This window comes from Triticum dicoccoides, chromosome 2B (assembly GCF_002162155.2).
Source record: "Triticum dicoccoides isolate Atlit2015 ecotype Zavitan chromosome 2B, WEW_v2.0, whole genome shotgun sequence".
Classification (NCBI taxonomy): Eukaryota; Viridiplantae; Streptophyta; class Magnoliopsida; order Poales; family Poaceae; genus Triticum; species Triticum dicoccoides.
In genome coordinates this window covers 30,976,677-31,031,463 of record NC_041383.1, presented here as the reverse complement: position 1 = coordinate 31,031,463, position 54,787 = coordinate 30,976,677, and the positions used below count along the sequence as shown (strand labels likewise).

The 54,787-nt window shown below is 44.1% G+C and overlaps 3 long non-coding RNA genes and 1 pseudogene across 6 annotated transcripts; 2 read left to right on the top strand and 2 right to left on the bottom strand.

The window, feature by feature from the left end:
• Positions 1 to 22,521: 22,521 nt before the first annotated feature.
• Positions 22,522 to 24,235, bottom strand: LOC119361951. The gene is made up of 2 exons (XR_005173039.1): positions 24,171 to 24,235; positions 22,522 to 23,042 (listed from the first exon to the last, which is right to left on the bottom strand). It is a non-coding gene; the product is annotated as an uncharacterized LOC119361951 (long non-coding RNA).
• LOC119361950 lies at positions 23,344 to 24,376 on the top strand. The gene is made up of 3 exons (XR_005173038.1): positions 23,344 to 23,760; positions 23,839 to 23,929; positions 24,210 to 24,376. It is a non-coding gene; the product is annotated as an uncharacterized LOC119361950 (long non-coding RNA).
• On the bottom strand, positions 24,366 to 28,263 carry LOC119361949. 4 transcript variants are annotated; one of them, XR_005173037.1, is made up of 6 exons: positions 27,369 to 28,263; positions 27,163 to 27,211; positions 26,423 to 26,520; positions 26,187 to 26,342; positions 25,297 to 25,476; positions 24,366 to 24,641 (listed from the first exon to the last, which is right to left on the bottom strand). It is a non-coding gene; the product is annotated as an uncharacterized LOC119361949 (long non-coding RNA). The 4 variants fall into 4 exon arrangements; XR_005173034.1 differs by having other exon boundaries at positions 27,163 to 27,216; positions 27,369 to 28,262; XR_005173036.1 differs by having other exon boundaries at positions 25,297 to 25,395; positions 27,163 to 27,216; positions 27,369 to 28,262.
• Positions 28,264 to 52,156: 23,893 nt separating this feature from the next.
• Positions 52,157 to 54,787, top strand: part of LOC119360323 — a 130,930-nt pseudogene continuing 128,299 nt past the window's right edge.

The window sequence follows — 54,787 nt, the reverse complement described above, 5'->3', positions numbered from 1 at the left end:
GGGTCGTGGGCGAGGGTCAGGTCGGGGGCGAGCACCGGGGTCGGGGGCTAGCGCCGACGCCGGAGTCGGGGGCTAGTGCCGGGGCCGGGTCGGGCGAGGCGGTGCGACAGGGGAGAGTGGGGATTTGGGGGGGAAAAGGCGGGATGAAGCAGGGCAGGTGAGAATTTTCGGTTAAGTGGACGTAGCAGTAGCGCATTTGGACAAAACGCGCTGCTACTACCTTCAGTAGCTGTAGCGCTTTATACGAAATTTGCTTCTACTAACTTCAGTATCTGTAGCGGTTTAGGCAAAACGCACTGCTACTACCTTCGCTACTGGCAGTTTTCCTTTTTCTTTTCCTTTATTTTATCCCACTTTTATTTCCCAAGGGCAGTGAACGAAGGGAGGGCGATATATATTGCATCATTTGACGGTTAAATATGTATGCAAAATAGGAACATATATATTACACATCATTGGACCCATGCATAATAATGGCTAAGTGTGTATACAAAATAGGAACATATATATATATATATTACATCATTTGACCGATAACATAAGTTTCCTCATTGCTGACGTTTTCGTTTTTGAGTCAGCTTCTTTCCCTTCTTGTTCGTCGAAGAATAATTGAGCCCCTCATTGTGACTTTGCCTTTTCCATAGAGTACGATTTTTCTTAGGTAATGTAGTATTGATTCTTCTTTTGATGTATACTTCATCATCATCGTCATCTTCCCTCATTGGGTTGCCGTACTGATCATAGTCTTCCTCGTTGGCGACTCCATCCATTCTGATGATGTTCTTTTTGCCTCTCCTCAGGACAACACGGCTGGGATTGCGCGGGTCAGTTATGAAGAAGCATTGTGTCACGTGCTTAGCGTGTACCCATTGCTCATTTTTTGCGATAGCGTTCATGGTAGCGCTCTTGGCGTCGGGTATAGTCATGGTAGTGAAAATCCGGCTTTCTCTTTCGACATTCTTAGCCCATCTGACACGGAACATCGTCGTGTTGTGCAGTCCAGAGTAGTCAAGCTCCCAGATCTCCTCGACCCTTCCATAAAATCGTTCAGTTGCGCCGTTGTCGCTGCCGGTGATGCATTCCATCGTCACCCCTGAGTTCTGATCATCACTGTCCATATCTTTGGCCTCCGTGTAGAACGTGTATCCGTTGATATCATATGCCTGATAGGTTACGAGGTTGGGCGAGGGGCCATGTGCTAAGGCGTATATGAGCAATCCGTCCTTAGAGCCCTCCTCCGGAGGATTAGCAATAATATGATCTTTGAACCAATGCAGGAAAGTGGAGTTGTGCTCTCTAGTAACTTCGGCGTCCGTCCTGCATACCCCCCGGTCACGATATCTCTTTGCGATAATTTCTTTGTGCAGTGCCACGAAAGGATCTACCTCGTCTAGGTGTTGTAGCACTACCAAGTTTGCTCTGTCAAAGTCGCTGCGTCGATTTGAGTATGCCACGTGTAGTTCCCTGCGACCGTTGCAGTGACCATCTCCTTCGAGCCTCCCATCGTGCTTGTTAACGGGCAAACCAACACTAACACCAGTCGGCTGGTCTGCGCCATATAGAAAATTCTCACAGAGAGAGATGCACTCTTGTGCCAAATAGCCCTGGACGATGCTTCCATCCGGATGGGACATGTTACAAACAAATCCTTTGATGATCCCATTCATCCTCTCAAATGGCATCATGTTGTGCAGGAATGATGGCCCCAGGTCTATTATGTCATCCACAATATGGACGCACAGATGCACCATCACGTCAAAGAACGCGGGCGGGAAGTACATCTCAAGCTCATTCAGTATCACAACGATCTCTTCCTGTAGCCTTTGGAGCCGCTTCACACTGATCGACTTTCAAGAGATGACGTCGAAAAAGTTGCAGATTCCAATAAGCGTGTCACGGACGTGCTTGTCCATTATCCCTCTAAGGGCAACAGGTAGTATCTGCGTCATCGTCACATGACAGTCCTGAGACTTCATCCCGCTGAACCTTTTCTTGTCCGTGTCTAGATATCTGCTTATCTTGCCACAGTAACCGGAACTAACTTTGACTCCGGTAAGGCACTTAAAGAAGGCATTGATCTCAGCCTGACTTAAGGTGAAGCAAGAAGGGGGGCAATAATCCTCTTTCTTTATTTTCTTTCCCTTCTTCTCCCGTGCCTCTATCTCCGTCTCTGTCTCATCTGACATTTTACGGGGCGGCATGTGCAGATCTTCCCTAATTTTCAAATCTTGTAAGTCTTTTCTTGCCTTCGGCCCATCCTTGGTCTTATCCGGCATGTTCATCAGTGTTGCGAGCAAGCTCTCAAGGACATTCTTACAGATATGCATTTGATCAAGGCAATGAGGTGTATCGAGTTTGTGCCAGTACTCCAAGTCCCAGAACACAGACCTCGTATTCCATACCTTCAGCAGCGGCTCCGGCGCCTTTCTCATCGTCTTTCCCGGCGCGGGGCACTCCTTCCAGTTTTTCAACAGCTCATCGATTTCGGCACCGCTCCGCTTACGTGGAGGTCCTGATGCTCAGTGTGACCATTGAATAGATCTCCATGGTTTCTCCACGGGTCGTCCTGTTCAATCCATCTTCGATGCCCCATGTACACGATTTTCCCAGACCTGCCATCTTTCCTTGACGTTAGCTGCTGAGACGTCGTATCATCCATACACCGCGTGCATCTGCAATATCCATGGCACACCTGACCTGCCACATATCCGTAACCGAGATAGTCCTGCACTGTCGTGATCAGCGCGGCTCTCATGTTGAAATACTCACCTTTGCTGGCGTCCCATTTCTTGGCTGGTGTTTTCCATAACGTGTCTAACTCCTCTTGAAGTAGCCCTAGATACAAATTAATATTATTTCCTGGTTGTTTCGGCCCTTGAATAAGCATGCTCATGTGAATGTACTTCGATTTCATGCACAACCAGGGGGGAGGTTGTACATCCATACAAACACAGGCCATGTGCTATGGTTGGTGTGCTGGTTGCCAAACGGATTCATGCCATTGGTACACGCGCCGAGCACGATGTTCCTTGCATCACATTCAAAATACCGATAGAAGCTGTTCAACACTCTCCACTGGCTTCCATCCTTCACGTGTCTCAGCTTCGGATCATCTCCATCGTCGGGCTTCTTCCTCTCTGCGTGCCAGCGCATTAGCTTTGCTTCCTTGGGATCTACAAAATACCTCTGGAGACGGGGAGTGATCGGTAAATACCATACAACTTTCTAGGGACATTTCTTCCCGGCCTTCTTGTACCGAGAAGCATTGCACACCGGACAGCTTGTTTTTTCCGCGTGCTCCTTCTGATAAATTATGCAATCGTTGATGCATGCATGGTATCTAACGTGTGGCAGATCAAGAGGGCACACGATCTTCTTGGCCTCATCAACACTAGTAGGACATAGATTACTCATCGAGGCTAGTGTCGGTCCATTTGTTTTTAGCCTTCGTCTTCAGGAGTTGGAGCGTGAAACTCAAGCGGGTCACCTCAGGATTGCAACCATCATACAATGGAGTGTTCGAGTCTACCACCAGTTGCTCCAGCTTAGCCTCCTCTCTAGAAGAAGCTCTCTCAGTACTCGTCTCCTTGCAAAGCAATGCTTGAACATGAGGGTCCCGCACGATTGAACTTAGTACCGACGAACTCTGATGCGTGGAGTCCATGTCGTTCTCTCCGCCGCCATGTCCGGCCCCTTCTCCTCCGCCATGTCCGGCCTCTTCCCCGCCGCCATTATCGATCATCTGTTCGTCTTGCCCCGTGTCATCATTGCCTGCCCCATCGGCATCCTCAACATCGTCATCCTCATCTTCAATTATCCACCGCGTATAGCCATCCATGAAACCAGCCATGAGCAGGTGCGCTTCGACATGACCATCATCATGGGGGTCGAGCCAAACTATTCTTTGCATTTTCGACACGGACATAAAACCTCTGTCCGGTTATTTTCTTTCATGTCCTGCACCGCCGACCGCAACCACCTGTCCACCATCGTTCCACTGACCATCGTCAACTCTACACGGTTATAGTAAACAAATTCATTATAAAAATGCATGCATGCATCAAAGTCATACAAAAATTTGGCATGACCTTCCCTAAAAATAGGACATATATGGATCTAGAGTTTGCCCGGAATTCGCCGAAACAGAAATAAATCGACATTTCGGCAAAACATAGGCAACTCAAAAGCACAATTTGGCATGCCACAAACACAATTTCCACAAACATATCACACACACATAAACATATTTCCATTTTGCAAAAGCATGAAATTTTCATCACCTCTATCTCGATCGAGATCGAGCACACGGTGGAGATGATGTTGTAGGGAGATCAAAAGTGCACAAAGCTCTTCTTGGCAAAGATAGATCTAGTTAGGGAGCAAATAGGTTACTTAACTAAATCCTACATCTACCTATCTACCTAATTTGGGAGGAGACAACTTCAACTAGTGGAGGGGAAAGGAGAAAGAGAAAGGAGATGCATTAATATAGGTGGTGTAGTTAGGTAGGAGTAATGAAGAGAGAGAAAGGTGGATAGAAGAGAAAGAGTAATGGGGGGAGAAGTATTGAGGAAGAATAAGAGTGAGAGTGGGAGCATGTGGGGGAGGTAGGGGGAAGGGAAGAGAGGAGGGGGAGGGGAGGCACGGGTGGGGAAAGGTGGTGGGTTGGTGCGGGTTAGCAGTAGCGCGGGAGAAGAAACACGCTGCTGATAAAGAATTAGCAGCAGCGTGCTTTGGGCCACGGTGCTACTGCTAACAATGACAATTTTTTTTGCCAATTTGAAATGTAGCAGCAGCGATCTCAGTAAAAGCACGCTACTACTACATCCGTAGCAGTAGCGCGGTTCGGGCCACGGCGCTACTGCTAAATGGAGCTCGGTGAACACCGCCGGTCGATATTTGTAGCAGCGCGGTTTACACAGAGCGCGCTACTGCTAAAAACTTATCAGCAGCGAGTTTCCCGCACACTCACTACTACTAATTAGCAGCAGTGCTCCTTTTTGAGCCGCGTTGCTGCTAAGATTCTGTGTATAGGCTTTTCCCTAGTAGTGCTACTTAGGGAGATATATAGGTCACTTCATTAAATGGGTAGATCTACAAAGCTAGTTAGGGAAGGATATGACTTTATCTAGTGGATGGGAAGAAAAAGAGAAAGGATATGCATTAATGGAGCTGGTGTAAGTTAGCTAGGAGTAATAAAGAGAGAGAAAGGTAGGTAGAAGAAGGAGAGTAATGGGGGGAGAAGTTGTGATGAAGAAGCAAAGTGAGGGAGAGAGGGGTGGGAGGTAGGGGAAAGTGCGGAATAGAGGATGGGGGAGGGGGAGGGGGGGAAAGATGGTATATGCTATTGCTTAGCAGTAGCACTGGTCATAAACCGTGCTACTGCTATTAACGTAGCAACAGCACGCTTACGCCTCACGCGCTACTACTAAGTGGGTCCCGCCATGTGTACAGTTTCAAAAATAGCGACAATTAGCAGTAGCGCGTCCCAAAAAAAGCGCGCTATTACTAAGACTTTATCAGTAGCGCAGTTATAAAGACCACACTACTACTAAACCTAGGTTGGCGGGAACTATGGGTCGATTTTAGTAGTAGCGTGGTTCCGCCCAGCTGCACTATTGCTAAGTTAGTAGCTGCTACCTCTTGAGCATGTGTTGCTTTTTCCCTTGAAGAGGAAAGGGTGATGCAGCAAATCCCTCAGTTTTGAGAACCAAGGTATCAATCCAGCAGGAGGCTACAAGCAAATCCCTTGTACCTACACAAACAAACAAGAACCTCGCAACCAACGCGATAAAGGGGTTGTCAATCCCTTCACGACCACTTGCGAAAGTGAGATCTAATAGAGATAATAATAAGTTAAATATTTTTGGTATTTTTATGATATAGATTGGAAAGTAAAGATTGCAAAATAAAGTAGATAGGAAACTTATATAATGGAAAATAGACCCGGGGGCCATAGGTTTCACTAGTGGCTTCTCTCAAGATAGCATAAATTGCTGTCGAGCAATTGATAGAAAAGTGCATAGTTATGAGAATATCTAGGCATGATCATGTATATAGGAATCACGTTCGCGACAAGTAGATCTAAACGATTCTGCATCTACTACTATTACTCCACACATCGACTGCTATCCAACTTGCATCTAGAGTATTAAGTTCATAAGAACATAGTAACGCATTAGGCAAGATGACATGATGTAGAGGAATAAACTCACTCAGTATGATATAAACCCCATCTTTTTATCCTCGATGGCAACAATACAATACATGCCTTGCTGCCCCTGCTGTCACTGGGAAAGGACACCGCAAGATTGAACCCAAAGCAAAGCACTTCTCCCATTGCAAGAAAGATCAATCTAGTAGGCCAAACCAAACTGATAATTCGAAGAGACTTGCAAAGATAACCAATCATGCATAAAAGAATTCAGAGGAGATTCAAATATTTCTCATAGATAAACTTGATCATAAACCCACAATTCATCGGATCTCGACAAACATACCGCAAAAAGAGTTACATCGAATAGATCTCCAAAAATATCAAGGAGAACTTTGTATTGAGAATCAAAGAGAGAGAAGAAGCCATCCAACTAATAACTATGGACTCGAAGGTATGTGGTAAACTACTCACACTTCATCGGAGAGGCTATGGTGTTGATGTAGAAGCCCTCCATGATCGATTCCCCCTCCGGCGGAGCGCCGGAAAAGGCCACAATATGGGATCTCACGGGTACAGAAGGTTGCGGCAGTGGAAATAGGGTTTCGTGGTGCTCATGAATGTTTTCAGGGTATGTGAATATATATAGGCGAAGGAAGTCGGTCAGGGGAGCCACAAAGGGCCCACGAGGGTGCGGGGTGCGCCCACCCCCCTAGGGCATGCCTCCCTGCCTCATGGCTTCCTCATTTGCTTCTTGACGTCTACTCCAAGTCTCCTGGATTGGGTTTGTTCCAAAAATAACTCTCCTGAAGGTTTCATTCCGTTTGATATTCCTTTTCTGCGAAACAGTGAAATAGGCAAAAAAAACAGCAATTTGGGCTGGGCCTCCGGTTAATAGGTTAGTCCCAAAAATAATATAAAAGTGCTTAGTAAAGCCCATAAACATCCAAAACGGGTATTATAATAGCATGGAACAATCAAAAATTATAGATACGTTGGAGACGTATCAAGCATCCCCAGGCTCAATTCCTGCTCGTCCTCGAGTACGTAAATGATAAAAACAGAATTTTTGATGTGGAATGCTACCTAGCATATTTCTCAATGTAATTTTCTTTATTGTGGCATGAATGTTCATATCCAAATGATTCAAGATAAAAGTTTAGTATTGACATAAAAATAGTAATACTTCAAGCATACTAACAAGCAATCATGTCTTATCAAAATAACATAGACAAAGAAAGCTTATCCTTACAAAATCATATAGTTAGGCTATGCTTAATTTTCATCAGAAAAAATACTCCCATCATGCACAACCCCGCTTTCAGCCAAGCAATCGGTTCATACTTTTTAACGCGCTTCAGATTTTTTTAACCCTCACACAAAAAGGAGAAAGTCTCACATTGACTAGGCGTATCAACGGGCTATGGAGATGCCCATTAATAGATATCAATGTGAGTGAGTAGGGATTTCCATGCAACGGATGCACTAGAGCTATAAATTTATGAAAGCTCAACAAAATAAACTAAGTGGGTGTGCATCCAACTCGCTTGCGCACGAAGACCTAGGGCATTTTTAGGAAGCCCATCATTGGAATATACAAGCCACGTTCTATAATGAAAAATTCCCACTAGTATATGAAAGTGATAACATAGTAGACTCCCTATCATGAAGATCATGGTGCTACTTTAAAGCACAAGTGTGGAAAAAAGGATAGTAACATTGTCCCTTCTCTCTTTTTCTCTCAATTTTTTCTTCTATTTTTCTTTTTATTTTGGTGGGCTTCTTTGGCCTCTTTTTTATTTGGGCATCTTTGGCCTCTTTTATTTTTTGTAAAGTCCGGAGTCTCATCCTGACTTGTGGGGAATCATAATCTCCATCATCCTTTCCTCACATGGGACAATTTTCTAATAATGAAGACCATCACACTTTTATTTATTTACAACTCAAGAATTACAACACAATACTTAGAACAAAATATGACTATGTGAATGCCTCCGGAGGTGTACCGGGATATGCAATGAATCAAGAGCGACATGTATGAAAGAATTATAAAGGTGGCTGTGCCACAAATACGATGTCAACTACATGATCATGCACAAGCAATATGACAATAATGGAGCGTGTCATAATTAACGAAACGATGGAAAGTTGCATGGCAGTATATCTTGGAATGGCTATGGAAATGCCATAATAGGTAGGTATGGTGGCTGTTTTGAGGAAGTTATATGGTGGGCATATGATACCGGCGAAAGTTGTGTGGCACAAGAGAGGCTAGCAATGGTGGAAGGGCGAGAGTGCGTATAACCTATGGACTCACATTAGTCATAAAGAACTCATATAATTATTGCAAAAGTTTATTAGCCCTCGAAGCAAAGTACTACTACGCATGCTCCTAGGGGAAGCGTTGGTAGGAGTTAACAATCGCGCGATCCCGACCTCCACACATAAGGAAGGCAATCAAAATAACACCCCATGCAACAAATTTGTCACACAACGTTTACCATACGTGCATGCTACGGGACTTGCTAGCTTTAACACAAGTATTTCTCAATTTCATAATTACCCAACTAGCATGACTCTAACATTACCACCTTTATATCTCAAAACAATTATCAAATATCAAATTGATCATAGTATTCAATGCATTCTATATGATAGTTTTTATTATACCCAACTTGGATGCCCATCATATTAGGACTAATTTTATAACCAAGGCAAATACCATGTTGTTATAAAAGACTCTCAATATAATATAAGTGAAGCATGAGAGATCACTAATTTCTACAAAACAAGACCACCGCCGTGCTCTAAAAAGATATAAGTGAAGCACTAGAGAAAAATTGTCTAGCTCAAAAGATATAAGTGAAGCACATAGAGTATTCTAATAAATTCCGATTCATGTGTGTCTCTCCCAAAAGGTGTGTACAGCAAGGATGATTGTGCTAAACTAAAAAGCAAATAATCATATCATACAAGACGCTCCAAGCAAAACACATATCATGTGGTGAATAAAAATATAACCTCAAGTAAAGTTACCGATAGACGAAGACGGAAGAGGGGATGCCTTCTGGGGCATCCCCAAGCTTAGGCTTTTGGTTGTCCTTGAATCTTACCTTGGGGTTCCTTGGGCATCCCCAAGCTTAGGCTCTTGCTACTCCTTATTCCATAATCCATTGAATCTTTACCCAAAACTTGAAAACTTCACAACACAAAACTCAACAGAAAACTCGTAAGCCCCGTTAGTGCAAGATAGCAAACCACCACTTTAAGGTACTGTAATGAACTTATTATTTATTTATATTGGTGTTAAACCAACTTTATTCCAACTTCTATATGGTTCATACCCCCCGATACTAGCCATAGATTCCTCAAAATAAGGAAACAACACACGAAAAACAGAATCTGTCAAAAACAGAAGAGTCTGTAGCAATCGGTAACTACCGAATACTTCTGGAACTCTAAAAATCCTACCAAAATAGGAAGTCATAGGAAATTTGTCTATTAATCTTCTGCAAAAAGAATCAACTAAACATCATGTTTCGGTGATTTATTAAAATTATTCTCATGCGCGCAAAAGTTTCTGTTTTTCAGCAAGATCTCATTAACTAACACCCAAGATGATCATATAGGTTCTACTTGACACAAACACTAACTAAAACATAAATCGACATCTAACTAGAGGCTAGATGAATTATTTAATACTAAACAAGAGCAAAAAGTAAAGAACAAAAATAAAATTGGGTTGCCTCCCAACAAGCGCTATCGTTTAACGCCCCTAGCTAGGCATAAAAGCGAGAATAGATCTAAGTATCGCCATCTTTGGTATTCAATTAATAAGTGGCTCTCATTATAGATTCATAAGGTAATTTGATTTTCTTCCTAGGAAAGTGTTCCGTGCCTTTCCTTAATGGAAATTGGAATATAATATTTCCTTCTTTCATATCAATAATTAAACCGATCGTTCTAAGGAAAGGTCTACCAAGAATAATAGGGCATGAAAGATTGCAATATATATCAAGAACAATAAAATCTACGGGCACATAATTCCTGTTTTTAACAATAAGAACATCATTAATCCTTCCCATAGGTTTCTTAATGGTGGAATCCGCAAGGTGCAAGTTTAAAGAGCAATCATCAAATTCACGAAAACCTAGCACATCACATAAAGTTTTTGGAATCGTGGAAACACTAGCACCCAAATCACACAAAGCATAGCATTCATGATCTTTAATTTTAATTTTAATAGTAGGTTCCCACTCATCATAAAGTTTTCTAGCGATATAAACTTCAAATTCAAGTTTTTTCTCATAAGATTGCATTAAAGCATCAACGATATGTTTATTAAAAGCTTTATTTTGACTATAAGCATGAGGAGAATTTAAAACGGATTGCAACAAGGAAATACAATCTATTAAAGAAAAATTATCATAATTAAATTCCTTGAAATCCAAAATAGTGGGTTCATTGCTATGTAAATTTTTGACCTCTTCAATCCCACTTTTACCAATTTTTGCATCAAGATCTAAAAACTCTGGATCATTGATACGCCTTATAACTAAAGTTGACTCATCTCCAGTCCCCTCATTATCAAGATTCATATTGAAAAACAAAGATTTAATAGGAGACACATCAATTACTTTTAGATCGTCATCATTATTTCCTTCTAACCCTTCTGGTTTGGCAGCCATCTAATTAACTAAGGTGGCCTACTTATCCGCAATTTGGGCTATTGATTTTTCAAGACGAGCAAACTGAGAATTCAAACCATAAAATTCCTTAGACATATCATAAAGCTCTTTATTCATGTATTCCATAAAGATTTCTATTCTTTAAGCTTGTTTAAAGAAATTATTATGCTCAAATTGTAAAGTCATAAAGCTTCTATCGTTGTTTTCGGTTTCTTCCAGCCTTCTAAGGTGAGGATCAACGTTTTTAGGCAAGGCCATCAGGGCAAACAGGCACACAAGAAGCAAGCGAAAAATAGGCGAACAGGAAAGAGAGGGCGAATAAAACAGCAAGGGTGAAGTGGGGGAGAGGAAAACAAGAGGCAAATGGCAAATAATGTAATGCGAGGGAGTAGAGGTTGTGATGGGTACTTGGTATGTCTTGACCTGTGCGTAGACCTCCCCGGCAACGGAGCCATAAATCCTTCTTGCTACCTCATGAGCATGCGTTGGTTTTTCCATTGAAGAGGAAAGGGTGATGCAGCAAAGTAGCGTTAGTATTTCCCTCAGTTTTGAGAAGGAAGGTATCTATCCAGTAGGAGGCTACACGCAAATCCCTCGTACCTACACAAATAAACAAGAACCTCGCAACCAGCGTGATAAACGGGTTGTCAATCCCTTCACGGCCACTTGCGAAAGTGATATCTAATAGAGATAATAATAAGATAAATATTTTTGGCATTTTTATCATATAGATTGGAAAGTGAAGATTGCAAAATAAAGTAGATCGGAAACTTATATGATGGAAAATACACTCGGGGGCCATAGGTTTCACTAGTGACTTCTCTCAAGATAGCATAAGTATTACGGTGGGTGAACAAATTACTGTCGAGTAATTGATAGAAAAGTGCATAGTTATGAGAACTAGTCATCAAACCTGTGCGTCCACACGGGCTAGCATGTTTTTTCTATTTAAACGTGTGGCATACTTTATTTATGATCAAGAATGCTCTACATGGAGACGCGTTTTATGCGCAAATACAACATGGAGACGGCTCAACATTCTTGTTAGCTTAAATAGATCCCCATTTGTATTTGCAATGCATACACTTTCCAAATCTTCATCTATGTGTGACATTCCTCTCGTTGTGTAATGCCCAAGAGCCACAGATTTATATGAAAGATGTAACATCATGATACGTCTCCAACGTATCTACTTTTTCAAACACGTTTTCCCTTGTTTTGGACTCTAACTTGCATGATTTGAATGAAACTAACCCGAACTGACGCTGTTTTCAGCAGAACTACCATGATGTTGTTTTATGTGTAGAAAAGAAAAGTTCTCAGAATGTCCTGGAAATCCACGGAGGCACTTTTCAGCATTAATAAGAATTTTTGGCGAAATAATCAAGGCCAGGGGCCCACGGGCTGTCCACGAGACAGGGGGCGCCCCCCCTAGGGGTGCGCCCTCCTATCTCGTGGGCCCCCCGGACCTCCTCTGACCTCAACTCCAACTCCATATATACCGTCTCAGGGAGAAAAAATCAAGGAGAAAGTTTCATCGCGTTTCACGACACGGAGCCGCCGCCAAGCCCTAATCTCTCTCGGGAGGGCTGATCTGGAGTCCGTTCGGGGCTCCGGAGAGGGGGGTTCGTCGCCGTCATCATCATCAACCATCCTCCATCACCAATTTCATGATGCTCACCGCCGTGCCTGAGTAATTCCATCGTAGGCTTGCTGGACGGTGATGGGTTGGATGAGATTCACTATGTAATCAAGTTAGTTTTGTTAGGGTTTGATCCCTAGTATCCACTATGTTCTGAGATTGATGTTGCTATGACTTTGCTATGCTTAATGCTTGTCACTAGGGCCCGAGTGTCATGATTTCAGATCTGAACCTATTATGTTTTCATGAATATATGTGTGTTCTTGATCCTATCTTGCAAGTCTATAGTCACCTATTATGTGTTATGATCCGACAACCACGAAGTGACAATAATCGGGATACTTCTCGGTGATGACCGTAGTTTGAGGAGTTCATGTATTAACTATGTGTTAATGCTTTGGTCCGGTTCTCTATTAAAAGGAGGCCTTAATATCCCTTAGTTTCCACTAGGACCCCGCTGCCACGGGAGGGTAGGACAAAAGATGTCATGCAAGTTCTTTTCCATAAGCACGTATGACTATTTACGGAATACATGCCTACATTACATTGATGAATTGGAGCTAGTTCTATATCACCCTATGTCATAACTATTGCTTGAGGAATCGCATCCGGCATAATTATCCATCACTGATCCATTGCCTACGAGCTTTTCACATATTGTTCTTCGCTTATTTACTTTTCCGTTGCTACTGTTACAACTACTACAAAAACCCAAAAAAAATTACTTTTTCTGTTGCTACTATTACCATTACTATCATACCACTCTTGCTACTAAATACTTTGATCCAGATACTAAGTTATCCAGGTGTGGTTGAATTGACAACTCAACTGCTAATACTCAAGAATATTCTTTGGCTCCCCTTGTGCCGAATCAATAAATTTGGGTTGTACTTCACCCTCGAAAGATGTTGCGGTCCCCTACACTTGTGGGTTATCACATCGTAACATTTTTCAGAAGACTACATGTGTATTCGTGGGCTATACAATTAGAAATGAAAAATTACATGAGTGTATGATGCATTAAAAAAATCACGGAAATATGAAGAATTGGTCTTGCTTTTGCTATTGAAGATATGTCGCCCACAACATTTTCAACTATTTTTTGATCATTTCATTTTTTACGATTGAATTATTCACTACTATTTGCATAAAATGTTAGTGCAAAAGTTGGTTTATCATGACATGCAGACATTGGATTCTAGTTGGTGATTATGAGCAGATCCATGCCCATGTTCTATCAGGAAATATATGTTACATTGAACATATATGTTATATCAAAAGATATTTATGTACTTCTTTCTTAAATTTGTATGTTAATTCATCAGAGAGATATACTATTTTTTAAAATTTTACCAATGATCATATTTTTAGAAATTTCTATTCAGCTAAAGTAGGGATTACAGCTATTTTTTCCGCAAAAACAAATATGCATATTGGTTTATTGAATTGAAAGTACTGTTTTTGTGTGTATTTATATCACATTTTTCTAGAGTCGATAGCAATAATAAGCCTAATTTATTACCTGCGTGAGCATATTGGTATGCAAATTTCAGCATCTAAACATAATTAATATTATTGTTGCAAAAAAATATAGACATATGTACAGTCATAACACCCTGCGTCAAAGTAACAATGAATACCAGGCCTCAAACCAATCATATGAAGTACCCAAATATAAAACATACACAGAGTAATATCTACCTTTGCTAGCATCTGGAGGCATTGATGTAGCCGTCATGTACAGATAGACCAATATGCAGCTGACAATGGAGCTGCTAGCCTCCTGCCAGCCGGTAGTCGAAAATTTCTCTTGGCAGTGGCATCAGCCTCCTTAGGCACTTCACCTCGTCGGGCACAACGTGCTCACGAACGCCTCAGATCACGGACCATCCTGCGGTCATCTTTTGCAACTGATTTGTATGTTTCCTTGTCCTTGAAGTAGATGCTTATTTAGTAAAAAAAATCTTCATGCATATCACTTGTTAGAAGATGTAAACAATCGGACTTGTTTTTTCCTCTTAGAATCCTAAAAATATCCACATATTTCTTTCTAGAATAAGAAATTATGGAGAATTTTTAACTTAGTCTACAAATTCAGATGAGAAAGGTTAAAATCACAATTACTGATTGCTAACAACACAAAAAGTCAGTAAAACCACAAATCTTGGGGCATACCTATTTATGTCAAACCGAAAATCTTGAGCCATACGTCTATTGTAGGCTCAAACAGAAATTAGCTTGAGCACGTCATGCCTATTGCAAATAGAAAATGATGCTTACCGCATTCACTATCCCGCCGGTATTGTGCCCATCTTAAGAATATGTGGCTGCTGGGTGTCTAGTACGAACCACCACCTCTTTCACATCTTTTGTGGGTTATTGCTACGGATTAGATCCGAGTGCATGGGAGTGACAGAAGATCGTCTTATGAAGCCTCGCATGGAAGCGCATAAATACATGAGGCAATTTCTCCTCCAACTTGCAACCGGCCAATTCAATTGAATGCATGGTTTTAAATAGCACGCTATAGCATTTACACTACAAGAAATATGTCAACTAGTGACCTTCTGTCAGTGACCCTGGAAGAATTGGTCATAGATCTATGACCATTTGAGACCAATTGGTCAAAAGCTGTTCGGGGAGCTCCAAACCCTAAACCATTGCGACCATTTTGGTCAGAAAGGTCGTAATTTCCTTACACCAAATGGTCACAAAGCAAACAGGGCTGGTCCGCTGCCTTATTTCTAGTTGTTAACGACCAAAATAGATGGTCATAGCCTTGTAGATTTTGGTTGGTTGTGATGACTAGGCGCCACCTCATCAGTTTTGCCTATGTGTCATGTCCATGTGGTAGTTTTTGCCCTAGGTTGTGAAGCAACCTATATTTCTGTCATTCCAAAAATTCCCAAAAAAATCTCATAAATTGTTTGGATCATATCTTCATCAAATATGTCAAAACCTTCCTTGCCTAGTTCAAAAATGACACAACAATATTCATTTTCCTATTCTGTTCAGAGCAGCACTTTGTGAAGGAAGTGTTATTTATATATTCTTGATTTCCCTAAAAATTTGTGAAGAAGGTCTTCTTAGTAACTGATCATCCTCAGCCAAAACTCATGCCCATTAGCCATGTGCATTTCCCGTACCGCAAATCAAACACTTGGCTGCTTATTCATGTTTGAGCATCGATCAGTCTCCTCGTGAGAATCTTATGTTATAATTTTCTTCCTAGCATATACCTGGGGAGTGAACAACCCACTAGACATGCCTAGGCCTCCCAGAACGCATGGCAACACCACGGTCACGCGGTGACCACGCGGCGGGCATGCGAGCTTATGCGCTCTAGAGTTGGGGCCCTCAGACACCTCCAAACCTCGATGTCTCGCCATCAAACCATGTATTTCTGATTAAATAGATACTTATTTACCTAGAAATGATTTTTGGAAAAAATAAATAGCAAACTATGAGGCACCTGCAGTTCAAATTTGACCCGCTTCCAACTGAATCAGCGGGAATTTGTCTTTTTCACCAGAGGTGGATCAAAACTTCTGACACCCAACCATTTTGTCAATTGTGCATTATACATGGCCTAGTATTATATAAAATTGATTAGGTCCAATTTTGCAACAATTATTTGGTAGTTCCTTCATAAAAAAACCTCTTTCTGGGCACTCGGAAAATGAAAAATGAATTTTCCGTGCAAAGAAAATGAAAACTTCCTTAGGCAACATTGTTTGGAATTCCAAGATGCACCCTCTTGCACAATATGAGATCATTTTAACAAACTATGCCATGAATGTGGCCATAAGGTTGATCATTTGGCTTGAAAGCCATGAATCTTCATGCATGATAGCTCATTTCTGAGAACACTTTTTAAAAATAATTACCGTATTACAAGTTTATTATTTTTCCTGGAAACTTGGTCACATATAATGACATAATGCGAAGGTTTTCGAATTTTTTGATTTTTTTTTTGAATTTTTTATGCCCGTTTCAAAATGCGGTCAAAACGGCGGGCTTGACCGTTCCTAGCTACTGGTTGAATCTTGGAATTTTTTTGGTGTTTCTATGATTAAATAGATACTTATGTACCTATAAATGATTTTTGGAAAAAATAAAGAGCAAACTATGAGGCAGCTACAGTTCAAATTTGACCCGTTTCCAACTAAGTCGACGACAATTTGTCTTTTTCACCAGAGGTAGATCAAAACTTTTTTCACCCAACCATTTTGTCAATTGTGCATTATATATGGCCTAGTATTTTATAAAAATGATTTGGTCCAATTTTGCAACAATTATGTGGTAGTTCCTTCACAAAAAAACCTCCTTTGGGGCACTCGGAAAATGAAAAATGAATTTTCCGTGCAAAGAAAATGAAAACTTCCTTAGGCAACATTGTTTGGAATTCCAATATGCACCATTGTGCACAATATGAGATCATTTGAACAAACTATGCCATGAATGTGGCCATAAGATTGATCATTTGGCTTGAAAGCCATGAATCTTCACGCATGATAGCTCATTTCTGAGAACACTTTTTTAAAATAATTACCATATTGCAAGTTTATTATTTTTCCTAGAAACTTGGTCACATATAATGACACAATGCAAAGGTTTTCCAATTTTTTATTTTTTTTGAATTTTTATGCCCGTTTCAAAATGCGGTCAAAACGGCGGGCTTGACCGTTCCTAGCTAGTGGTTGAATCTTGGATTTTTTTTGGTATTTCTATGATTAAATAGATACTTATTTACCTAGATATGATTTTTGGAAAAAATAAAGAGCAAACTATGAGGTAGCTACAGTTCAAATTTGACCCGCTTCCAGCTGAATCGGCGGGAATTTGTCTTTTTCACCAGAGGTGGATCAAAACTTTTGACACCGAACCATTTGGTCAGTTGTGCATTAAATATGGCCTAGTATTTTAGAAAAATGATTTGGTCCAATTTTGCAACAATTATTTGGGAGGTCCTTCACAAAAAAACCTCCTTTTGGGCACTCGAAAAATGGAAAATAGTTCTTTCGTCCAAAGAAAAAGAAAACTTCCTTAGGCAACATTGTTTGCCATTCCAATATGCACCCTTGTGCACAATATGAGATCATTCGAACAAACTATGCCATGAATGTGGCCATAAGATTGATCATTTGGCTTGAAAGCCATTGATCTCCACACGTGATAGCTCGTTTCTGAGAACATTTTTTAAAAATAATTGCTGTATTGCAAGTTTATTATTTTTCCTGGGAACTTGGCCACATATAATGACACAATGCGAAGGTTTCCCAATTTTTTGATTTTTTTTGAATTTTTTATGCCCGTTTCAAAATGCGGTCAAAACGGCGGGAATGACCGTTCCTAGATAGTGGTTGAATCTTGGAATTTTTTTGTGTTTCTTATATTAAATAGATACTTATGTACCTAGAAATGATTTTTAGAAAGAATAAAGAGCAAACTACCAGACAGCTACAGTTCAAATTTGACCCACTTCCAGCTGAATCGGCGGGAATTTGTCTTTTTCACCAGAGGTGGATAAAAACTTTTTACACCCAACCATTTGGTCAATTGTGCATTAAATATGGCCTAGTATTTTAGAAAAATGATTTGGTCCAATTTTACAACAATTATTTGGCAGGTCCTTCACAAAAAAACCTCCTTTTGGACACTCGAAAAATGGAAAATGGTTCTTTCGTCCAAAGAAATAGAAAATTTCCTTAGGCAACATTGTTTGAAATTTCAATATGCATCCTTGTGCATAATGAAAATGTTTCTTTTTGAATTTCTCACATCATAAAACTGTTTATATGATTTAACACCTTTTTGAAAAAAAAATGGTTCAACACCTTATTTTTAGTCGATTACGACCAATTTAAAAGGTGATAACGTGTACTGGGTTCTGATTGGTCCATGGGCATGTCACGCGGATCGAGCTCAAACACCGTCGGATGCTCTCGGATCCGACGGCAGCCCTTTCTCCCTCGCACCCCCCTATTTGTCTAAAAAAAAGAAAAAAAGAAAAAAGAAAACTCCCTCACCCTCTCACCCCAAGAAACCTAGCGCTCCAGATCCGCCACCCACCCCTCGTCTCCCACATCACCGCCGCCACCCCGATCCCTCCCCCCATCTCCCACATCGCCGATCCACCGACGCTCTCGCGACCCCAGCCCCGCCTAGCTCCTACTTTGGTTGCGTTTGGCTTATAGCTGAGGCGGAGCCGCGGGGGAGGCGGTGCTTCTTTGCTTTGCTTCGCTTCATGACAGGGAGGGAAAGTCGGCCAACCTTCCCGCTGCCGGCGTCGGCGTCGGCATCGGTCGCGTCTCCGCCGCCCGCAGGTGAGCCGCCTGCCTCCTCTTGCCCCTCCCCTCCCCCACCTAGGGTTTTTGTGCTTCACCAACCAGATCTGACGAGCATTTCTTCTCCACGTTCTGTTGTTCGTCGCAGCCGCAGTCACCGCCGCCCCATCGCCCCTCCTCTTCGACGAGCTCGGTGACTCCCTCGCCGCGGAATCCGCCGCTCCTCCCGTTTCCGCACGCCTGCAGGTGCAGGTGAGAAGCATGCACCCCCACATCCCCCCTCTCCGACTCCCGTAGCATCGCCATCCCCTGCTCGTAATCAGGAGTTAATCGGCGGGACAGAGGGCCTGCGCTTCCGCCCGGGCGTCGTACGCTCAGCGGCGAACGTTCGTATTTGGGTTCAGGGTTTTGGCCGGGAAGGTTGTGCGGTGAACTGCTCTTGGTCGACATATCATTTCTGTGAATTTTGGCCGTGATTTGGGATCGGGATTTTGGCCGGGATTCGCGTCCCAGGCTCCCGGCTGTTCTGTTCTTAGTTTTTAGGTATCATATTACTTGAGCTCTTAAGTTATTGATGTGATTCGTGGATCATGGCAATGATGCTTCCTAGTGTATTCCGAGTAGATATTGGATGGATCAGCAGGGGAGCAAATATTCAGAGTAGATATTGCAACTGATTGCTTAGTTATCGAGTGGCATGCAATTTTACTTGACTTGTTCTTAGTGCGTTGCTTAGCCCAATTTGTGTGCACATTGCTGTAAGATGAGCTATGTTGTATGATGTTCCTTTATGATGACAGGTTCTGTCTGCCTTGCAGTTGGATGCATTTGTATCTCAATCTTCTGCTGAAGTTGAGATTCATTTGCTAATCGCTAGTTTACTCATGTTCTTACTTACTAGTGTGATTCATGAATGCTTGTTAGCGTATTATGAACGAAAAATCTTTCTGATTTTCTTAGTTTCTGAGCCAAATTGGTTGCTGAACCCATTATATATCTGTCAACCCTTGCTGAGTGTTAAGAACCTGCTGGTTGTTATTATTGCTCTTTTTTATGAAGGAAGTTAGTGTTTAACATCTATCGCTTTAACGCCTAGCGACTAAACAATGTTTTGTTTCTGGTTACTTAGGATGATTCGCCCGCTTGTATCCATTTTCCTGAACTAATTCCGTGTATTACTTCGTTTTAGGTTAATTTTTCTGATGCGTTTGTGTGCGTGTGTGTTTAACAGTGACCTCGGATCTGGTGAAGGGCGCCAAGGAGAAGCAGCTCAAGGTCAAGGCCCTCGATTTGGGCTGATTTACTAATTTGGTTTCCTCTGCTGGTGATGCTTGTTCCTGAAGGCGCTGGCCAAGGAGCTGGTGCAGTCCAGGAAGGCGGTCAACCACCTCTATGAGAACAAGGCCCAGCTCAACTCCATCTCCATGCACCTCGGCAAGATCGTCGGTAATGGACACCCCCTGCATCGTATCTATCTTTCTAGATAGCATTCAGTATGGTAAAATTTAGTAATTTACAACTGCTGTTCATGATGCTATTACAAACTCTGAAATCTGGTACTTTAGTCAAATGTGCTTCCTTTTTGAACAACTGTGCACCTTGGCGAGCTCGTCGGTAGCAAACAGTTTCTACTGGCCTCGTATCATTCTTTACTAGTATGGATAGATAGCATCCAAGTTTGTTGTCTACTGACCTCTACTGGTGTCTTGAAATGCTTGGGAATGGCCCGTCTGTCTGGACATGCAGTTAGTCTGAATCTGTTTTGGCAGCTAACATGCCTCATCATTCTGACTACCTGCTTTCTCACTTCATGGCACTTGAGAACATTCATGTCTGTTTTATCCATTCTCACATTCTGGCATATATTACTTCAACGATCTCACAATGGCGGTTTAAGACATGCTTATCCTTGCCAAAAAAAACCGAGCTCAGGCAATACTAATGTTTATATCTATCATTCAGTACTACTGTTTATATCTAATCAATCCACAAGTTAGTTGAAGTCACATGTAAGTCTATTAATAACTTAGCACTGGTCAAGTTAGTCGAAGTCACAAGTGCTAAGTCTATCGACTTAGTTTTCTGCTGGAAGTCAAATCTCCTAAACACTAGAAGGCCTGAAATGTCAGGGTAGCAAGTACTAGCCCTGTGCTTCATTCTATGTACCGTTCTGGTGTCTGTGCATGTATGGGCTAGCTTTTTGTGTAGAATAGTGAGTTGATGCTTCTTTCTACAGAAATACAACATGTTAGCTCGATGGATGTTTATGTACCTGCAACTTCTGCCAGCTCTAACTTGGTTATATAACAGTTCAATTCAGTCAATCTTTCGGGTGTTGATACACTACTGTGCAAGTTCTATGGTATGTGAGTTCCTTCTATTGCTGCAAGCATTGACACAATATGTCATGTGCAGGGAGCTCCGCATCCGAGTCTCGTCCATCGTCGGCAGCAAGGAGCTGGGCCAAGGGGGCAAGCAGCGCTGCTGGTTCCTTGGGGCACCATGGCGTGTGGCGGCCTATTCTGCTTCCAAGAGCAGTACTGTTTATTTGAAATTGAATGATGTACTCGGCTACTGCCTAGTAAAAAATTGAATGATTGTCATGTACTGTCTATGATGTAGTGAGCTGTAGGAGTGAAATGAAATTTTATGTGCTCTTGTATGTGTTATTTTCCTATAATGTTGTGTACATTTTACTTGAACATTAAGTTCTCCATAAAATGTTCTTACTGGACCTGATAGTGGCCATGGCCCAAATATACTTGTACTATTAAGATGCCATGGCCCAAAATAACCTGGGCTGAAAAGCTATTCAGAAGTACTATAAGAAGGCCTCGACTCAAATAGACAATAGAAACAAAAAGGAAACAAACTCTGTGGAAAGGTAAAGGCCCATGATAGAAAAGGCCCAAAAACATCTAGGAAAAAAAATCATAAATGGGCCGAATTGTTGGGCTAGGCCCATGTAGGAAATCGAATTGGACCGGGCTGAATCTTGTGCCACATCAGCTTGCCACACTGGATGCCTACATGGCCTGGGGAGGTTGCTAGTGATCAAAAATTTGGTCAAAGAACCAACGACCTTTTACATATCACACAGAAGGTCGCTATAGTCAGTTAACGACCCTCAGCTTTTGACCTTCTGTTTTTGGTCACAAAAAGGTCGCAAATGAAAAACTATGACCTTTCAGTGACCAATAGTGGAGGTCACAAGATAGCATATTTCTTGTAGTGTTACAAAAGATCTTGTGCTAAGAGACATTGGTCCAAGCAAATGAACAAACAATTTAAATAGCACGCTATAGTGTTTAGAAAAGGTCCGCCGCTAAGAAGTTTAGCGCGCTATTTAAAACTATCATTGAAGGCAAGTGTTGACTGGAAGCAGATAGCAACGTGGAATATGACGAAAGGAGAAGGGAAGTAATTGGATGTGTTTTTGTTCTTCTTTTATTTCTACTAGATGACTCGTTGCGCCGATGGCGCAAAGACCGAGTGTAAGCCAATCGGTGTAAGAGTGTGTGTTAACATATTGTTGTTCGAAAAGAATAGCTCATATATTATATATAGTAAGTACATTAGGTTGGAAATGATGCACTAAGTCATGTAGGATTGCCAATGTCTCGCAGAAAGTTAAATAACCTTTTTAGTAATCTCACAAATATAAAATAACGATGCTCTTTGAATAAATGAATACTGGTTTCCGTAAGAGAAATTGAAGTAAATGTAATAGCAAATGGAAAAACAGAACCGTGCCTTGCAAATGTTTGTTTTTTTTCACGTAAAGGAAAAGAAACACCTTTTCTTGTGAGTAACAAAAGGGAAAAAAAGAAAGAAACACCTTTCTGTTCTGCGTATATGGAGATAAGTAGTTCAAAGGTCCATATGTTATTTAGCCCGGCCCACGAATAGCGGCAGTCGCGGCCCATGAAGAGCTGAATATGAAGCGGCAGCGAGTGGATCCAACGAGCTTGTGTATCCCCGCTGCAACTCCACTCGTAGGAACGGGTGGGACCCACCAGCCCTTGGTCCGACTCGATATCCACGTCCCAGGGTTCAACATGCAGGCCTGCTGGACGCCGTCGTGAATCGCCTCATTTTTTTAGTGAGTTCTTGATCCTAGCTAGTTTCACCAACTATGTTCAGCTCTGACCATCGTTCTGATGCGATTCCTAGACACCGAGCATGCATCAAACTTTTGGACTGAGGCCGCCTTCCTCTGCTCCGTTAGCCGCCATTGCAACGCTGCCACGGTCGTCCTCCTCCACGAGCAACTTCAGGAACCATGATGGGCAAAGAGTGAGAGTAAACCAAGCATTCAAACCATACACGTAAGAATATTTAGACACCGATTAGAGCACAAGGAAATAGATATTTGGAAGTGTGACTGAAAACTAACGTTAGTTGGCCATACATGCAATGAATAAGGGAAACTATAAGTGCTAAAATGTAAAATGGCCAAAGAGATAAGGTTATCCCGACACGTCACGCTCTCTGCCTCTCTCCTATACACAGAAACGTCGCCAGCTCGCCATCCAAAGCTACACAGGTGGCAGGAGGAGAAATCGCAGCTCGGCACGTCGTGGAGGATTGCTGGTGTGTGTCCCTGCACTGCGCCCCACTCTGGCATGCGGCAGCCACACCGCAGGTCTCCGCTCACAGCTACTATGCACCCACACGAGCCGCCGTCGCGGCGCGAGCTCCGCCTGGCGGCGCACTGCCGCAACCAGCTTTGCGACACTCACTGCCCACGGTCGACCTGTGAGCCACCTGCACCGCCGTGACGCGCTGCTCGATCCCCTCCATGGCCTCGTGCTCGCCGCTGTAGTCTCACGCGAGCCCCGCGCTGGCCATTGCCATGGCCGCGGAGTGGGGCAAGACTCGTGGAGGTGCGCATGGGGGGAGCATATTGGCTCACGCTCCTCAATTCTGGTCGGGTGTCGTTGGATTGGGCGGCGAAGATGGCGAATTCCGGCGCCTCAGGTGCCACAGGTTCGGTTCTTTGCTTCGCTTTGTTTGGGGTTGTCGTGCGTTTCCTCGGCTTATTCTGCCTGAATTGAGCTTCTCTAGAGAGTAATGAGTTCCTGGGTGGATGCTAAGGAAGTAGAGACGAGGACTTGGATATAATTCGAGGTGCCCGACATTGTTTTCTAGCAAAAAGGTAAGTTTTAGTAATATTGTTGTCTAGGTTGATGAACAAAAAGAGAGAATTTCTAATTTGGATAGTTTGGCTGATATATTATCATTTCCTTTCCTTTGGGATATTGGTGAATTCTGACCTGTCCATTGGGGAAACAAATGCTCAATTTAGTGACCTCACCTCAAATTCTCAAATTTGGTGTTGAATGATCAGTGTGTTTTATCTTCAACTTCTCATGGTTATGATCATCCTGGCCACTTACCTGCTGTAAAACTCTTGTTTCATTGATGAAATGAAACAGGGTGGTGCAGTCATGCGGCTCTTATATTTCGAGAAATAAAACCTTATGGTTATATTGTAAATTGGTGCTACGACGTCAGGCAAGTGGTGGATCCCTCATCCCTGCATGAAGTCCCAGTTTAGATAGTAATACTATTTAAATTGACTCATGACCAACTGTTAGAATCTGCCATTATATATTAAGGTGAAAGGCCCTTGAATTTTATGCCTAGTTCACATAATGAATCTTTTGTGCAGGGATTTCTAGCGACACATTATACAAGGAGCTATGGCATGCTTGCGCTAGGCCGTTGATTACAGTGCCTCATCAAGGTGAAAGGATTTACTTCTTTCACATGGTTATATGGAACAGGTACGTCTCACCGCATTGGTCCACCATCAGCAGGTCCACCATCACTGATATCTTCTCTTCAGACACGTTAGCAAGCAGACTCTGTAGGAGAAGCAACCAAGTGAATAGAAGAGCCCAACAAATTCTTATGCAGTAGATTGGCTAACCCTAATCAGCAACTCGGAAAAACCTAGTCAATCTGTTACATCCCAACCACAGTAGACACAAACCCCATCTGCAACATATACACACGGGAACCATGATGTTTATAAACTGAGCAGTAAGAATAAGAATGACAACAAGATCGGTAAGGATATCCCAACCTCAGCCCACACCCGCAAAACAGAAAAGCAACCATCATGCTAGTAGCCACTTCTCAACTATCATGTTATTCTTTCTTATTTAAATTGGAGCATCTATCAATGGATTCAAATTCAAATGAAGAAAAGCCACCGTTGGCATCCAGGTTTTTTTTTAGGGTAGCTCATGGAAAAATTGAGAAATAAACTGAAGATCAATGCACAATTAACTCGGGGTAAAAACAAAGAAAAATAAGGATACAAAATAGAGTAGAGATAAAACGTTCAAACACTTTCCCTCAAAAATACCTTTCAGAAAGAAAAATGAAAATGTACGAAAGGATCGCTACATTTTGTATTCTCATACTTAGTTAGCATATGTGGAAGCCCAACAGGGCAAGCAAAGATTGAGAATGCTGAAATCCTACAATAGGCGACAAAGTAGATGAGGAGCTCACCGAAATATTTGGCTTGTTGATCAGGCACACAGCTGCGACAGAGAGCCTCGGCGATCGTCTGTCAACTAATATAGAGTTGACAAGCAAAGATAAACTGCTCTGATCAATTTAATTGCATGAAGCACATTCGGAGTCAGCTCAGTTTAACCACACATGGCACATTCAAATAACAACTTCCATCTAGAACAAGGGGTAAGCGATAAGAAATAATTAGTTCCAGTAGGCCTTCCTAAACCTCTACCCACCAAACCGTCCTCTGTAAATAGACAGTAACCGCCACCTAATCCGCTTATGAAGCACGGCTGCAGGCACTATATTCATAATGAGCTGCAGCTGGTACTTATTACACGCACATGTTGCAGTGGATGAAAAACAGGGGACACACATGTTTTCCCAAGCAGCAAACAGAAGCAAAATCACCAGCACAAACATAAGCAAACAAGGACACTTTTTTCACAAGCTAATGGAACATGCAGCAAGAAGTAATCAAGCACAACAGTTATACCACACCTAACCTTGCTGGCCAGACGTCAACCAACCTGGACAGGAAGGGAAACAAGCAAGTGCTGGCATGCTCTTCTCAAGATCAAAACATTGCAATTTTTTAATGTTTGTAGATGGTCCTTCTATACTTTACACATTGCACTTTGACAATCCAAAATGTAATTACATATGGATATATCAAAACAATTAGCCTCTTGAAGAAGCGGAGACCCATAACAATTCTTCATAACAGAAGAGGATCTCATTTGTAGAGTGTGCATCACTAACTTAATTAAGAAATAAAGAGTGGATGTACATGAGCTCTAAACTGGAACGTGCACAACATCGGAAAACAAGAAGTAGCACACTGCAAAGAGGAAACCACATGAGAAATTGCTAGATCATACCTCTGGCACACAGTCCACTTCCGTTTCCTGGCAGTCAGTGATTTCTTAGTACGGAAAGCTGGAACAATCGCAGCATGAGCTGGATGGCTCCTCCATCAGTGTCTTGCTATTTATGACCAGAGGCAATTAGACGCAATACATAAGGAAGAAGGATGCCTGTGCGCACACCAGTTTTGTCATGATCCATGAAAACACCAAACATTTTTCTCAAGTGTAATAGCTAAAAGAAACATTACCACAAACTTTGTCGATCTCAGGACCATGGATTGCCTCTATTAAAACTTGAAGATACTTCCAGGACCGCCAGGAACAATATGACCAAACATAGAGCAAACTACAAAAGAGAACAAATAGTTATAGTATATCCAGAAAAAGGTAGTATATGTAAATATATAGCAAAGTGATTTTTTGTATGCCTGTTGCAGTATCTGACACAACACATATTCTATCAAACAGCCCTCTGTTTGACATTCCACCACAAAGTGCCTGTTCAAAGACCTCGGCACTATGGCACATGTAGAAAACTGAGAAATGCCTCTTACTATATTTTTTTCACATGAGGTTCGTCGACATTACCTCAAAATACAAAGAGAGACAAGGCCTTGTGTTGTTTCATTTCAGATATCACATACGATCAATTTCAGGAATAAACACTTGCTGGTAAATTATAGTAGATCCTGAATAAAAACAAAATACAAAATAGAAAGTTCTTTGACATGGCCTTCCATCAGTGTATTCATTTGTCTTCACTTGATCATCCAAACGTGAAATGAAAATAAAATGATGGTTTCTCATTTTGGTCTCAATAAATTAGATCAACAAATGAAAAATGAAAAACAATGTTAATAATTTCGTAACTGCAATAAATATGGCATCAGGACCAAAGATGCTCAAATAACATCAATGCCTAAACTGTAGTAGCATGCATATATAACATCCTTTTCGTCTCATAAACCAAAGGAAGTTCAGCACGTACCATATTAAATCAGTGTGAACGCCTTGGCTTGCATCATCTCCTAGTTGACCTGAGCTACAAATGCAATACAGGTCAATACTCTGATTTCATTCACCCTATTTTGCACAGGCCAATACAGAAGGAACCTAAGTCAACAGAGTTATACTCTGAAGAAATGCTTACCATATTTAAACAAAGATGCAGAGGGAGAGGGATAGGGTCTGAACCTGTTGGTGTGGAAGAGGCCAGAGAGGAAGACGGCCATGTGGTCTGCGTGTGCCGAGAAGAGGCGGTTGCTGCCGTTCATGGCACCGCTGAAGTGGTTATCGAGGGCAGAGAGGATGGGAATCTTCGTGTCCATGGCGTGGGGGTGCAGCGGCGTCCACATTGTCGTCTCCACGAAAGCTTCATGTCCTCGTCCATCTCTCCAGTGTGGTGGCGCCCGTGCCTTTCCTGCTGAGAGTTGAGGAGCAGCGAATGCTTGGTTAGGAGCTGCTTTGGCAAGAGCACAGCAGTGCAAGATAAATGGGGAAGGAGAAGGTCGTTCCTCTGCAAGGAGAGGAGGAGAGGGGCTTGAGTAGCAGGCTGCGCCCTTCCTGACGAAGAAAGAAGGACGGGCGACCGACGACGCTCCTCGCACGCGCCTCTGCACCTGCAGCTCCTGGTCGAGCCGGCAGGTTCAGCATGCCTCCCCACAGCTAACAACAATGACCAAAGCAACTGTGGCCCTGCCGCATCCCTCCCTCCTCTTTGTTCCTTCTCCTCCCGTTGTCTCTCGCAGAGCACAACAAAAAGCCACCGGCCGCCGCCGTGACCTCGTCGGATCCGCAGCCTCACGCCGCCTAGTGACCGGATCCGCCCGGATTCACGCAACCAATGGCCTCAACTAACCTGCACCCGATCCAGATCCAGGCGCCGCCGATGGCCATCGGACAACAAAGAGAAGGAAGGCGAGGTGGAGCGGCCAGTGTTATGGAGGAGCAGCGACCTGGTGGCACGGGAGAGAAGAGGAGAAGGATGAGCGGCGGCGGCCACGCGCTGGAAATCGAGGAGGAGGAGGAGGAGAGAAATTAAGAGAAAGTGGAGTTGCGTGGGGCTCGAGGAAGTGAGCGGATTGGGCTAGGTTTTACTACTCGCGTCCCACCCGGCGTCCACACCACCAATCGCGGACCGAGCCACCCCGCAACCTTTCACCTGGCTCCACACCTACCCAAAGAGGCTAACAAGTGGGCCCAACACTTCTGAAGCGGAAGAGACCTGGCTGGGTGCATGGAAGGAGGGTGAGGGTAGACGAGCGCCGATCCACCCACCCGCCTGTACCCATGATCTATTCGCCCCAGCCCACGATCGATTCATCCCTGCTTCACCCCTGCTGTGTCGCTGCGAGGCTGGCCCGCACGGAAAGTTGGCCCATGCGTCAGCTGCTCTAGGCAGAATAACGAGCGTGCAAAATAATGAGCGTTCGGATTTTTACCAGCGCGATGAAAAACAGCCAGCTAGACAAACCGAGCGGGCAGGATGAATCTGAGACATGAAGGGCGCTAGAATGGCGGGTACCCTAGGAGCCTTTATATGTTAGATTTTTTATTAGGGAAGGAGACAGAAGGGAGGAGTCTATGCGTCACACGCCAGGTGAATAGATGGAGCGGGGGCATCATCTTGTGGCTGCCAATTTGATCATTTGTTAATGTAATGAAATTTCCTAACCACCAGAATTAATCGTGGAGCCTATTTTTTTATTAGGAAAGGAGACGGAGAGATAGGAGTCCATGCATCTCACGTATGTTGAATAGATGGAGCGGGGGCAGATCGGCCATTATTGCTGCGCTAGTAAGGAGCCGCCATGGATTGGTAGATGCGGCTTGTCCACCATGTAGTGGTTGATTCAATCCAAAGTACGTTGCCAATTTTCATCTTTCGTCGCCAAATCTAGGAGGAGAGGACGTTCAGATTTTATTTTTAACAGAAACATAGAGAGATGCCTTGCGTAAGTCAATTATTGGATTGAAGATGACCCTCATTTTCTTTAGCTGATATCGGGCAGTTTTTTTCAGTATATTACGTTCAGATTTGTTATTACGCTGAGATTTTTTCCAGACAAACGTGATGAAGGGAAGGACACCTCGATATGTCAATTCTTGGAGAGGACGCTCAGCTTTTTTCATTTTGAGCCGATGACGAGACCAAATGCAGGACGTCTCATGTACGAAGGGACATGAGATCACGTATGAAGTTCCATCCAACCGCTAGAAATATATCTTATGTTCATCAAACAGATGAAATTTCTTAATTCCAAGGATTAACGTGATGCCTCGTTTGGTGCCTCCAATTAGTAAATATAAAATATAAGATATCTAGGCATGATCATGTATATAAGCATCACGTCCGCGACAAGTAGATCGAAACGATTCTGCATCTACTACTATTAATCTACACATCGACCGCTATCCAACATGCATCTAGAGTATTAAGTTCATAAGAACAGAGTAATGCATTAGGCAAGATGACATGATGTAGAGGGATAAACTCAAGCAATATGATATAAATCCCATCTCTTTATCCTCGATGGCAACAAGACAATACGTGCCTTGCTACCCCTGCTGTCACTGGAAAAGGACACCACAAGATTGAACCCAAAGCTAAGCACTTCTCCCATTGCAAGAAAGATCAATCTAGTAGGCCAAATCAAATTGATAATTCGAAGAGACTTGCAAAGATAACCAATCATACATAAAAAAATTCAGAGGAGATTCAAATATTTCTCATAGATAAACTTGATTATAAACCCACAATTCATCGGATCTCGACAGACACACCGCAAAAAGAGTTACATCGAATAGATCTCCAAGAAGATTGAGAAGAACTTTGTATTGAGAATCAAAGAGAGAGAAGAAGCCATCTAGCTAATAACTATGGACCCGAAGGTCTGTGGTGAACCACTCACACTTCATCGGAAAGGCTATGGTGTTGATGTAGAAGCCCTCCATGATCGATCCCCCCTCCGGCGGAGCGTTGGAAAAGGCCCCAAGATGGGATCTCACGGGTACAGAAGGTTGCCGCGGTGGAAATAGGGTTTCGTGGTGCTCCTGGATGTTTTCAGGGTATGTGAATATATATAGGCGAAGGAAGTCGGTCAGGGGAGCCACGAGGGGCCACGAGGGTGGGGGGCGCGCCCACCCCCCTAGGGCGCGCGTCCCTGCCTTGTGGCTTCCTCGTTTGCTTATTGACGTCTACTCCAAGTCTCCTGGATTGCGTTTGTTCCAAAAATAACTCTCCCGAAGGTTTCATTCCCTTTGGACTCCGTTTGATAATCCTTTTCCGCGAAACACAGAAATAGGCAAAAAAACAGCAATTTCGGTTGGGCTTCCGGTTAATAGGTTAGTCCCAAAAATAATATAAAAGTGCTTAGTAAAGCCCATAAACATCCAAAACAGGTAATATAATAGCATGGAACAATCAAAAATTATAAATACATTGGAGACGTATCAGTATCTGTAGCGCTTGTTTTTATCCCGCGCTGCTGCTAAGATTCTGTGTATAAGGTTTTACCTAGTAGTGTATGATGACATGTTTAGTCCAGTTTGTTAAAGCTGCTACCATCTGTCTTGTTTTGTCTATTGTTATTTTCAGGGGATGGAGTCTCATACAACTCGATGTACAGAACACGTTCGTTCATGGTGTTCTGGAAGAGGAGGTATATATGAAACAACCTCCTGGATTTGAAAGCAAAAGTGCACCCTATTATGTCTGCAAATTGGACAAAGCACTCTATGGCTTGAAACAGGCGCCAAGGGCTTGGTACTCCTGTCTTTATCACAAAATGCAAACACTTGGTTTTGTTCCTTCAAAATTTGACACCTCTCTATTCATCTACAACAAGTCCAATACATGCATATTTGTCCTAATATATGTTGATGATATCATTGTGACAAGCTCATCTAATGAAGCCATCACATGACTCTTGAAAGATTTGAGTGCAGATTTTGCCTTGAAGGATCTTGGAGACTTGCATTATTTTCTTGGGATTGAAGTAAAGAGACACAAAGATGGACTTCATCTCTCTCAAAAAAAGTATGCAATTGACTTGGTAAGAAAGGTTGGCCTGCAAGGCTGTAAACCTACACCTACTCCACTATCGAGCTCAAAAAAGTTATCTCTCACAGAAGGAACCCTCTTGAATCAAGAGGACAACACAAAATACATGAGTTTGGTAGGAGCTCTTCAATATCTGACTCTCACCAGACCTGATATTTCTTTTGCTGTTAACAAAGTATGTCAGTTCCATCATGCACCTACAATTGTTCATCTAACTGCTGCCAAACGGATAGTTAGATATGTCAAAAATTCATTAAGTACGGGTCTAAACTTCAGCAAATCATCTTCTACTCTTGTCAGTGCTTTCTCTGATTCTGATTGGGCAGGCTGTCTTGATGATAGACGCTCAACTGGTGGTTTTTCTATTTGCTTTGGACCCAACTTGATATCATGGTGTGCTCGAAAACAAGCCACAGTTTCCAGGTCCAGTACGAAGGTAGAGTATAAGGCTTTGGCAAATGCCACAACTGAAATTATATGGGTACAGTCCATGCTTAAGGAGCTCGATATAAAGAGTAAACAAGCTCCATGTCTGTGGTGTGATAACGTTGGAGCCACCTATCTTTTAGCTAATCCAGTGTTTCATGCCAGGACAAAACACATTGAGATAGATTTTTACTTTGTCAGAGAGAGAGAGAGAGTTGCTCAAAAGCAACTTGACATTCGTTTTGTGCATTCAAGAGACCAAATTGCAGATGGATACACAAAGGCATTGCCTATCAAGAGCTTTGAGAACTTCAAGTATAATCTCAACTTAATGCAGTTGTGACTAAGGGAGGATGTTAAACATGTCAACATGTCACGTACATGACCGACGCATCTAGCCCAGAGATATGTGTCATTGGAGATAGTTAGGTTGTTAGACTATTATGTTTATGTCATGTAACCTCTTATCTCTACCTCCTTTCTTGATCTCCAAGATTGTAATCTCAACCACATGTATGCGACTATCATGTTTATCTCATGTAACCTCTTATCGCTATCTCCTTTCTTGATCTCCAAGATTGTAATCTCAACCACATGTATGCGCTATTATGGGAGGTGCGCCCCATCTATTTAATACGAACCCGTCGGCCTGAGCGAGGCAAGACGTTCCGCTAGATCGCACAGTGGTTACTAGCAAACTAGCAAACGTTTACTTTGCCTCATGGTAGGAACTTGGGAGCTGCTGATGTAGTTTGTTTAAGGGAGTTCTTTCTGTAGAGATTTAGTCCTTTCCTGGCTTATTTCATCGTTTCCCTAGTTGTTGTCCCATTTTAGTAGAATCCACAAGACATAACACTGAATTTCCATTTATTTTCTATTTCCGTGCTAGGCCATATATTTGTTGTATACAAGATTACCACTTCTTATCATGGTTGTTGTTTGGCCATGTTTGTGAAAACCAAAAGATATGTTCATTTTTGTATCGTTGTGGCCTGCACTCATATCCTTTCCCTACATTCCAAGTATCTTCTTTTAATGGGGTAACTATGATAAAGGTGAACTACTATGGTATGGTCAATCATCGGGTAATTGTGTATAATGTATCATAAATGTAAGGTAGGACCGATCTTGTTTTCAGTCCATATACATAACACACCAATAGAGCAGCCAGCGTAGGTACCCTACAGTTTCCATGCAGTTACCATTGTCCTGCGTGTCAGCGTGGTGAATCAGTTAGCAACAAGGCCACATCGTTGGCAGTCATCAGGCATGGGAAGCATTGGGATCACTTTAGTAAGAACGAACATATGTTGAAGGATTCAGCTAGCGAGATCAAGCTTCTTAGAGTGATGGTTCAGTATCTCCTGTCCTTCCTGTGCACATAGATGTTTGGCTCTCGGCGAAGAGCCTGACACCCAGCGTATACGAAATTTCATGTAGTGGTGTTTTCCATTTCTGTAAATCCAGAAAAAGTAACACTTAATTTTCATTTTTTTCCTATTTCCATGTTCCAAAGTAGGCCATTATACATGTTGTAACATGGCTTCCACTACACTACAGATTTATGTTTGGCCATCCAACAACCAAGAGGTATGTTTATTTTGATATCATTGTCGTACTCAGAAGTCCTCCATGCACCTCCTTTCTCTGCATTCCATATAACTTTTCATTGAATTGGGTAACTATAATAAAGAGGACCACAGTGGTAGAGGTTGACCATTAGGTAATTGTGCACCATGAACTCATATATATAAGGTAGGGCTAGTCCTGTTTTCAGCCCATATACATAGCATACGCCAATAGAGTAGCCAGTATGGGTGACTTGACTTAGATAATTTTCATGCAGTTACCATTCTGAATCATCTAGGAAAACGGCCACATCATTTGCAGTCGTTGGGCTTGCGAGGCATTAGGATCAGTTCGACAAGAATGAGCAGAATACCTGGTATTCCGATTCCAGCGAGATCAAGCTTCGTAGAGAGATGGTTCAGTTTCTCATAAGGATTACGTGCACATAGATGTGTGCAAATCCAGTTTTCCCTTTAGTGCCCCACTGGCAGGTACAGAAGCACATATCTCTAATTCTATACCCGCAGAAGCATCTACAATGTTGTATGCAATCAACAATTCAGCTCTGATGAGATACAACCTTGTCATCTTCAAAATGTACTCCATGGAACTGACGCAGTTGGTCCCGACTCTAGAGTGAAGATTATGGTCTAGCACCATTTTATTTTATTTTACTCCCTCTGAACCTAATTATAAGATGTTTTAGATATTTTAATGTGGACTAAATACGGACCGAAATGGATGAACATACAAACTAAAACACGTCTACATACATGTGAATCGGGAAAAAGCTAAAACATCTTATATTTAGGAACAGAGGGAGTAGATCATGAGGGCAACAAAGCCCCCCGCCATTCCATTATCAAAATGAAACAAAAGTTCACAGTTTTCTCCAGGCACAAAAAGAATGCCACAGTAAAATAGAAAGGCCAAAGTCTTGGCAAAACACAACACAGCTCGCTGCAGCAAAACACAGCTCGGCAGAGCACAAAAACAATACAAACCCAGCTTCCTCTCTAAAAGATCATATGGCATCCATCCACCCTAAGCTTGCCAGGACTCGGTTGATGGCAGTACTAGGCACTCCAGCTTCGTCTGTTAGGAAATCAGATTATAGTCTAGCGACAAGCCATAGGAGCTATGCCTCAGGAAATAAAATACTCTCTCCGTCCGGAATTACTTGTCGGAGAAATGGATATATATAGACATATTTTAACTCTAAATTCATCCATTTCTATCAATTTTTGCAAAAAGTAATTCCTGACAGAGGGAGTATTAGCTATATGTTGCTTTTGATGTTGTAATATTGAATGCATGCCGAGGTCCTGTAATAATGCAACACGCACTTTAGCTGCGCATGGATTCAAACTGAGGAATGACAATTGGCTAGGCAGTTTACAATGAACACCATAATGGGCGATTTAGCCAGCGCGTCATGGTAATGGAAGACAATGTGTTCTTTTAAAAAAGTACTCCCTCCGATCCGAAAAAAGTGTAGCGACAGATATTTTTGCAAACAAGCCCTTGAGCCTCTTCACTCTCTGCTAGCCCATTCTCTCTGCCCTCTCTGCGAACCTCTATGCTCGAGCTCATTTCTCTCACTGCTATCTCTCTTCTCCCTCTCTGCTCGCCCCATCGCCGCGCTCCCCTCCCCTCGCAGCTGCGCTCCGCTCTTCTCCACCTTCCCTCGCCTCGCCTCTACCTTTTCGTCGCAGAAGCCGACGAATCGCCGGTGAGAGCCTCGATAAACACATACAAATAACAGAACTAATTCATCATGATTCAACCTCCAAGTTACTCTAGTTATCCTAAATATTACAATTCTTAAATGTTCATGTTATGTTTTCACATCCCCTTTCATGGTATGTTCCAAGTCTTGCTTAGAGCATGTGCATCACTAGCTGTCTTATAATCAAGTAGCTCTGGCGTATCAATGTCAGAATAACCTACCCATATTCTTTTTTGTGTATTTATCATGTGCCCGTGTTCACAGTGCGTAGGAACCACACTGGTTTACAATGGCGATTCATGCTGAACTTCTTCTACCGAAGTACCTTTTGCACCTTTGAGGAGTAATCTGTAATCCTTCTGAATTTATCATCTCACAGTAAACATTAGAACTTGCATATTTGCTAACTGCAAATACATTATGCACTTTTTTTTATCTCATTAGGGCTGACTATCTTTTATTTTCGCACATAACTATTTGCAGTTTTTAGAAAATACTCTATGACAAGAAATTCCTATAGGTTTAGGTAATTTATTTCACTATTTCATATCTTACAAAGATAGGGCGTCACCCTTCATGAGCTATTCTCCCCACTGGTTAATACTCCCTCCGTTCCATATTAAGCTGTTAGCTAATAACTCAAGTTATTGATCTAGGAATAGTATATGCAGGACTTCGTACATGCTAATGAATAATCAACACCTAGTACTTCCATATTGTAAAGAGCGACGACCAACTAAATGTTGAAGGTTCAAATTAATGGACCAAGAAATGATGCAAGCTACAAGATCAATTAAACCATGAAGTTGTCCATTTTTTGACCGGCAAGGAAATTGTGCAAGAAAATAAGAGGATAGAATGAAGCCTTATCCTCTATTTTTTGATGGAATTTTTATGATTTCCTTTGTTCACATGGTTGCTTGTTTTCTGCTTGTAGACCCTATGTTTTTCATCTTCCCGACTCACCCTCAAAGCCATATTTATCTAAGCTTATGATTTTATATGTTTTTTTCGTCTTCAAAATCAATGCACAAGTCGAAAGGAAGAGGAAGACCAGAGAACAATAGGCATGAGATCGAGGAGAAGGGAACAAATTTTGGCCCCTATTTCTAGAGGAAAGAGTTTTGTTGTCATCCATATGTTTCCATGACCACCGCTCTCAGACCCTGTTTTCTTCCTCTTGCCGAATCACTTCCACCACTTTATCATCGGAAACATCCTATGTATTTTGTACTTTCCCCCTTCTCCTGACAAAATATTTGGGTAAGCCAGTAGGAAGCGGAAGGAGTACCTAAGATCGATAGGAATAGGAGGCATCGGGCAAACACAAAGCTAATCTCCCCCTCCGATAATGGAGGAGAAATCAAGCTCCGGACTTTCCTCCATGATCCTATTCCCAATGCTCTTAGAGACTCCCTCTTCCTCTTCCCGGCTCACTCTTGAGCCCTCGAACTACAGACCTTTAACAACAGAAAGCGCATACTATTGAACAAGGTTGTAGTATTCTTAAGTGTATATATATAGCCTCTATTGCATTGCTCTATGTTGCACAAATACCTTGTGAGTAAAGCAACTAAATCAATGCATCTACTACATGGTACACCATAAAGCATAGGAGTCAATGATAGTGTGGACACATAACAGTCAATGTAAAATAGTCCAACTATGGGTGGTGCATTTATAACAAGGGTAAGGAAAGGGAACCACTTCCTCAGATTATTGGTAGAAGTGAGCAGGGAGAGTGGAGAACATGACAAATCACATATCCGCAGAAAATTTCTTCAAGCATCACACTTGATGACTCGGTTGACGAGGAACCTTCAGGCTCATGATTTTTCAGTCTAACCGTAAACAAGCATAGTTAATTGATATTGTTATGTTCCTATTCTTGAACATAACTAAGCAAAGCATGTAGCGTGTATGTTTACTCTAGGTAAGAAGAGTTCGAACAAGAAATGAAAACTTGACAAGAAAACTTTCTCATTTAAATTACTTTTGAACAACTTACTATGGTGAAGATGAATAGTGCAATGATTGAACCATTTAAGAGAAAGTAGTGGCTGCACCCACCTTCGGTGCACCGTGGTGCACCCACGGTGCATGCACGCAAGAAAATGTAGCAAAACATTTCAAAAAATTCAGAAACTTTGTGAGAATGGTCATCAACAAATATTATGAGTGCTTGCAAAGTTTGGTGGTCAAATAACATTCGAGGTGCTCTGTACAAAAAAGACAAAATTCCAAAATCTGCTCAAACAATGCACTTACATTTTGACTAATTTTTAGTGTTTTTTTTATACAGAGCTTCTCGAATATTATTTGACCGCCAAACTTTTCAAGCGCCCATAACATTTGTTGATGATCATTCTCACAAAGCTTCATAATTTTTTTAAATGTTTTGCTATGTTTTCTGGCGTGGGTGCACCGAGCTTGGGTGTTCCTAGGTCAAGGGATAGAGTGAGGGTCGGGGATCGCCGAGTGAGCAGAACTAGAGATTGACTGGAGTGTAACAACAGTTCAATTGGGGGGGGGGGGCATTTGATACCATTAAATCTAGGATGATCAACCTGGTCGATCAGTTCGATCCTATATGTAGTTGCTAGTCCTATTTGGTAATTATATTTAGAAAGAAAAAACAGATCAATGAAAGAAAACATATTGTTCAAATAAAGGGCAAAATAAGGAAATCGATCACCATATAGAAAGCGTAGTTATTATTTGCCGTTTTGCTTCCTTCTTTAAGTCCGCTACAGCTAAGCCACTCATCTCCTTTGCTTTCTTTGTCGCGATGTCCTAGCATTGGCAGCATTCAGTCTTTGGGGGGAACACATTCCGGCCAAACATGACCTTGACCCTCTATTGGCTGAAGTAACCCTAGGTGACTTAGGGTCACTGTCATGTGGGCCATCTCCACAACTATGAGCATGCCTCAATGCATTTGGCTATTGTCATATTCGTACCTCGATAACATGAAGCTTATAGTAATTTGGTATTACCGAAATCCTTGAGAAATTAATTCTACGAGTTCCTTCGGTTCTAGACAGGGACCTACTAATTTCCTTATGAAAAAGAATAATTTCCTTCATTTTTGGAGGATTCTAAACATGAGCTCAAGTGAAGTTAGTGACTCTAGGAAGATCTTTTGACTGCATTTTAGATTTTTTAAAAGTCCAAGACAAACTATGCCTATCTCTCTGTAATCAAGAAGCCGTTTATTGCAAAACTTATGTAGAGCATCCTAACAATAACTATTTTAGATTTTTTTTAGAAGTCCAAGACAAACTATGCCTATCTCTCTGTAATCAAGAAGCCATTTTAGTAGAATCCACAAGACATAACACTGAACTTCCATTTTATTTTCTATTTCCGTGTTCGGCCATATATTTTGTTGTATACACATGATTACCACTACTTATCACGGTTGCTGTTCGGTCATGTTTGCAATAACCAAAATATATGTTCATTTACGTATCGTTGTTGTACTCAGAAGGCCCCCACACATCTCCTTTCCCTACATTCCATTTATTTACTTTTCATAACGGGGTAACTGTGACAAAGGTGAACTACTGGGGTAGGTAATTGTGCATAATGAAATCGTAAATGTATGGTAGGACCAATCATGTTTTCGGCCTATATGTATAGAAAACACCAATGGAGCAGCCAGTGTGGGTAACTTACAGTTTCCATGCAGTTACCAATGTCCTGCAAGTCAGCGCACGGTGAATCAGTAAGCACCAAAGCGACGTCATTGGCAGTTGTCGGGCATGGGAGGCATTGGGATCAGTTCAATAAGAATGAGCAGACGTTGAAGGATTTAGATTCCAGCGAGATCGAGCTTCGTACAGTGATGGTTCAGTTGATACCGTCCATGCTGTGCACATAGATGTGTGTTAACATCCAGCTTTGGTAATCTTAGTGCCGCACGAGACAGAACTTTTGAGCATATATCTAGCTCACCCCAACATCTGCAATGCCATATGCAGTTAAGTCATATCCAAAGTCTGTTTTTTTTTACGGGTGGCTTGGCTCTCGGATGCACCTGCACTCTAGGATTTGAGATTTTCCCGAAACAGCACATACAACTAGAAAATGGGAACTCCGGCATCGTTCAAAGGTCGTGACCTTTAATCTCACATATATATATATATATCATGCATGTATAAGTAACAGAAATTTATGCCTACTCTAAGTTTCAAGAAAAAAACCTGGATCTAGCTAAAAGGGCACATTTTGAAACAAGAAATTTATATGAATTTCATATGATTGAAATCCCACATAATTTTTTACATCAAGACATGGATCTATGAATTTGATTACGAAATTTCCATTTCCTTTCTAATTGTGAAGATTCTAAACATGAACTCAAGCAAAAGTGAAAACATTTTTCTGCGAGTACATAGTTATTTTGCTATATTTACTTTTTATTTTTTGGAAATTTGGTTGGTTAAGGCGCGTCCAAACTCTCTATACTTTAGTGACGCTATGGAGATCTTTTGACTGCATATTAGATTATTTTTTTGAGATGTCCAAGACAAGCCGTGTGTGTCTTTCCTCCCCTCTCATTCCAATCAAGAGATGGTTTCCTGCCAAAACTAGGCCATCTCTAACGCTATCCCTCAAAACGGACACATTATCTGTCCGTGGAAAGGATAAGAGAGCCAGTCACCAACCCTGTCCCTCAAATAGACAGCAAATTATGACCGTATGCATCATTCTGATGAAGAGGCCGAGAAGCCCTCCCTTTTCGAAAAAAAATAGACAGCAAATCCGGACAGCAGAGGCGGCCCAGGTGGACCTAAAGACAAAGCACATGGGCTGTGAGGGCATGTGTCCTGAAAACATGGTCCAGACCTTTACGGGAGCTTTGCAGTACCGCTTTAGAGATGCCCTTAAGTATTAGGGCATCCAGAAAAATAACTATGCGTGATTTATGTGTTTCCCATTTCCACAGAATACACAAGACGTAACACTTAATCCTATTTGTTCCTGTTTGCAGATTGGCCAATATATTTGTTGTAGACATGATGGCCACTACATACCCATATTTCTGTTTGACCATGTTCGCAACACCCAAAGGTGTTCGTTTTCGTATCATTGTTGTACTCAGATTGCCTCCATTCATGCATCTACTTCCCCTACATCCCCTTTAACTTCTATTTAAACAGGGTAACTACAATAAAGACTAACCACTGTGGTAGGTTGACCATTAATAAGTAACTGTGCATAATTAAGTCGTAAATGTAAGGCGGGATCCTTTCACTTTTTAGCCACTATACATATCAAGCACCGATGGAGCAGCTAGTATACGAGACATGATATTTTGCTGTGAGGTTACTGATGTCTTGCAAGTCGGTACAGAGGTCAATTTTCGCAACAAGGCCATTTCGTTCGCTGTCATCAGGCTTGCGGGGCATTGGGATCAGTTCTGTAAGAGTGACAAGCATGGACAGGATTCGGATTTCAGTGAGATCAAGCTTCGAGGTACCGCCTCATTTCCATTGAGGATTTTTTTTAAAAAAAAGGGTATTACCCCAGCCTCTGCATCAGAAAGATGCATACGGCTCATATTATTAAAAAAAACCAGTTACAAAGTCTCCAATATCTGAACGATCGAAAAGAAAAACAGGCTGCTCAAGCGAGCCTAAACATGAAGCCACAACCGGCTGGCAAATAAAATAGGAGCACTACATGCCTATCCTATTACATGACCGTCATCCAAACCGGTTGAAAATAACCCGAGCTACCATCTTCCATCGGGTAGACGCAGTAGCCAAACGCCCCCTGGCCTCCGTCGGAGTGAGTAGCGACCACATACGGATCAATGCTGTGGCCCTGAAGATAACCTGCAAAAAATGAAAGTTCGTTGCTCTGTTAAAAACCAGATCATTTCTGCAGTTCCATACTGCCCATAACAAAGCACACACTCCGACACGAATGTGTCTTGCTAAATCCAAATTAACCCCATCAAGCCATGTTCCAAATAACATATTGATAGAGGTAGGTGGAGTAATATTGAAAGCAATATGAATCGAACGCCAAAGAATCTTAGCCATCGGACAATCTAGAAAAAGGTGCCTGATAGTTTCGTTACAATCACAAAAACTATACCTAGCAGAACCCATCCAATTGCGTTTTGCCAGATTATCCTTTATCAAAATGACTTGTTTACGCACAAACCACATAAACACTTTGATTCGCAAAGGTACCTTGACTTTCCAGACGTGCTTCGAGCAAGGAATGACACTAGTGTTTATGACATCCAGATACATGGATTTGACCGAGAACCTGCCGTCCTTAGTCAGTTTCCAAAACAATCTCTATCTGGCTGCTGAGGCAGCTGGACATCCATCAGCCTTCGTACAAGATGAAGCCATGCCTCCCAACGATTGCCTACCAGCGTCCTCCGGAAGCTAATATTGAGAGGCATGGACTGTAAGACAGTTGCAACGTAGGCTTCTCGACGTTGAACAATGTTATACAGCGTAGGATATTGAAGTGCCAGAGGCGTCTCCCCAAGCCACGTATCCTCCCAGAACCTCGTGTTAGCCCAATCCCCGACTAAGATCTTTGCCCTGTTAAAGGAGAGGGGCTTGACTCTCATCAATCCTTTTCAAAATGGTGAATCAGTCGGGCGCACAGTCACCTGAGCCAAAGTTTAGACTGAAAATACTTATTTCGCAAAATTTGAGCCCAAGTAGCCTCTGTCTCGAACGAAAGTTTAAAAAGCCATTTGCTAAGGAGACATCTATTCTTGATCTCTAGGTTTTCAATGCCTAGACCGCCTTGGTCCTTCGGCCTACAGATGATATCCCATTTTGCAAGCCTATACTTTCGTTTCAACTCATCATTCTGCCAAAAGAATCGAGAACGATAAAAATTTAACCTCTTTCCGACCCCCACCGGGGCCTCAAAAAAGGATAAAAGAAACATGGCCATACTGGTGAGGACCGAATTAATTAGAATTAATCGACCTCCATATGACATGAGCTTCCCTTTCAAATAGCTCAGTTTCTTTTCGAAACGATCCTTGATGCACTTCCACTCCTTGTTCGTCAGCTTACGATGATGAATGGGTATACCTAAGTATGTAAACGGTAACGAACCCAACTCACATCTGAACAATTGCTTATACGCCTCCTGGTCCTCATTAGCACTTCCAAAGCAAAACAGTTCGCTCTTATGGAAGTTAATCTTGAGTCCAGACAATTGTTCAAATAAGCACAACACAAGCTTCATGTTTCTTGCTTTCGCCAAGTCGTGCTCCATAAAGATGATAGTATCATCAGCATACTGCAAAATGGATATACCACCATCAACTAGGTGCGGAACCAAACCAGACACCTGCCCCGCATCCTTAGCCCGACCTATTAAAATAGATAACATATCAACCACTATGTTGAATAGAATCGGTGACATGGGATCTCCTTGCCTTAGTCCTTTGTGTGTCTGGAAATAGTGACATATATCATCATTCACTTTAATCCCTACACTCCCTTTTTGCGTAAAGGACTCAACCTGGTCTCGCCAGGCCTTGTCAAATCCTTTCATACGCAACGCCTGTTGAAGGAAAGGCCATTTAACTTTTTTGTATGCTTTTTCAAAATCCACTTTAAAAACCACACCATCTAGTTTTTTTGAGTGAATCTCATGGAGTGTTTCATGCAAGACGACCACCCCTTCAAGGATATTTCTATCTGGCATGAAAGCGGTCTGGGACGGTTGCACAACTGAATGCGCAATCTGCGTGAGTCGGTTCGTCCCAACCTTGGTGAAAATTTTAAACTGACATTAAGCAAACAGATAGGCCTAAACTGCTCAATGCGAATAGCCTCTGTCTTCTTAGGAAGAAAAGTTATCGTTCCAAAATTGAGCTTGAACAAATGAAGCTGACCAATGAATAAATCATGAAACATCGGCAACAAGTCACCCTTAATAAAATGCCAGCACTTTTTGTAGAACTCCGCCGGAAACCCATCTGGTCCTGGCGCTTTATTGTTTTTCATTTGTGCAATGGCCTCAAACACCTCCTCCGTAAAAGGAGCAGTCAAAATCTCATTCTTTTCTGTCTCAAGTTGGGGAACATCCTCAACTCTTGACTCATCAAGGGACACAAAACTCTCTTACGGAGGTCCAAACAGCTGCTAATAATAGTTGGTAATGTAAACTTTCAGGTTTTCCTGACCAACTATCGTCCCTTCATCTTGTTCTAATTGAAATATTCTCTTCTTACGATGCTTACCATTAGCAATCATATGAAAGAATTGAGTGTTGTCCTCTCCTTGGACAACCTTACGAACCTTAGCTCTCAAAGCCCATTTCAGTTCCTCCTCGCGGAGGAGCTCTTTCAACCTTAACTCGGCCTCCACTTTAGACTCCATCTTGCTGGTATCTAAAATAGAAGTTTCAGCTTTTAACTCAAGGGAGTGAATAATCATAAGGAGTCTTTCCTTCTCCGCCTTATATATCCCATTCGTATGCTTAGCCCATCCACGAAGGAACCTTCGAAGATGACGAATCTTGCACTGCCACCGCTCAATGGGTGACCTTCCCCCCCGAGTCTTTAGCCCACTCTCTAGCTAACAACTCAACAAACCCTTCTCTTTCAAACCAAGCAAGTTCGAAGGAGAAAATATTCTTATTACCCATAGAGTTTGAGCCCCTGAGTCGACTAATAGCGGTGTGTGATCCGAGATACCTCGTGTCAACGCCTGCACCTTTACCAGAGGATACTTCTGTTCCCAATCGACGCTCGCCAAAACACGATCAAGCTTCTCAAAAGTCGGGACCGGTAGCGAGTTTGCCCAAGTGAAATTCCTACCCGAAAGCTCTATCTCTCTGAGATCCAAGCTTTCAATGATAGTATTGAACATAAACGACCATCTGCCGTCAAAGTTGTCATTATTCTTTTCCTCCTTTCTTCGAATAATGTTAAAATCACCACCCACTAAGACGGGTAACTGCTCGTTACCGCAAACACGGACCAAATCAGCCAAGAAATCTGGCTTGAGTTCGGGTTGCGCAGCACCATAGACTGCCACCAAAGCCCAATCAAAACCATCCGCTTTAGTTCTGACCCGAAACTTTACCGCAAACTCACCCAACACTACACTCCGAACCTCCAACATTTTGCACTTTGCCCCGAGTAAAACCCCACCGGATCTTCCTCTAGGTGGGAGGCAGTGCCAGTCAAAATCTACCCCCCAGATAAGGTGCTCAGAAATTGTGGAGAAAAATCACCTCGTCCAGTCTCGGACAAAGCAATAAAGTCTAGATGATGTTCAAGAGAAGCCTCTGCTAGAAACCGTCTTTTAGCCAAGTCTTTAAGACCTCTGCTGTTCCAAAAGATGCCTCTCATATTTCATCATGAAATTTTTTAGAGGTACGGATCCTGGCACTTCTACGCACAGCCGACACCGGATAAACCTTCCGTTTCCAGGTCCTTTTAGGCTTAACGCAAACATCAGAAGGTTCGGCACGCTCAGATTGAGCCTCTACCACCAAAGACACATCCTCATGGGTAGAGGTATCAGGGAAGGCATACTCATCCTGCTCCTCCGTCTCCTGTACTGCAGGGTCAAGATCAGCACACAAACCATCAAGAACCCTGACCCCAAGCGCATAAATCTCCGACTCATTCATCGGCCTAACTGCCGCTATGTTACGAATTAATTCTAACGCTCTTTCAGCTTCCAAATCTAGCATATCATTAACGGACCTAGAAATCTCTAGATCATTATTACCAAGAGATACTCCTAATTGGTCGGCATTTTGCACAATCTCATCATTGGTAAAATGCATAACAGAATTTGACTTGTTAACAGACATACCAGTAGAAAGCTCGACGTCGCGCAACTTGGCCGACCTCAACGCGCACCTGAGCTGCATGTCATCAACATCCGGCTGCTCCTGCAGTCTCCCGCTGACCCGTCTCCCTGCAGAGACAGGATCCGGGATCCCACCAAAAGCGATGACCTCCTCGCGAGAAGCTGCGCTGGGGAAAGAGCCTCCTGCCCGTCCCCCAATCGCGGTGACCAGCGCCGGGGCCACCGGAGCAACATCCAAAGTCGGCGAGGGCTCCCAAGGCCTATCGACGGCCAACCCGCCGACGCCCGAGACCGGTGAACTCGGCCTAGCGCGGTCCAGGGAGTCCGGTGCCGCAGCGACCAAACCACCCGGCCCGCCCTCCAGAGCAACAGAAGAAGAAGCGACGGCCTCCTGCGCCCGCTCCCCCGCAAGCCGGCGACCTCACCAAGGGGGCCGCGCCGACCCTCGGCACCGCCGGCGTCAAAGGCCCAGAGGGCCGATCCTCCTGCTCGTCACCTCCTCTCGCGACCACCGGCTCGGCCACCACAGCCGGTGCCGAAGGAGAAGAAACAACCGAGGGCGGGACCTCCTGCCCCGCTGCACCTCCGTCCTCAACAGACCTCGTCACCCGCAAACTGAGCACCGGACTCGCAGCACCGACCCTGTCACACGACAACCTCGGCGGAGCCGAGAACGCCCCAAAAGAGCCAAGCTGAAGAGTGGTAGTCGGAACTGTGCTAGAAGACCCCACAGGGGCGGAGTCACCATTGTCAGACTACCCCATAGGCCCCTTAGCCTTGTCATCATTACTCTTAGCAAACTCATCCTGGTTCCCCGAACCCCCTCCTCCCTCAGAAGTGTCCATGGGATTATCATCCTCAAACTCATTGAATAGATCAGGATCCTCATACTCAACATCCAACTGATATAAAACACCCGCATACATCCATGGCACCACGTCTGGCAAGAACTGAATATTGGCGACACTGACAAGCAGCCGTGCCACCCCATGAGCCCGAGTGAACATCATATCCACCTGCTCAGTCCTGCCAATCAAAGAACCCAAGCTCCAGGTCACCAAGAAGCTGTCCAGAGGAGCAGACGGGGCCCCAGAGAAACGAACCCAAATCTGAGTTAAAGGCGTGCCCTGTGGCTCTTGCTTTTTCCACTTATCAAACTCCAACACATAACTAGTACCTGTGACCCTTCTCATACTGAACTTGAGAATCCTCACCTGATCCTCCTTAGACGGGAAATCCACTTTATAAGAGTTATTGGTGAGCTTAAGTAAGGACCACTGAAAATTACCCGGAGCAAGCTCTCTCAACTGCTGAATGATCTGTGCTTCTGTCAACGGCCCGTGAACCACCTTCACCACACCGGAGAAAGATGTTTCCAGTATGGGTGCAGAAGGCTCCGCAGATGGAGACTCAAAAAACATCAACTCCACAACACACTTCGTAAATCTGAACGGATGGTTTAGGCCCCAACATAAGAGGACAGTCGGCCGCTGTGTGTTTAGGTTTCCGGCACAGATCACATAACTCCGCAGTACACTGAACCAAAAAGTGACCCAGTTCCCCACAACGGAAACAACTGAGCTTCTTCTTCTTAGCCGCCCACTTAGACAACTTGTCACTGTCGGCCTTGTCCGAACCTTGCTCAGAAGTAGAGTCGCCAGTCTGCATGGGCTCTGGCACAGAAACTGCAGCCAAAGCCTGCACCGTCTCCACCGCCACCTGCGGTAGATCCGATGCACCCTCCGCTACCTCCGACACTGTAGCGGTCTCAGAATGCCGAGGCTGGTAGTGCCTCCGGTTCCCGTCCCGACCTCCACGAAAGCGTCCTCGGAACGCGCGGTTGTTAGGACCGGCCGCGCCCTCGACGAAATTTTCGGTCGGTCCTTGGAAACCCCGGTTATCATTGCCATTGTCCACCCAAGCATAGCCACGGCCCCCTCCGGTAGAGGAAGAACCCCTGTGCAAACCAGCGCCATAAGCGTCGTACCCGTCATCGCCCGACTGACTACGCGGGGGGTTACGGCCATCTCCCGCCGACGCTCCCGTCCCAAGGCCAGTCGGACCCTGACCAACACTACCTCGGCCTCACGCCATCTGCCTCGGCCATGGACGTTGTGCCGGCGGCGTTTCGGTCCTAGCAGACGGCGCCTGTGCAGCCCGTGGTCCGGGGACAAGAGCCACATGCGGAGGCGGCGCCGGCGCCCTAGCCGTGAACGGGGCCAGCGCCCCAGCCGTGTGCGGAGCTGATGGCCTCATAGCCGGCACCCGAGGTGGAGGCGGAGCTGTCGCCCTGGGTGGCCTCATGGCCGGCGTAGGCGGAGGCGCAGCCCTAGCCACACCCGGCGCAGGCAACGCCGCAGCCGTGGCCGCAGCACCCGCGAGCGACGTGCCCTTCTTCGCCGGCGGCGGAGGCTTGGGCGGCATCACGTCGTCGCTAGCCGACGTTGCAAGTCCGAGAGAGACGCCCAAGGCCCGCCTCGCACGGCCACGCACGGCAGCCGGAAAACCCACCCGTCCGCGGCGGCGAACCCTAGTGAGAACAACACCTCGACAGGGAGAAATCGATCGTGCATGTGATGGCTCACAATCTGACGCAATCACATGCACGTACGCCTCGACAGGCCGCTCGCCAGTAGCCGGTTTTGCCTGGGCCTTTAGCCCCGCTAATCCCGGCCCATACTTAGCCAAACCACCCAACCCCGACGTCCCGGTCGCAGAAGTGCCCGTGCAGCGGCCCACTACTCCCAGCCCGTCAGAACCGATCAACGCATTCAAACGCACGATCCGATCCGCCCTAATCACGGACGAACGATCGCTCGCCGGCTCCGGCCTCAGCGCCGCCGGCGGCCGCCGATCCTTCTTCTTCTTCCGCGTCACAAGAGTCCAGTTATCCGGCAAAAAATCAGACAACGTTACCGGCTTTCTCAGAACCTTTGGAATTGGTCCGCTCCACGGCTTCATGATCGGCTTTGAGGTTTGAACAGGAGAGCTACATCGATCGGTCTTGATCTCCAGCTCCGGCGATGAACCAACGCTCGGCGAGGCCATGGGCACTCCGCCGGCAGTCTTCAGAGAGATATGGTCCTCGACCTGTTCCTTGTCGTCACTGTCCATAAGCGCCCAAAACCTCCCTCCCAGTCTTGCATGAACCATCGGCTCCGAAAGATCGATCAACTCCGGTGACCTCGGTTGAACATCCACCTGCATACATTCACCAACAACTACGTCATATAAATCGAGAATGAACCTAGAACCAACCTCAATCTTGCCGCCGTCCGGAAGATAGTCGCCAGCGAGGACGTCGTTGTCCAAATCTAGGAGAACCATCCATCTCGAACGTAGAGAGAAACGAAGTCGTCCTTCGATCCAAACGACGGACTTGTTCCCTTCGGAGAAGCTCGCCCGCCATTGCATCCAACGCGATTCATCCCGTCCGATCTCACCAGGCTGCAGAACACCGCAAGCGCCACCCGATCCCGCCGGCTCGTCCGTTCCACCCGGCGGCGCCGCCGCTAGGGTACTAGGAGAGGCCGGTTGGATCTCATGCGCCGGAGCGCGTCCGCCAGACAAGGGTTGAAGGAGCAGCGGCGGTGATCCGGCCGCCTTTGGTAGCCTCGTCTCCGCCTCGCCCTCCGCCTCGCCCTCCGCCTCGTCCATCATGTCCATATGTGTGCACGCCCACTTTTGGTAAACATACTATTACCAACAAATGGATAGTGCACGTACTTTCCCGATCAGCTGCTCTCTCTTCAGCAGTTGAAGCAAAAGGATCTGATTTCCTGTGTGTAAGCAGATACGAACAACTAGTAGCTTGTAGATGAAATCTAGGCGGTAGCATTGTTGTTAGTATCTCTCCTAAGTAGCCAACTCAGGTACGATTGTGACCCTGTTGTTGGGCGCATCATCCTCCCCTTACGAAAAAGGATTTCCCCCGCTTTGTATTACAAAGCAACCAACTTCGATACAGCCAACGATAGGTGCTGGGGATGCCAATGAGATGCTTACACTAGGTAAGCATATCATTGGGCATGTATGTTTACACTAGGTAACAAGAGTTCCAACAAGAAATGAAAACTTGACAAGCAAAGCAATACATCTATTTGAGTTAAAAAAGAATAAACATGAACCAGAATCCACAATATTCACCCTAAATTTTGTGTACATACAAGTTGAGGATGAACATCTTGATTTGACTTGTGCACATGCATCTGCTGAAGCACATATTATTGTCAGAACATGCTTAATTAGAAACTGACTATCTCACATATTATTGGAAAGCAAAGGCCTATTTAGAGTTTTATACTATTCTTATTTCTTAGTCGCGTCTGAAGTTAATTATATACGATCAGGAAAACTCATGTAAAGTTGACTGTTTGGTCCTAACAGAGCTGAATGGTCCCCTAGATCATAACAGGGGAAGCATAACAGCGTACATATTGGCCAGAGGACAGTTTTACCACAAAGCTGCTTTAGAGGAGGGATAAGAGAGTAAACTACTAAAGTTGAGATATAATATATAGGATCTAATCTCCATAGATTAGTTTTTCTCGACAAACAGGTGTGTGTTGTTCCGTATCAGAAGAACACCAAGAAGGCACACAAATTGACAAGGTAAACCAGCGAGACCAAAAGGATGCAAAAGGCCTATGCTAGGCAAAAACATAAAATTAAGTTTAACCAATAGCCACAATAAACTATATAGAAGAAGAATAAAAGCCAAGGCAAAATCCTGCAGCCACACCTAAACTACTGGAATCACCGTTGTAGCTTGTGGTTTCGTTAGGCTAATTCCGGCATCATGATCTGTCGTCAGTGAGCAACTTCTTGATTATCCTCAACTTTGGAGGATCTGGCGCATGCTTAACGACTATTGTCAACTGAGCCAGGCCTCGCACACTCCATTTTGAATTTCAGTGGAGCAGTAAAAAAATGATGGTGGTTACTAGGAAACTAGCAAACGTATATTTTGCCTCATGGCAGCAACTTGGGAGCTGCTGATGAAGTTTGTTTAAGGGAGTTCTTTCTACAGATTTGTAATCCTTTTTCCTAGCTTATTTCATTGTTTTCCTAGTTGTAGTTCCATTTTAGTAGAATCCACAAGACATAACACTGAACTTCCATTTATTTCCTATTTCCGTGCTTGGCCATATGTTTGTTGTATACATAACTACCACTTCTTATCATGGTTGCTGTTCGGCCATGTTTGCGAAAACCAAAACATATGTTCATGGTTTTGACGGATCAGTAAGAAAAGGCCCCCGCGTCGTCCTCCCCAGGGCGACTCGGGCGGCGGCGCATCTCGTCACCGCAGTGCCCCCCCACCACCGGCTTCCCTCCCCCTCGCCGCCGCCCAACAGCCTCCGCCGGGCAAAGCCCCGCGCGGATCCGGCGGCGGCGGGGCTCTGGCGCGCCAAAGCGGCCGGTCTACGAGCAGGGGGCTCGTGTGGCGGCGGCGGTGCGTCGCTCCTCCGCGCGCTCCGTTCGTGCTCCGGCGCGGTGGGGAGGGCGGCGGTGCTCGCGGCCGGCTGGCGCTGCGCCCCCGTGCCCTGCTTCTGTGGTGCGCGCGTCGGCGCGTCGCCTCTCAGATCCGGCGGGGTTGCCCTGCCCGCGGTGCCTCCATCGGCGCTTGTGGCGTGGGGTGAGTCCCTCTGGCCGTGAGGGCGGCGTCTGCTGCGGCGGGGTCTTGTGCCTCGGCTGTGGATGGCGGTGGCTGGCCTGGGTGTGCGTTGCCATCGGCGGCGGATCTGGCGGTCCTTGCTCTCTCCCGCGAGCTGGGACTCGGAATGGGGGCAGGTGGGCGTGTCGGGGTTCTAAGCACGTGGTGTGCGGAGGGCTAGGCGTGCAGCAGGTGCCGTTCTCGCTCGTCCCCGGTTCTTTCTCCCGATCTGGAGGCTTCGCATGGCGCGGCAGTCTCTGTTCGTGGGCTGGCAGCGAGTGCTTCATCTGCTTGTGTGGATTTGGCTTTGGGGGGACTAGCAGGCTACAGGTTTTGGGGTTGCGCACACTGCCGGCTAATGCCGGGCTCCGATTTCGGTCGAAGCCAACGACGGCAGTGCATGTGGGCACCGTATCCTTGTTGAAGGCGTCGTGACGCGGTGCTCGTCTCCCCTCCTGTCTGCTCCAGAGGAAACTTTGGATCCCGGTCTCCCGGATCAGGCGATGGTGGCGCTCAAACGTCACATCCCCTCCATGGGCTTCGTCTTTGAGCTTGCCTTGCTAGGGTGAACAGTGGCTCGAGGTGGTTCCGTTGGTGGTCCGTGGGGGAGATGGTGGCGGAGAAGTGGTGCTCTGTCTTCGTGATCTTGGCTCGGCCATGCCCTGAAGTGGGGTTGATTCTTTCGTCGGAAGCCGGGTTAGCGAGGTGTGGTCCTATATTGGATTTCCTCGTTCCCACCTCTCCCCTTTCGGGGGTTGTTGGGTGGCGACCAGACGGCCACTGTTCGAGGCGCTTCGCCTTGTTTGGTCAGATGATGAAAGTTGGCGTCCTCCTTCAGGCTAGCTCTGCTGATAAGTTTGAGGTGGTGGTGGTGCGGCCGGTTTGGGGTCGACGGTGGCTGGAGCCCCTCTTTGGCGGTGTTCTTCTTGTGTTCTTGCTCCTGCGCTCCTTGGTGAGTCTCTACTTGGCGATGTCAAGCGACTTTGTTGGTGGCACACAGGTGTCGTGGCGTCGTCTCAGCCTCGCGTTACCGTTCGAATGCACCCTCGACGCAGGTGGTGTCGTGGCGCTGTGCAGTCTTGGTTGCGTGATGCCTTCGATTGCGTCGATGGTACAGTGTCATGGGTTTGTCTGCTTGGCGACTCCGACTTTGCCTGCGATACACAGGCGCCGTGGCGTCGTCTGGGCCTCGCGTGACCGTTCGAATGCACCCCCGACACAGTGGTGTCGTGGCGTTGTGCAGTCTTGGTTGCGTGATGCCTCCGATTGCGTCGATGGTGCAGTGCCATGGCTTGTTCTCGGCTGGCCAATGCCGTTCGATCTCGCTGGGGGTGCTTTGTGTTGTGTCGGGGCGTGTTTTCCCTCTTTGTTCTCCCTTGTTTATTTGTTGTGTTCTTTGCTTTACCTCTTCTCCTCCTGTGCCCCCCTGTAATTCCGGTTCACTTGAACCCATCCTGCAAAAGGCTGCGAAGTCTTATATGCAATTTGAATACAATTCAGGTGGGGGAGTCCTCTCCCTCCCCGGTGACCTTCAAAAAAAAACATATGTTCATTTTTGTATCGTTATGTCCTCCACTCATCTTGTTAGTAGGGAGAGAGGGATTGGTTATTGCTTGAGCCTCGTGGGCATATATATAGGAGTACAATCATCTACTTGGAGTACAAGACAAGCCACTGTACATATCAAGCACCGATGTAGCAGCTAGTATACAAGACATGAGATTTTGCTGTGGGGTTACTGATGTCTTGCAAGTCGGCACGGAGGTCCATTTTCGCAACAAGGCCATTTCGTTCGCTGTCATAAGGCTTGCGGGGCATTGGGATCAGTTCTGTAAGAGTGACAAGCATGGACAGGATTCAGATTTCAGTGAGATCAAGCTTCTGAGGTACCGCTCTGTTTCCATTGATGATTCTGTGCACAGATATGTGTGCACACTCAGTTTTGGTAAATATACTATTACCAACAAATGGGCAGTGCACGTCCTTTCCCGATCTGCTGCTCTCTCTTCAGCAGTTGAAGCAAAAGCTTCTGATTTCCTCTATGTTGACAGATACGAACAACTAGTTGTATAGCTTGTAGATGAAATCTAGGCGGCAGCATTGTTGTTAGTATCTCTTCTAAGTAGCCAACAGGTACGATTGTGACCCTGTTGCTGGACGCATCATCCTCCCCTTCGTGTACAGCATACCTGGCTATCAGTTCGATGCACGGAATCCATCCATTCTCTCTCGCGTTTTTCACACCCCACTTGGCGCAAATAGCTTTCGGTATGGGTATGGATGATGTTACCTCCCTCTCCGATAATAAGTCACTTGGCCAAACATGTCAAGCACAAGATCTTCATGACTCTCCAGGTCGCTGGTGTCACAAATCTGAATCTTCCTGTCGCCGTTCAGTTCTTCAGTTAAGCTAAGTTCAGAACAAGCGTACCCCTCCAAAAAGACATTGTGAAGTTCGAATGGTGGATATCGAATGTGGCGAGCCAACAGCTTGGTTAAATTACGTTTTGTCGGAGTGATTCATTGCAAAGCTCAGTTTAACTGAGTTCGTTTAACTGATATAGGCCTCATACAAAGGACCAAGTCTCAGTCATATCCTTAATCAGCAGAAATAATCTATTCTTACAATCAATGGATGCAACAACAAAATGTAACAATTAATAGATACACGAGGGAGGTCTTAGGAAAGCTACACCCCTTCTTCACGTCAACTTCTTAGGCTGGGCCTATTGGCAAAAGTAACTATAATACAGCAAAGACTGCAGTTTGCAAAGATTGTGGCACAACCTCAATATAAGGCAGCATCAGCTACATCTTCATCTTCATCTGTCATCATTTAGGGATCTGGCGCAGGCTCAACGACTGTGCCATCAATGGAGCATGGCTTGACGGACTCCTTTTTGAATTTCAGCAGAGTAGTAAAAGAAATGACGACTATAACCAGCAAACATTTCTTGAAATATGCTTTCACCTCACTTTGTAAATAAAACAAACCATCATGTGCATGCAAGTAGTTCAAGTGCGAGAACGAGAATAATATATAGCTTTATGGGGCATCAACACAAACACGCTCGAAAGCAAAAGAAAAAAGATACATGACTCGGAGGCAAAAGATAAATGGCTTGGGGGCGAACTGAATGGTGGTCAGGCACCAAAAGATCATCCATCATGCCGCCTAGCCGGTCCCTGTCCCGCTGCCTACATAGTGGGTGCCACCGCTTGATTGAGATTGCGGGTCGTGGTCCGTCATGGCGCACACTTAGGGATGGTCGGTGCCATCACCTCCCTGCCGGAGAACGTGACCAATGGCTTTTGGGCCATTAGATGAAAAAGCAACATGCTAGAATTTGTCATATGTTGGACTATATAACATACTTGTAAAAGAAACCTTATAGTTCAATAAATTCCACCCAGGCTCCACATCCCTTTCCCCCATCAATTGTGTGTTTACACATAATGGAAATATATTTCAAATCGAGTGTCCAATTTTGAATCCGTTTTCAACTTTGTCTTGACAAGATCTTTGAAACAAGATCACTGTTGAATATTTTTTGATTTTATTTTGCTTTCTAAAACTTCACTTGAAATTTAGTTTAAGCATGTGCACGTGGGATCGATGTGTGGAGGGAGATTTAGAGTTTGAAAACATACAAAATAAATCTAATTTTCAATTCAAAATATATAGTTTTTATGGTTTATGATTGAAAATAAAAATGAATCAATATTCGAGAAATATATTCAACATTGATCTTGTTTCGAAAATCTCGTCACAACAACAATGGTGGTAAAAGGAAAACCAACCTGTGATGTATGGCTCAACATATATGAACATATTTATGTTTGGAGAAATAAATAAATATCACTGACTAAATAATGGAAGAGGAAAGAGTGGGGCACGGTTTGTTTTTAGCATAGTATGAAGCCTTTTTTGCAAATGTCCCATGAATCCATATTTTAGCCTACTCCCATCCCTCAGATTATATCTAATGGTTCAAATGTCTCATGTGCATCCGATGCACCCGTCCGTCTGCCGCATTGGATATGTTCTCGACCCTGGCCAGTGGTGGTAGCAAACATTTCTTTTTAGAATCAGGACCTAAATTTATCAAAATATTCGTGAACCCCATCTTGAAGAAGAAAAAAGCCCATTGTGTACATGGGAAGGTTGATGCTTGCCAACCCACGGCTAAATTCGCTTAGCAACCTGACACGTGATGAAGTCGAAGTCAGCAATCGTGAGGTGACTATGAGTGAGCGGGAGGCCCGGGTACGCGAGTGGAAGCTAGCCCAGCTTGCAATTCATCATGTGAGCAACTCGCAATTCGAAGACTTTTTTTTTGAAACTGT